The sequence below is a fragment of the Ictidomys tridecemlineatus genome, chromosome 9 (genome assembly GCF_052094955.1).
Source record: "Ictidomys tridecemlineatus isolate mIctTri1 chromosome 9, mIctTri1.hap1, whole genome shotgun sequence".
Lineage (NCBI taxonomy): Eukaryota > Metazoa > Chordata > Mammalia > Rodentia > Sciuridae > Ictidomys > Ictidomys tridecemlineatus.
This window is the reverse complement of record NC_135485.1, coordinates 21,779,740-21,851,828: the sequence shown is the minus strand read 5'-3', so window position 1 is coordinate 21,851,828 and position 72,089 is coordinate 21,779,740.

The window sequence follows — 72,089 nt, the reverse complement described above, 5'->3', positions numbered from 1 at the left end:
ATGCCCCTGGGTTCAATCCCCAGTACCAAAACTAAAAATAAAATAATAAAATAATTGTAACCAAAAACAAAAACAAACACATAAAGAAGAAAACCATTTGTTACTATGTTTTCACTGTCCTTATAATAACTACTACTATTGGAAAACATTTTGTAGTGCTTACAAAAAATTAGTATAAGGATTTTAAATATCCTATGTGTAGGTCTGTGTATGGGTGTGAGCACATGCATATCTAAAATTGTCTGTCTTGGGACATTTACTTTATTTGAAAAAAGTTGTTAAAATGATGAGACTTTCAAGGTTATAAAGTTGTCCACTGGATAAGTAAGTGAGGAAAATGAAATCCAGTGTCTGTCTCTCCCTATTCATCCCAGGCATGTCCAAGATTATTATCATCTTCCTTTACTACTATCAAAATTCCAGAAAGCTTATCTAAACCAATATCCTAACAAAGTTCTTTGTCAAGAAAGTTAGAAAAAAAAAGTTTGGAGGACAAAGGAAAGCAATATGGAGCAATCCAAAAGCAACTATTTAACAAATAATATATGCTGAGTCCTTCCTGTTAGTCTTGTCCTGATAGTGCCTTTGAAAATTATCTTCTTCCAAACATTTCCTTTAAAAACAAATACATGTAATAAGAATTGTAATGCATTCTGCTGTCATCTATTTAAAAAAATCAATAAAAAACAACAAAAACAAACAAATGACTTAATCATACTTCAACCACTCACATTCAAATGCTGCTTCTCATTTGTTTTCTAAAAAAGAGCTAGAATATGTGTGGATAATGTTGCATATAGAGAATAGCAACAAGAAATGGTAGAGAGTTTTATTTTTTATCTGCCAAAAGAGCTTTTAAATTTTCTTAGCATTCTCTGTCTCTCTATCCAGAATTAATCTCCCTTTCACACCTCAAAATGTCAGCACTGTCTGTTTTAAGAGCTGATGCCGCACTTTAAAAAATATTTATTTCATTGTTGTTCTTTGATTTTTTTTTTCAGGCACTCTATGAAAGAGAATATATTTAGGTCTTTCAGAAGAAAACTGATTATTTTGATGTACACTTCCTATCTCTATATTTCTGGCATTTGATATGCAATTTAAAATAAAATTTGGCTAGATTTAAATTTATTCTTATGATTCATTTCTGTGCCATAGTTTTTCTTTTATTTTAAACACAGAATGCAGCTATTTTACTTAGATCCTCAGTTGCACTTCCACCAAGTCTTCAGATAATTTCTACATACTTAAAATTGGACTGGTCAATGGAGAAGAGACATCATCAACAAAAACTGAAGGCTAGCTAATGTGAGGTTGCCTATGAAATACTAAGTGAAGTGCCCCCTGTATTTCTAAGCCCATCAGTTTAGATGTTATCTCTTCAAATTGTTAGAAAATGCCTTCAGAAAAAAGTTGACTATGCAGACATATAAAAGAACCAATATGGATAATGATAAGCTCAAGATTTCAAGATGATCCAAATTCATTATGCAGCATGTCAAACAAAATAAAACATGAAATATTAATAATGTCTGATATAATACTAATTACTTTAAAAATACTTTGATGGGAAACCATGGCATCTATTTAAATGTGAGTTGAAGCTGCGTATCAACTTACATGCTGTTAGTTGAGACTTGAAGTACTGGAATTGAGAATTCACATTCCAGGTCTGTTTGGTTAGTATTTGAAAGACTAATCAGAAATACACACTCTAAAAATTATAACAAGTTATCTATATAACTTCATGTAATTTTGCATGGACAATGCAATAATTAGTATGCAAAATTTTAAACATATTTTTTGGTGAAAAAACTTTAAGTAGATGCTTTGAACATCTGTAGAATCTACTATTTTTGTGAAAGAGTGTAGAATACAGAAGACTTGCATTTGGAACCTGTGGAACTCATCTCTAGGTCAACATTTCTGGTTGTTCTTGTGTCTGTTATTCCCCATTTATTAATGGAGCATTCTGTGGTTCTGTCTTACAGATATTTGACCAACCTATTGCCATAACATGGTTCTCCGGGACTACCAAGGGATCTTTTCTTTGTTAGACATTGTCATAAAGCCTGCAGACGAGGGGGTGAGGAGTAGGAAAGCAAGTTACAGAATGGATTTGTGCTTCTTCACTGGAAGTGTTTTACACATGCACTAGTGTCAATTTGAGCTTATTTTCTGTTAAACCTACAACCTGGTTAAAAATATCTAGATCTAATTCCAGGAAGTGATTGAATTGATTTATCCATAGAACCAGAAATTTGTGTAAAATAGCCCTTCTCTTAGATATTCAGAGTAAAGTTATTTTCATATTTGAGTATTTTGAATGAACTATGGTGTAGGTATCTAAGGGCTCTGTTTACATAATCTCCTTTAATAATTTTGAAAAGTGAAATTATAGATATTAGAGAAATTATAGATATTAAGAAAGTTGTATGTGAATGCTGAACATCATCCTCTATTATATCTCCATCTTTAATAAGAATGGGAAGGAAGTTTCCCAGTTTTAAGGAAAGATAACATGAAATAGACCATGAAAATGGCCATCATCAATAACTTTCTGGTAGCATAGACTCTATCTTTGAATAAGAGTAGCAACACAGGGATAGGTCTTTCCCATGTTTGGATGCATACATATCTTTTAAGACATATTCCTTTTAGTTTTGTATTATAGCCACTCACATATGTGTCTTGTTTCTTCTTCTGGAGTTCAAATTTTTCAAATAAATAAATGTCAAGAAGTTTATTTTCATGTGTCTACATGATTTGTGTGACACATATATACGAGCTTTAAACCCCTTAATAATCAAAAGGTAATTAATTAGTCCCATTTTTTCCCAGTACTTAGGTTTTATGGTTTCTTAAGATATCCTTAAAGCAAAATTATTCTTACAGAAATCTGCTTATATTTGTTGAAAGGAAGTAAACATTTAGTCTCCTAATGTTCCTAGAATATTTTCTGCCAATTAGTATTTAGCAGAGTTATATGCATTTTTCTAATTTAGATTTTTGAGTTACTATAGGACAGAGATTATATCTATTTCAATTGCATATTTGATTTAATGCAAATGAGTACTTAATGCAAAGAACTTACTAAGATCAAAACTTCAACAAAGGCTGCAGCACTGCTAGTTAACTTTTATTTTTATCTGAAGTCAGATATCTTTCTGTCTCTTCAGTAACAAGGCAAAATCTTCAAAATTCAAAATTCTGAATTCTCTTATACAACATTTCCTACTTTTTGTGTGTGTGTGTGATGACTTTGCCTTTGCATAATTGAGAAAGTGAGTTCATCTGGTATTGTATCCCTGGATTTTAGAACTTCCTTCCTTCATCTTTTGAAAACACCTTCACTTAGGTTTCCCCACACTCTTTTTTCCCTTTAGAATCCCTCTCTCCTATACCACGTGATCATACTAATCCTTTTCCATGGATTATTTCTTAGAAGTAAGCAAATGAGGAAATGAATGAGAGTGTATACAAATTAAAGAGAATAATATTGTCCTGGAACATAGCCACATTTAAATATGTGAACTGGGAGTGGTGGTGTATTTATAATCCCAGAGATTTAGGAGACTGAGGCAGGAGGATGGCAAATTCAAGGCTAGCCTGAGCCACTCAGCAAGAACATAAGCAACTTCATGTAACCCTGTCTTAAAATAGAAAATAAAAAGGGTTGGGGGGCATAAAAAGTAGCTCAGTGATAAAGCACTTCTGAGTCCAATCCCCAGTACAAAAAAATTAATTAAATTTAAACATTTAAATATCTAGAAGAAAGATATGAAAAAATCCACTTTTTATAAAATGGATACAATTTCATCAGAAATGTTGAAAAATGAAGTTTAAGAAATAAAAGCAAAAAAAAGAGAAATAGTAATGACAACAATAATGTTTGTCATCATTAAACACGTACAGGCTGTCAGGCAGGCAATAGGTTGAGTACTTGGTGTATACACACAGGTTGCCCCTACACTTAATTAACAATACAACTCCTAAAAGTAGGCGTCGGTTTTTAATGTTGCTGTTACTGTGTTGTTTTTTAACTATAGTGATGGGAGATAAAAGAAAATAATGAACTGTTCCTCTATTCTAGAGATGTTAAAAGATTTAGGAGATAAACCTTGTATTTCTCAAACCTCAAGAAAATACAGAAACAACTGTGAACTTAAACATTTCATTCTTTAGTATTCTTCAGTATTATAAGGCAGATGTTTAAGACAAATCACCCTCATTTAAATTTGTATAAGATGTCAGAGAATGAAGTATCCAGCCATGAATGATTCCAAGAGAAATGAGACAGAAAATCACTACAATTAAGTGTGATTCTAAATGGTTAATTATAGAGAGAATTCTGGACAGATATATAACTGCAGCACTTAGGCAAAAGCAGGTATGATCAGGCTTCAACATTCCTGAGTTCCAACAGCTGAAGGACAAGGTTGAAAAGAAAAAATAAATATGAATATTTTGGTTGTGGCTGTACTACAAAGATAGTTTAAAATGCATTTACTCTTCACGGAAATAAAACAAAACTTAGTGAACTTGTTTTCAGACAAGCAAGATCCAACTTATTTCAATTAGAAACAGTGCCAAGAGATGAGTCATAAATTTTCAGTACAATATGATCGGGAAATAGCAAATGGAAAGAATTCAGAATATAGTTTTCATAATGTATCATAAGTAAAAGGAATATTGGGAAGATCTTTTGTATACAAGCAAGTAGGGTTTTCTGACTTTATTACTTGCCAGATAAACACACTAACTTTTTCATAAAATAAAACTTAATTATAAATGCTTTGAATTCTTAGTACACAAGAGTAACTGCATACACCAATATAGAATTGCATTGTGTGTTATATAAAAAAGTATTAAATCTTTGCTATTTCCTGCTTATATAAAAAAGACAACAAGAAATTTTAAAAATATTCTAAGTATCTTTTTTTACTAATGAATTTTATTAGTAGGATGAAGAGGTAATTACAAAGAGCTAAGCACAAAATTAGATTCTAAAATTTTTAATGTAATATTTAAATTTAATATTTCAATATGCTTAAATTTAAATTGGTTTAAAGTTTTAAATAATTAAATATATTTCTACATGCTAGCTTAAACAATATTGGACATGTAAACCTGGGGAAAAATTAAGTAAACATACAATTATCATGACAAAAACTTCCCTGCTTTCAGCTAAACTAATTATGAGGCTGAACATGATATGAATTCCGGTTCATCCCACTCCTTTATTTTCTGTAAACTGAATATTAGCTTAAGAGAAATTGCTGTCATTTTGCATGGTGGTGAGAAGAGGTATGATATAAGGAAGCAGAAAAGATTATACTATGTAAATATGAAGTTCTATTAAGTTTATGTAATAAGATGATAAGATCAATAATAATGTCAATACAATTATAAAGAAATTATTTAAATTGACCGATATTCAACGTAGTAGATATAAAAACTGTGTGATACTATAATTGCTATTTTTTTGCTATGTTGCTTTCATCGAATAGGTTTTTAAAAACAGATATTTAGTTTGGGGATATAGCTCAGTTGGTGGAGTGCTTGCCCCACATGCACAAGGTCCTGGGTTCAGTTCACAACACTGCACACACACAAAATACACTGATTCAGAAAGTCAGTGGTTAAATGTTTTCTCTAATATGTGGAAGCTAGAGAGATAAGAACAAAGAGAGAAACTTAAAAAGGAGAGAGAGTTCTTACAAAAATAGAAAGGTAACCAATAGAGCAGAGAGTGGAAATGAGAGGAGGTGAATGGAGAATTACATGGATATGAAATATACTAAAGGATGCTGCCATGTTTGTGTAGGATTATAACACAATGAATCCTGTATTTATATGATTATATTGTCCTAATTAAAATAAGAGTGATATTAGGAAAATCAATAAAATACAGCTAGTAGATCAGGGAGAGAGAAGAAGGGAAAGTACTAAAGAAAACAATTAATCAAATTAAATTATATGTATATAATTTAATGGCATGATGGCATAATGAATCCTATTATTATGTATAATATACCAATAAAATATAAGATTTTATTGGTATATTATACATATTATTATAAATAAATAACTAATAAATGAAAAATAATAAAATGAGAGCACAATGGCCCTTACGTTCAAAGGTAATATGTCACTGCTATAAGGCTATCCTTTCCACTGAATGCATACATAATAATTTACTACAAGATTATTTGTTGAAAAATGATTATTCATTTACATGTAAAAATTATAGCAATCATATATTTATGAGTGATAAAGTCATAGGTATGAAAGGCCCCACACCTGGGAGCAGCCAGCACCCAGATAGACAATATAAAATATTAGCAATGGCCCAAATGTTTCCTTCATTCTAGTTCAAGTATAACCATCACCCTGACCGAGAGTTAAATCAGTTAGTGTGCCTATGGTGCACAATTTAAGGAGATGTACACAAACACACACACATACACACACACAAATCATATCTACAAGTTACACAAAAAAGATTTTGTAAAACAAAGTGTTCATATTTGATATTTCAAACAGACCCTTACCATATGCTATATTTCATGTTTGTTAGAGACACAAATCTAGGCTGTAAAATTCTCACTGAATTATTAGTTCAATGAGCTCAAGCTGAGTCAGTAGGTTTTCTTTTCTATTTTTCCTCAATAAAGACAAATACCTTACATTTTTGGAATTTCCTTTATTATTATTTTTAAATCTGGTGTTTTGTATTTCCTAGAAGAAGCCACATTCAAACACCCACTTCACATTTTCTGTACTTGGATAAGTTTTCATTAATTATTTGTCAACTAGTGTTATGGTTTAGATATTAGGTGTTCACCACAAGCTCATGAGACAATGCAAGAAGGTTTAGCGGTGCAATGATAAGGTTATGAGAGCCTTAACCCCATCACTGCATTAATCCCCTACTAAGGTTTAACTGAGTGGTAACTGAAGGCATGTAGGGTGTGGCTGGAAGAGGTGGGTTATTGGATGCTTCCCTTTGAGGTATATATTTTATATCTGGCAAGGGGAGTCTCCCTCTGCTTTGTGGCGACCTGGTCTAAAGCTGCTTTCTTCTACCACACTCTTAGGCCAGGATGTTCCATTCCTTAGGCCCCAAGGAATGGAGTCAGCAGTTCACAGGCTAAGACCTCTGAAACGGTAAATCCATAAACAAACTTTTCCTCTTCTAATTGTTCTTGAGGGGTCTTTTGGTTGCAACAGAGAAAAGCTGACTAAAAGAACTAGCAAAAAGGGAACTTCCCTGAAATCCGTCTGGCATCAAAAAATATGTTACCTCAACATTTTTCTCATCCTCAGGTAAAACGTTGATTGTCTTTTATTTATAAGAAAGAAGAAAGAGTTGAGGGAGTTCAAGGGATTTGATGAGTTAAGACATGGCTTTAACTTAAACCAAGGGATTTCATGGGTGGATCCATTTGGGAGTCAGGATAATTAGAAATTGGGAGTAAAGATTTTTCTCTAGAAGTTCATAACAGGCAAAAAAACTGAAATGGCAGTAGTTATTTATCATTGACTGGGATACACAGGAGAATTTGCACAATGTCTGCTACTCTGTCTACAGCAAACTTTTTTTTTTTAACTTCCTAGAGCTAAATGTTTACAAATACTGTATAAATAAAAATAAGTCTTATTTTCAACATGATTTCTCCATTCAGCATTTTTTTTTAACGTGAGACCATTCAATCTGACATATGTCAGAGGCAATTAGCAGTCTTTGCTAACAGAATACCTGCCCTACTTAGAAGGCATTTCTTGTTCCTCATTAACCAAATTATGTTCAGGTCATATATCATACCTCTGACAATAATGCCATTTTTATGCTTAATTGGTTAAATAAATGTGCAATTATAGAACTATGTTCAGTTACTATTGCAAACTCTTGTAACCACAGCATTTGCCTAATGTAGATTGGAATGTCATTTGAGCTACAGCAAGCTATAATAATATTAAAACTTAACGTAACATTTGTTCAATATCAGGGAGGTTCTACCTCAAATGTTAGTAACATTTTAGAAAAAAAAAGTGGTAAAAACTCAGTCAACTCTATTCTAAATATTCTATTCAATGAAGGCATAGTATTTTTATAAAAATATATCAGGCATTAGCACAGAAAAATAAATTGGTAACTTGTAACCAAGTAGTAAGATCGAAAACTTGACATACGGTAATTAGTAGAATTTATATCTTGCTGTTGGGTATTTACAGTAATGACTGTATATTCTCAGAATACTTTTGGATCCCAGCAAATATTGGCTCATTCAAAATCATATTGGAGGAAGAGGAAGGATATTAATAGTTGTAATTTTTTTCTCTAACATTTTTTTCCTTCTAATTAGCACTTCTCTAATGGGTGCTAAAAAATGAGACTTTGACATAATTTTTTTTAAGTTATCAAAACCTTACTAAGAATAAAATGAATGACATATGGCAAAATGCTAACATGGTAAACATTGAAGTATATTGCTTTTTAATATGAAAGACTTTAATATTAAGTATCAGATCTGTGAAAATTAGATATATTGATAAAGATGAGATCTAAATATATTTCACTAACACACACACATTCATGTATACATATGTACAGAAAAATAGTGTGGCTTAAACAAATTGAAGTGTTGAAAAGAATTCTGGAGTTAAGTAGTCCAGTCTTGTTATCCAATTTCCATGTTTATAAGGAATACAGATCCTTCTCCTTTCTTTTCTGTACTCTTAGGTTGGGAAAAATTGAGAGGTCAGATAGTATGTTTCCAGGTCATAGAGACTCTATCACAACTAATAAACTTCTGTCACAAAAAAATGACCTATCCTTTGTAGCACCAAAGTAGTTTTAGACTATCCCATCGTGAACATTAAGTTATGACAGCATTTCAGTGAAGCTTTGTGTGTACATACAGGTGGTGGACTGGATTTAGCTCCTGGGCCACCATTTACAAAGAATATCCAGAGTACAGCTATCATCTTCAAGGTTAATTCATGATCCAAGATAGTTGTTAGAGCTCTAGACATAAAATTAAAGGGAGAAGCAAGAGAAATCACACATAAAGCGTGGGGGGGGGGATTGGTTTTCTTTTGAGTAAAATTAGTTCTTTTAAAATTTACTTCCAAGAGGAATCACAACATTTTAATCACATCTCCATGTAACCAAACATAATAGGGTGGGCCCAATGATAAGTGCAAAGTCACTAAGCAACAGCAGGAAATAAAAGCAAGAAGAGAACTGTCCACGTAAGCAGAGCACTGCGGATAACTCACAAAGCAGTGTCTCCCCAAATAAAACAAAGAACTTCTTCAGGGCGAAACACACATATTCACATTGGAAAGGCTTGTTATATTTTTAATCTCATGTACAGACTGGCACATTCCTGTGTCATATGCTCAGTTTGAGATCTTGATTCATATGATACCAAAAAATATTGGACAGGTGAAACACAGAGAGTTGAGCATTGTAATGAGGTTCCAATGAACAAAACTCACTCTAGGAGCTAGAAGAGTGAATCAGAGTGACTTGGTTTTGCTGTGTGTATGTGTGTGTGTGTGTGCGGTTTTATCTGTAAGACCTTATTAGAAGTCATTTAAAGGGGCAGCAGTCTCTTTCCCACATAAGCACAGTTGATTGTCCCTAAAAGTGCCTGCCTAGAAGGTAACATCAGTGCAATAAAAATTTTGGCTCAGATTTACTCTTGATTTGTGAGAAATTAGCATTAAATTCTTGGAGTAAAGATTTTGACTGGTTTGTCCCTGGTTTTTGGAAAGTAACATCTAAATGCCTGGAATAAATCAAGTGATAAAAGTACTTTTGTTATTCATGGTGGGCCTTGGGATTAAACTTGAAAGTTTTAAGTTAAGAAGAGGAATCATGATGGGTATTTATATAATTTACATAAACATAATGACTTCTGAACAGTGCTATCTACAAGAGAAAGTTCAACTATTTAAGTAGAGGATTGGAGTTTTGGCCAACATAATATTCACCCAAATTTCTGGGAGGCGAGATGAATACAGGTGGAGTCCAATCACATGGTTGACATAGCTAATAGTCATATTAATTATACTTTCATAATAAAATTCCAATTATAACTCTGGACATTGAAGCTTGAGTGAACATCTACTGTAATTGTGATTCCTTCCTTGAAACTTGACCTCATTCCAACTATGTCATTGGATGTTTTTATTTATATAACTGAAAAATACCTTAGTCTATTTTTTATATGTACAAATATGGAGTTCTTAATAAGTCTACCATATCCAGAGCCATCCTGGCATTGGCTGAAATCTAAAACTCAGAGTTGTGCTTCAATCATCTCTTTCCTTCACCTCTCACACCCCATCCATTACCACATTTTGGTGAAATAATGTACAACATGTTGAATATTTCAAGTTTTCCCCATTCCTTCTCCAAGCTACTTTTCTCACTAGCCAGGGTAATGAAATGGACCCCCAGCTTTCATTTATTCCACCCTATGAGCTATTCTCCACAATTTATCCATTTAAAAATTAAACCATATCATATTACTTGTTTGATTAAAATCCCCTAATTGTTCTCGTAACCACATCTAGTATGAATCAAAATTCCTTCTTCATGTCCGAACAGACCTGCCTTTCAATATCATGCTTACCTTTTCTGACCTTTTCTTTTTCTCTTTACTCACCGTATTCAGGTCACACAGCTTTTCTATTCTCTGAACATGTCAAACCATTCCCCTCTCAGAGCCTTGTGGTTGACAGACCTTGTCTGAAATATTCTTGAGATCTTCTCAAGTCTTACCACCATCTCAGACTCAGTTCAAGAATTAGGCCCTCTCAGCATCTGATCTTCTCTGCTCTGACCAACTTATTTAAAGAAACAGAAACCTGTCCCAAACACTTTGTAGTAATCCTCTTGTTGTATTGCTGCCTTAGAGTTACCACTACATTTATTATTTATCTCTTTCTTTGATCAAAACGAAACAAACTACAAACACACACGCACATACACAGAGATCAGCAATGATCTTATTAAAATGTAGATTCTGACATTTTGTATTTCTAGTAAGTTCTGAGGGGACTTTATTGTTTTAAGTATGTTATCTCTCCTCCTTGCTTCTCGCTTAAATCATGAGTTTCTCAGTATTATCAGTTTCTGAGTATAAAAAAAATAGGTAGCTTACAGGAATGGCTTCTAGAAGTTTCCTCAGAAGTGTATTCTAAGGCACTAATAAGATCAAGATGGTATCTGTGGAAACCACATGTTACTACTTTGGAGGCTAGCTCCAAGAATCATACTATTTTATATGTTTTGCAAAACAGGCAGTCAACTATATCTTCTAGTAACATGGCTATGCTGAATACCTGGTAATGGATGGCTCATTCTATTCATTAGGTTCTTTTACAAATTAAGAATTGCAAAGTTATATCAAAATCATATTCAGACTCCTACTTTCAAGGGAGTCATAAATCTAGTTTACTTTTGTAAGTTCAGAAATGCATAGCAGAAGAAAGTTAAAATGAGTGAGTTAAGCTGATTTATTTGTCCCAGGTAGTCTCAAAACAGTGATATTTATGACCCAGGTGCCTAATATAGTTTCCATTGAAACAGCTCTTTTAAATTTCATTTAAAATTCCATGTGTCTCAAATGAGAATTTAAATGGAGGTGAGGAGAAAAATAAATAATCCTGTATAAAATTTGATGCTTGGAGTGCATAACTTCCCACTAAAAACAAAAAGGCTTGATATCTAAATATTAGAGTAAATTACACTGTGTGAAGTTTCCCATTCTCCACGTGAATAGCCATATAGCTGCCCAAATTCCTGACTTTGTCAATTCAGATTTAGATGTCAATGTTGGCACTAAGGCAAATTTCACAATCTGAGGGAACAGTCATCACAAAAGTGTTCTCACTAAAGTTATCATCTGCAAGTTCAGATGTTCCCAAAAGCACCTATATTGCAGATAACCTGGCAAAAAAAAAAATCCAAGGGTTATTCCCATAGCTCTTCTGAATTTCAGTAATTAACTATAACAACACAAAAAACTCAAAAGTTTATCTATACTTACAGTAGAATTTATTATAGAAAAGGGATGCAGATTCAATCCATACTCAAAGGAAGAGGACAAAGTCTTAGAGGTAAAAATGAGAAACTTCAACGTCCTTAGGAATGCATTATCCTCCTATTATCTGTGTGACAATATGCATGGGATAATGTCCATCATGAAAACTTACCTGACCTTTTGTTTCTTTAGTTTATATTGAGGCTTATTATATTAAACACAGTTGATTGAATTATTGATCAAGTAGTTGACCAAAACCAAACTCTTCAATCACGTGGATTTTCTTTCTGGCACAGCCAGTCCCAATCTTCACACAACACATCAGTTTCAATTACCAAGTGTGAGAAACTTTTATTTATAAAATGAATATGCTCTGTGGAAAGTATAACGATATAGCACGATAATTTTCATTAATCATAATGCATACTTGAAATTTCTGAGGAGAGGAGTTTTAAGCTAGTCTCCCTACTCATATATATACATGTGCAAAATGGTAGCTATGTGAGGTGATAGATGTCCTAATTCGATTGTGATAGCCATTTTGTGATGCATGTATATATACACATGCATTTTCATAAGTATATGAAAATATCACCTTTTATACCACACACACACACACACACACACACACACACACACACACACACACATATATATATATACACACACACACACATACACTATATATATATATATATATATATATATGCATAATTTTATTTGTCCATCATACCTAATAGAACTGGATTGTAAATTAATGATCATGCGTAACTGGCAAACATTCTTTGTGTTACTGATTTTAGTCAGGCTATTGACATTTCTCCTAAGTTCATCAATGTGCTTTCTTATAAAATCCAGGTTTAGTAAAGAACTCTGCTAAGTCAGTTCATATGATCATATGCACATATGATCACACCTGGTATCCCTCAGGTGACAACTGATTACTCTGGCTTGTTCTAGCATAAAGCCTGTTAGGCTACTTTAGCCAAAAATCTCTTTTACTCTTAATGTTTCCTCTTAGTATTTTTTCATCTACCAACTTTTACTGTGCTCTTTATTCATAAAGTCTTACTTACCCATGCTGTGTTCAGAGTTTAAACCAATACCTCATGATTACTGAAAAATCCCATTGTCTGTATAACTATCACCATGGTCTTGAAAAAAGTCATCTTCACAGTATTTTTAAAATATTATTTAATAACTTTTCTGTTGTATCATCCAGGAGCCCACCATAAATGAGAAAAACATTCCTATAGCCTGAGAAATTCCAAGACTTTAGAAGTTATCTTCTACTAACTGACATAAAGGACAGATCTCTCTTTCGATTCTTCTGTACATAACTATCTCCACTGTGAATTCCTTCTTGACTTTCTTTGCTAATATTTAGGGAATAATTTCCCATGCCTTTCTCTGGCTTCTAACTCATATCATTATTTTCTTTTTGTAGATAAACTCATAAGCAACCAATGGTTTAATAGTTTCTGGATTATATCTTTGTTGCTCATATCAAACAATAGGCTCCAAACAAGAAAGAGCCAGATCATCTTAATTTTCTCAAAAATTAAATCATAACTTGAACATCAAAAAATGTATATATTTTTCTCTTGTGCTCTCTTTTTCTCTCCCTTCCCTCCTCCCTCCCTTCCTCCATTTCTCTCTCTGTGTATATGCATGTGAATGTGGCACATATTACGCATAAAAGAAAGAATATAGCTTGATCCAAGTGATTTTGTCACTCCCCCATACAAACAAAAAAATGATACAGAGTAACCTTGTGAATCAGAAATTTTAAATTATATAAAAATAGCATGTTCTTTGATTCCTAACCATGTAAAAATTTAAGGAAATATTTATTTTGGTGGTTTTAAATCGATACTTCCCTTTTTCCTGAAGATATTAAATGAATGAGATACAGGAAGAGAAAATGGAAGAGGAAGCAGATGCTTGTGGATACCCAGTGATATATATATATATATATATATATATATATATATATATATATATATATATATATATATATATAATGAGCTTACTATGACGGAGACCTTGAAGTTTCTAAAATTGACAAAGTTTTTTCTCAGTGCCTCATAAAGAGTACCTTTATTTCACTGAAAAACTTGACTGGATAATTGACTTATTACTCTGAATTCTGATCTAAAATTTGAATGAGCCCTTCTATAATTATCTTTAATATGGTCATAAAAGGAAGGTAAAAGCTTTCTTTCTAGAAGACAAGCAAAAGTACTAATGCAGTAAATAGCACATTTGATGCCTCTATTAAAACTCTTTGCTTAAATGGAAATTGACTATATAACTGTGTTTTCACAGTCTGAGTGTTTTAACATTTGAGTAGTAACATGGATAATAAGATCCTGCATATTGAGGTTTTATGGAAATAGAACACTTTCAGTTCAAACACTTAAATTTCTATAAATGGGAATTTAATTACAATAAGATTATGCCAACAACTTTCATAGTTTTTGTGACTATAGCAAAAAACAATTTCTACCTAATGTTATAAGAAAATGTAAATCTCTTTCACAGATATCCAAAGGCAAACTAAGATAGTCTGATGCCTTAATCTTTATAGAAAAACTAGAACTTACTATACATTTAAAAGTAGAATTCATTCACTATGATACAATTTAAGTAGCTTCAAACTTGTTTTTGCTTTCAGTCTCATATTGTCTAAATATGAATGCTGTTAGTAAAATGTCTAAGAGCCAGTCTATGAACTGTATTGTTTCTTCCTCAAATTTCTATGTGGAAGCTCTACCTTTTAATATGATATATTTGAAGATACAGGCATACCTCCTTTGATCGTGCTTTGTTTTATTGCATTTTTCAGATGCAGAACTTTTCACAAATTAAAGGTATTTGGCAATCCTGCATCAAGTAAGCCTATAGGCACCATTTTTTTCAACAGCATGTTTCTCTGTGTTGCACTTTGGTTGATCTGTGATAAGTAATCTTTGCATTTACTACTGTAATTGTTTTGATATTCCACAAACCAGAAGACTTCAGACTTAATCAATAAGTGTATGTGTTCTGAGTGACCTCTCTCTTTCATTCCCCTAGGTGTCCCCATTCCTTAAGGCACAAAAATATTGAAATTATGTCAATTAATAACCATACAATGTCCTCCACTGCTACCTAGTCAGTGTAGCAAGAACACTTCATATCTGATGACCCTTATCATCCCTCAGGTGATAGATGATTACCTTCGCTTATCTCTTGAATGAAGCCTGTTAGGCTGCTTTAGCCAAAATCTCTTTTACTCTTAATGTTTCCTCTTAGTAAGTTTTCATCTACCAACTTCTACTATACACCTAAATCATAAATTCCTGCTTGCCCATGCTGTGCTTGAATTTCCTTTTGCAAATACTTTGATGTTCCACAAACCAAAACACTGCAAGTCTCTCAAGTGAGAGTCACACATCTGTTAGTATAAGTAAAATGCTAGAAATGAGTAACCTTACTTAGGAAGGTATGTTGAAAAGCCAGATAGGCTGAAAGCTAGGCATCTTGCATCAATCATTTAGCCAAACTGTGAATATAAAGGAGAAGTTTGTGAAGTTCTTTGAAGTGCTATTCCAGAGAATATACACGATACAAGAGCACAGTTATCTTATTCCCCATATGGAAAAAGTTTTAGTACTCTGGATAAGAGAAATAAAAGCAGCCATAGTGTACCCTAAAAATAAAGCTTAATCCATAGCAGGAACCTAACTCTTTTCAATTCATTCTATGAATGCTACAGAAGGAAGGGGAGGAAGCTACAGAAGAAGAATTAAAGCTAGTTAATGTTGATTCATGAGGTTTAAGAAAACAGGTCCTCTCCATAACACAAAAGTGCAAGGTGAAGCAGCAATTACCAATATAGAAACTCCAGCAATGTATCTACAAGATTTAACTAAGATCACTGACACGTGTCTATGCCAGGTTTTCAGAGTTTACAAGACAATTCTGTATTGGAAGAAGATGCCATATTGGACTTTTATAGTACAAGAGAAGTTAATGTTTCAATTCAAGAAAGCTTTGAAAGACACAATTTGTGATCATCTATCTTTTTTACCCTGACCAAAATACTTAACAAGACTAACTCAGAGAAAGAAAAGTTTATTTTGTGCTCACAGTTTCTGAGTTCATCCAAAGGTCAGCAGACTCCCTTATCCTGGGGCTGAGGCAATGCAGAGCATCATGGTTTGGTGGGGTAGGTCTGCTTCAGTCACTGCAGCCAATAAGCAGAGAGACTAAGGGGAAAGTGTTGTAGGGAAGATGAACCCTTCCAGGACACAACCTCAGTGACCCACTTCCTCCAATGCTCCACCTGCCTAAGGCTGCCAACTAGTTTGTTCAAACTAGAATGGACTGATTAGGTTATAGTTCTTATTATGTAATCATTTAATCTATAAATATTCTTGAATTAACACAGGGATTTGGGGGACACCTGACATCCAAATCATAACACACTGACTCTCTTATTAGTAAGGATTAATGCAGCTTCTGATTTCAAGTTGAAACCGATTTTCACTCTGGATTCCAAAACTCTCAAGACTTTAAAATTATACTAAATCTACTCTGCCTGCACACTATAAAAGGAACAATGAAGCCCAAATGCCAGCACATATGTTTACAACATAGATTACTCAATATATTAAGGTCACTGTTGAGACCTATTGCTCAGGAAAAACAAAAATATCCCTTTTAAAATATGACTGTTCATTGCCAATGTCACCCAGATCTCTAATGGAGATGTTCATAAGTTTAATGCTGTTTTTATGCCTGCTAATACAATATTTATTCTGCAGACAATGATTCAGAAGTTATTTGTAATTCCAAGTCCTATTATTTAACAAATATGTTTAGTAAGGCTATATAGTTGCCAAGACAGTGATTCCAATGATGGTTTGAGCAGAGTAAACTGAAAAGTTTCTGGGAAGAATGCACCATGCTAGATACAGAAAAGAGGATCCATAATTCTTTGGAGGAAGTCAAAATATCAATATTCACTAGAGTTTAAAGGAAGTTTACTCTAACCTTCATGAGTTATTTGATGGAATTCAAGAGTGCATTGGAGGAAGTAACTGCGAGTGTGATGAAAAGAGCAAAAGAACTAGAATTAGTAATGGAGATTAAAGATGTGACTGAATTACTGTGTGTCCTGGAAAAAATTTCAATAAATAAGGAGTTGCTTCCTAGGAATAAGCAAAGAAAGTGGTTTCTTGAGGTAAAATCTCTTCCTGGTGAACGTGCTTGAAACTTTATTTAAATGTCATCATAAGATACAGAATTTTACATAAATTTGGCTGATAAAGCAGGTACAGGATTTGAGAGGACTGATTCCAATTTTCAAATAAATTTTACTATTGGATAAAATAATGTCAAAGAGCATTGCATGCTACTGAGAAGATTAGTCAATCAATGTAGCAAACTTCATTTTTGCAATATTGCTAAGAAATTTCCATGATCTCTCCAGCAACTAGTGCCCACCACCTTGATCAGTCAGGTACAATGCTCCACAAGCAAACATATTATGATATTCTCAAACCTCAGAAAATTGTTAATACATTTTAGTAATAAAGTATTTTAACTAAGGAATATATTTTTTAGAAATAACATGATAACGTTTTTGTATACTTAATGGACTACAGTGAATGATTTTTAGATGCATTGAAAAAAATTTCATGTGATTCAGATTTTCACAATGTTTGCTTGATTGTGATAATCTAGAACCAAACTTGCAGTGCTACATATTATGCCTGTACAGAGTTTAGGAAATAATAAGGCATAATTGTTGGGTGGCATTTTTATAGGATTTGGGGGGCTTAAGAGAAAAGATTTTTCTCTTTATTTATCTATGTATAAGGAACAAGGGATGAACATAGAAAGAGAAGAAGGTAACCATCCACAAGAGAGAAGGACAACCTTTCTTGGAAAATTATCAGAATGTATCAAGTATTTTTCAGGTTCTAGAACTGAGAGAAACAAATGACTACCATTAACTCAACCCCAGTACATGGAATTTTATTATGGCAGCACAAGCTAAGTCAGTTAGGCAAAAAATATTTTAGAATATATGTAACACAAAATAGGATTAACATTTAACAGAGATGTTACTTGACTTTTCATTTAAAAAGGGAGCAAACATTTTAAAATGTAGGTTACAATATTAAATATATAATGTTAATTATTCACCATTCATTTATTCATTGGGTTTTGTTTGGTTTGGGTTTATAAGGATTATTCAAATATGAGAGTATATAATGTTAATCTCTGACGTGCACTAGCTGGAAAGACTTCAAGAAAATTGGAATATAATTGATAACTGAAATGTGCCCTTTCATTGTCAAGTGGACATGCTTTAAGAAAAAGGAGAAAAGAGTACATGTGGTTCAGTGGCAGGGCACTTGCCTTGCATGACTAACACCCTGAGTTTGAACTCTGTCACTACAAAATAAACAAACAAACACAGAAAAAAATGAAAAAGAGATTCTAGAGGAGAATGTATTATCTCATTTCATTATTATAAATTGTCTTGCAAAGGAAGTACGTGGTAATTCAAAGCAGAGTTAGGATGGCTTCTATTTATTACATGTGTGACCAACGGGTGAATTACTCAAAATTTGTCTACTTCAGATATCTCATCTTTTAAAAGAAGCTGATAAAGTTAATTCCAATTTTATGGAACTATATGAACCTCAGCATGTCATTTCCTTTGAGGCAGAGCACAAATTCACTACCAAATCCTTTTGAATCTAAACCTCTGAATTTTCTCTAAATAATTAGCAGATCTTGTAGTTACATCTTTCTTCTTTCTATCTAAAACCCCAACTTAAAAAGTTAGACCTGTATATACTATTTCTATTTATATGCATTTGTGTGGCCAATTTAGAAGTTTCCTTCTGGAAATCTTGGCAAATGGAAAATAATATAAATTGTGTAACTTTGAGCAGAGAGGAAGTACTTCTAGAATAAGTAAAGAGGAAACATGGGATTATATGCAGGTCAAATTGTAAGCTTATTGAGTTGAAAGAGAAGAAAAGGGATAATAAAGCAAATGCCTGAAATATTTACTGCTCAAAGATGTGATAAAAATATAATGATTTGGTGTAGGTAAATTGTTTATAAAAATGCATGGCACTTATTAAGAATGCAAAAATGGTAACTTAAGAATAAATCTCTGAATATTGGAATCAGATCACTTGTTACTATGATTTTAGGACTAAATGTTTATTTTATTTAAAAAATTGCATGGGTTAAATTATATGTCCCCAAAAGATATGTTGAATTCATGAACTCCTCAGTCTATGAATACTACCTCTCCTGGAAGCTAGTTCTATGCAGACTTAAGGATGGATAATAAACCAATATGAGAATTATATGTGCCATAAAATTGGGAAAGAGAGGTAGTTGGGGAGAACAACATATGAACACAAGAGGCAGAAACTGGAGCAATACATATGCAAGTCAAAGAATGCCAGGACTTTCTGGTTAGCATCAGAAAAGAGGAGAAGAAGTGGAATCTCCCTTAGAATTATCAGAGAAAAAAAAAAAAAACAGTGTTTAATTTCCTATGAACTCTAGCCTCTAGAATGGTGTAAAATATCACTTTATAAAAAGATACCAAGTTTGGGCTATTTTGTTATGGTATATGCAGAACTCTAATACACAGAACTAACATTAATCATCAGTTCTAGTATAAGTAATATTTTAAGATGATATTTTTAAGATGTTTTAAGATGATAATTTATATTATTAATACATCTTATAATTATAAAAGATTTGCAAGTTCTTGATAAAGCTATATGGATTGCAATACGGTTGTACTAAGTTGGGAAATTTCACTTTTGTTTTCTAATGAGATGCAGAACATTTGTAATGGGTTTTATCATTACATGTGGAGTGCTCTAAAATGAATGTATTCATCTCTTCAATTACTGCAAAGATTCTGACTTGGGACTTCTTCATACTAGAAATCTTGGTGGGTGCTAAAGATAATGCTTGTGGTGAATACAGAGTCACTGTGTCACCTAGGATATATCTGAGAGGTGTGTATGTGTGTGTGTGTGTGTGTGTGTGTGTGTGTGTGTGTGTATGTGTGTGTAAGGATGGTTTCTTGGAAGTAAAGAAGAACATCAGGTATTTGGGTACTTTATGTTCTTCAGAAAGTTAGTACGTCTGTGCTTTGGTGTTTTGTCAAATATGGTGCTCAGAACCTACTTGATAAGGTTTTTGTAAGAATATAAAGGGCTTAGAACACATTTTCAAAGTATTAGCTACCATCATCATCATCAAGCATCATCAACTCAATGGTTTGAATGCAAAGACATTCCCATCCTCCAATCCAATTTTGCTAAAATCACACTGATGATTTGACTATTCCTAAAAACACTGGAAAGTATTTTATTTCAATCTATGGACAAGTAAGGAATAAGTCTTTAAGACAAGAGAATTTGGTCCTATTATCAACAAGCAGGAAGCCCTGTGTTCATTCATTAATTCATTTATTCCATGAGGATCTTACTACAGAGCGAGTTTCTAGACTGAAAATAAATTTGTGAATGAAACATAAATATCCTGCCTTCATAAGAATTATATTTAGTTACCCACTCTAAATATTGTGTCAGTGATGTTGGTTTTCCTGTGATTAAAAATCTATATGGAACAAACAAATAAGAAAAATAATGACAAGGATAATAAACAAGTCCTTACAACTTATAAATAGACGCAATAAACTTAAATAGCATTATGTCCTCTTCTGGGATGAAGCATAGAGAAGTCATAAAATGTTCTGTCAAGAGACTGAAAATCACCCTGTTCAAGTCCCTAATTTTACATGCCAGAAATTGAAGCTCAGCGATGTGAATCAAAGCGCCCTAGTCAGAGAGCTAGTCTATGTCAAAACAAAAACTAATACAAGATTTTAATGATGCCCTACCAATACTCTGGCCACTAATACAGTCGATGCTATCACTACTTTTATTGACAGTGGTGAGCCAGCCACTCCAGTGTGTATCATTAGACAAAAATTGCCACATGTAGGTCTTGAACTGGCCACATGCTCATCACCCCAAAAAGGGTGAGGTCAAAACTGTGGTTCTAGGTCAATAAATTTTTGAAGACAAATTCATAAACTGCTCTAAAACAAGCTTCAGAATTATCATGAATGCAATGTAGAACTAATTATAGTAGCTCATGTCAAGTGAAGTACCTTTTTATGAAGAGATTTTTCTCTGGCTAAATACATGTTTCATGTAGTTTTTGTATTGAAAATACTAGTGGACAGCCATGGCTCATCAATGGAAAGACTTTGACTGAATAGGGTAGACAAAATTATCAATGTTTCTTGAGTAGCTTCCTTCTGACAAATTACAGCATTGGGAATAAAATAGAAAATTTATAACAGTATCCTAGTGAGCTGTCCAGAAAAGAATGATGTCTAGCTCTCTTTAGAATAGAATCTCGATTCTTTGTAGCACTGACATGTTTATATGTTATACAGAAACACTGAAATGAGATATGCTATTATATATAACTGTGACCTCTACAACTGTCAAGATAAATATTTTAAACATAAAATATAGAAATATCAGTCCAAAAGATAAGAAACTAAAAGTAAAATCCTGTAAAATGCAGAAAAACTTAAAAATTTATATATGTGTAAAATTAAATGGTTTACAGACTATCTGATGTCATATCAATTCATTTATATGGAAAGTAAAGTCAACTGGAGTACAATTTCAATAATAAAAAGTCCTTTTATTATTAGCCATATTTTAAGATTAATCTTTACTACTAGACAGGATCACCATATTGTATTGTTATAAGTTATGACTATTAGTAAAGTTTTCATACCACAGCCATGTTGACTCAAGAAAATTTTTCCAACAGAACACCCAAAGTTTATTCAGAACTTATATATCTATGAATACTACTGTAATTAATATCAAAAATGTAGTAAGTACTGTTAAAGAAAAAGTTTTGCACATAAAGCAAAAATTGGCAAGTATGAACTATTTTGCTGATATTGTAAAAAAATTGTAATAAATCATTTTGCACTGGTGTAGCATGCTCATTTTCACCATAAGTAACAATCCTTTTCCAACTGCAAAACTTCTTGTGTGAGTTACACCTGAGTGCTCATTAGTGCAGGAAGGTCTCCAAAGAAATATCAGACAAGCTGACTTTCAGCACCATGAATCAGAGAACCTGAGGGGAGTAAGACGAATGAGCCTTCTTCGTTTTTGGTCTTATTAAACAAAAGATATAGAATCAGGCTATGGGAAGGAATACAGACACTTTACTCCCTACAGGTTAGGGAGTAAAATGAATAATGATTATAGTACTGAAAAATAAAAAAAAAAGACAAAAAAAACTAAACAAAAACAAATAAAGATTTAATTGGTTAAAACTACTTTCCAAAAAATGAATAGGACCTTGATAGTTTTAATAAATGACTTAAGGAACTTTTATGCTGATTATAGTTTTTATGTTCTGAAAATATCGATCTTATGGAAAAAGAAGTGCTTTTCATTTGATCTTAGGAATCTACATGCCTTTACTACAAAAAGAAGAAAAAAATATATTAATTTGCTTTTCTCAGCTATCAAAATTATCTAGCATCAAATATATACAATACAATGGCTGAAGAACACAATTTTATTCTATTAAATAATTTTATATCAGGTAATATGAATAACATTATTATATAGAGATTTTTATAAGTATTTGAAGAAAGAATGATAAAAGATTATAAGCAGAAGGAATCAGTTGCATTTATTCTTATTCAAATTAACTATACAAGATAAAAACTAGATATGCATATCAAGATAATTTATTAGTTCCTAGTTTCATACAATTATTTATTTCCAAATGTATGATGTTTATATACTTATACATATATACATATATATGATGATGTATACATTTGGAAATGAATAATTATTTAATTTTATAATTAAGTAAAAATGACATGAAATTCCTAGTGTAGTTTGTAATTTACATGGAAACATCACTGTAGTTATTTGAATAAACATTTACCCTATGGCCTTGAATGTGATTCTTTGTTTTGTTTTGTTTTTTTCACATTAGACCGTAGATTGGATAGCATAAGCATATTCAAGCTCTAAATTTTAGGGTTTAAATTTTCACAAGTTTCTCATTGCCTAGTAATTTCCAACTTTGTCTACCTTATAATAAGTATATGAATATCACCTCTAGAAGCAGGACAAACCCTGATAAAAATATCTAGGAAGAATGAAGGATAATTATTTACTTATATAAGAAATTTTTAGAATTAGAGTGCATTGAAAACTTTTTTTGTTTAGCAACTTACCAAACCTTTGGTTCCCTACGGGTTCTTGTATGATTTCCTTATGGTGCCTTTGAGTCACAATGTGGCTGCAATTCAAACCAGCATAATGTTTTAGAAAAACAACAACAAAAATGTCCCAGCTGGAGCTAAAAGGAATGTGTCAAGTCATGGTTTAAGAATAAGAAAAAATTTACCTTAAATGTATAAAACCTTTTCATCACCTTTCAAGGATTTGTCCTCTCTTGTGACTATGCTCACATGAATGACAGAAGGAATGAGACACATGATTGTTTTCAAACATGATGCTTTCTTGGTCTCCATCCTCAGTTCTCCTGTAAGTCATGACTTTCCCCTCTGAGAAAGGCCGTAAACCTACAACGCCTAGCATTGAGAGATTCACTTTTTCAATGGAATTTTTAAAAGTAATACAGGGAAAATATAATTAAAAACAAAAGATCTACATAAATAAGCATGGACCAAGAAGGTGACCCCGTGAAGCTGACATTTGGCATACAGATAGCATCATCTAACGTTAGTTTGAAATTTTATATATTTGTTGCACATAAGTTTGAATTTCATTGATGGCAGATGGCAAATGACAAAATTAAAGTTTATTATATAAAATTCAATTGGAAAAGAAAAAAATTAACATACTGACATGGTTTCCCTCCTGCCAAGCTGTGCAGCCGGCCTGCTGGTTCATGCCCATAAGCAGCAGCAGAGGAGCTGTGGAGTGGCAGCCTGGGTGGGGTGGAGCACTGGCGCCAGCACTGCCTGAAGCAAGTGGAGACCACTATGCCTCCACAGCAGTCCTGATGTGATGGGAACAAAGGCTTCACAACCTATCCATCTTCTTTGCCCAGGCCTGGGCACAATTTGAATGCCTGTGCAGAAACCCATCTCATGGAGCACTGAAGGCTGGAATCTGAGACTATAGAACTTCCAAAGACTTCAACCACCCTCTTTCCTGACTTGCAGCAAGAAAATGGAATTAGAGCAGACTGGAATGGAAATTGAGACTCAAGAGGTAACCAATAGTGTCAATCCAGTTTCTAAACTCTAATTAGCATAAATTTGAACCCATAGCATTAGTATTTTTTCCAAACCCTAATTAGCATAAGTTTGAACCCCTAGCACTAGTATTTTCTTCAAACCCCAATTAGAGTAAGTAGACCAATAGCAGTGACTCTAGTGCTATATAAACCCCTAGACTAGTTTGTTGACCTTCTCTGGGGTCCTTTTTTGTACTGTAGGAATTCTGTTCCTGTTCCTCAAAAAATCCCATTCTTACTTTAAATCTTCCTAGTCTATGAATTTTGTTCTTTGAAAATGGGAAAGGAAAGACTGATAGCTGTGCTACTTCTTGGTTGCCGTGGCCTGCAACATTATACAAACCTCTCCCGCCAGAACCAGAGAAATTCCATTTTCACTTGCCAGCAGAAGCAGGTAGTTGAGTTTCATCTCAAAACTTCAGTTTCAACAATACTAGACATTTTATGCTGAAGTTTTCTGTTACATATTTAAAATACTCTTTCAAAGTTAAATAGTGTGGAGGTCAGATGTTTGACCCATGGTATTTTTATTATTTAAAGTAATTTTAATGTTGAATTTCAGAGTTTTCTTAGGAGTATATAAATGCTTTAGCTTTTTCCACAGCTTTTCAGTTTTTTCTTTACTTATAAGTTATGCACCAAGTAAATATATGTTAATTGATCACTGTGGATAAGACCAATAATGAGTCTATAGAAATAGTGACTGTCCTTTTGGTTCATATGGTCTATCAGGAGAGATAGAAAACTTTACCCTGTCCATAGAATAAACTATGATTAGAATTACCACAGGGAACACAGAGGGTGGTGGGAAGACGGAGGATGGAAACTGCTCATCTGGACAGGGGTTATTAGGACAGGCTCACAGAAGACATGCTATTTATATTGAAAGCTAGAGTTACCACTTGAAAGGAGGAGTTGAAGACCATTTCCAACAGAGAAAATACTATAAGAAGGCATAAAGAAATATTGTTTCTAATGTAAATTCAATATGATTGTAGAGTAAGATTTTGAAGTGAAGATGTGAACATGTGCCTTGAGCAATATAATCTGCACTCTAATACTCAAAAGGTGACATCATCTTAAGGACAATGGTGCATCATATAATGGTTTAATTAAGTATAAGGCAAAAGCAAACTCATGTTTTAAAAATATTCATCTTATTAATAGGGGCAGTGTTACTGTGTGCATTTGGAGGCAATATTGAGAAGTTGTTTAAAAGCCCAGGTGGGACATAATAGTGATCTGAACAAAGTTCATATAGAGGAACCATAGATGTTCAAGTATCAAAGGAAATATTGGGTGCAAGTATGCAAAAAATCAGAGACTAGGTAGACAAAGGAGGTGACAAAAAAATGAAGAACCAAATCTGGTTCTTTTTTTTAAGAGAGAGAGAGAGAATTTTTTTTAATTTTTTTTTTTTTGAGTTTTCAGCAAACACAATATTTTTGTTTTTTTGTATGTGGTGCTGAGGATCGAACCCGGACCACATGCATGCCAGGCAAGCGTGCTACCGCTTGAGCCATATCCCCAGTCCCTCAAGTCTGGTTCTTTGTCTCCTGGTTTCATTTACCAATTGGAAATGATTAAATCACTAAGATATGACCTGCAAGAGAAGAGAAACACTGTTGAACATAATGCATTTTATTTGTAGCAATGCTCAGTTTGTGGTATTTGGTGATTTCAAAATGTTGATTTCCTTAACTTACTGGGTGTAAAGATCCAGAGCTCAAGAAGGCTAACAACTCATTCATGAATCATATGATATGAACAAAACTTGAAATTAAAGTGTTGAATTATATCGTCAAGGGAAAATATGTGGTATAAGTGAGAAGACAAGAGGGGAGAAGAGGAAAAAAAGCAAAAAATAGATCTTTAAGAAAAGCCAAACATGCATCTACTTAAACAAAGACCTAGCCAAAAATGTGAAGTCAGTATCAATTGGCCAAAATGAATGTGTAGAAGGGCTGAGCACAATCTGTGTAGGTGACATTCCCAGGCTTTTTCAGCTTCTGGTGGCCAGCATCCTTGGTTTTAGGACTGCATTACTCCTAACTGCTCAGATACTTGTTTTTCCTTCTCTGTATGAGTGATTCTGTCTGCATTTCTCTCTTGTGAAGGATACATGAGATTGCATTTAGGAACACTCAGATAATCCAGGATGCTATTCAGGTCTTATGATCTTTTAACTTAATTACATCTGCAAAGTCTGTTTTTTAAATTGTAAACTAACATTTAAAGATTCATGACTTAATATGTGTATTAACTTGGTGCATCATTCAGCCCACATTAATGAACAAGATACTTTTCATTGTCCACATGGAGCTCATAATAAATATTAAGAGAAAAAATAATGTCAATCACAGCTGATAGGGGAAAATACCATTAAGATTACACAAAATAAGTGCTATAGAAATTCAAATGTATAAAGATCATATATGGTCTGAAATTTCTACACAGACTTCTCCATCAAAATGGAACAGAGGATAGTTCTTTTAAGAAAGTATATTATACAAAATTATTATACAAAATTATTTAAGTTTGTGTTGTTTAAGATGTTATAAGAACTATATATATCCTACTGTCTTGACAATAGATTTCTCTCCTCAAAATTTTGGCCTACCTTTCCAAGATATGAAGCAAATAAAAAAGAGATAGTATATAGAAAGCACAATGAATAACATTCTACATATTTCTCTCCCTATTTTTTATAAAGATCAGCAATTTCTAAAAGAAGACTGGAGGGAATAATTGTAATATGTAGCTTTATACAATAGATATCAATGTCTAATCACTTATTATATGCACTAGAAACAAAACTATACTGATTAAGAGATATTGAGAAGTGTTTTAAACATTTCTTTTTAAATTTTGGATCCTACCAAACAATGTATACTTATTGAACATCTAAGTTGACCAGAAATTTAGTCCCAGAAAAAAGTACAGAAAATTTCAGAAATTTAGCCCTATTCTCACAGACCTCAAGTGTTTGTGAAGACAAACCATATACAAGTAAAGTATTTTGCAACAGTATGCTTTTCTTTATTCACCTTTTAATATGTCCTTGAGAGAGAAAATATTTTTAATTCTTTTAGAGAAAGAAAAATACAGCCTCAAAAATTTTAAATGGTAGAGCAGAAACTTGAGCCATGTACCAAGGCTTCTCTTATGGAATTTTCTACAATACAGTATGTCTTTGTCAAGCAATATAGAGTGTACACAGTGTAACAGTACAGAATAAGATGCAATTAGCACAGTGAGTCTTGATATTCATGAACAGCTTCCCGGAAATATTGAGAACCATAAACAAGGCAACAAAAAAATGGATATCAATTACATAGAATGAAGGAAAAAGAATAGTGGGAGGAAAATATTTTAGTTTTGAGAAGCAGGGCAAAAAAGATTTTAAAAGCAGCAGCATGAGACCTACAAGAAAAAAACAAAATGGATTAGCACAGAGCACACAGTGCCTATTAAATTCTTATTGCGTTTTTTTTTTTTTACTTTCTATTGAATGATAACCAATTAGCATTTCCAAAGAATGGTATGTTATTATACTCCACTTGGAATGAAGGATTGAAATTAAAGAAAAAATATTGAAATAGCAAATCAAGAGTAGGCTCATTAATCTTTGAAACAAATTTTCTAATTTATAGGGAATCTAGCTGTGGTAGTATAGTAGTAAAAAAAATAGTATTCATTGAACTTTCACTTTGTTTATAGGAAAGAAGCTCTGAGTGAAAAGAGCCTCTGGTGCTTGAAACCTGTGGGTCTTGAATGGCATCTCTGATGCAACCCATTTCATCTGTCTTCTTAGTTCCACTAGAACAGGTAGTACAAAGACAGAGCTACGTTACTGGCATGTTATAAAAATAATATGCCTCTTCTGCCAATATTTTATCTCCGGTGACCTTGTATTTTATAATGCTTTCTCTTCTTTCTCTTTTCTGTCTGTCGCTCTAGATTTTCTAATGGACACTTAATGTAGTATTGAAGATTTCAAGGGTGATAGCCAAACACATTTCATGAAATTGTGTTTTAATATGTTGGGAAATAAAAGTTTTAATATACTTCTGAAAACTCTTAGAAATGTAGTTCTTTCAAAGATGTTTATTGAATCTGTTACATAAAGATAATGAATGAATCTGAAGAAGATAGGCTTAGATAAAAGGAACGTAGGAAGTTCTTGTTTGGGGCCCCTTGAGTATTGAAATGATAATAATGAATGGAAATGGGGATAAGACTGGAGGGATGATAGGAAAGGATATCTGAGAAAATGAGAGTGTAGAATCGACTTTTTCCCTGGAAGCCAAACAATAGAATTCAAACCACTGTTATAGTTCTCTCACTTACTAAATTTAGGGCTCTTTTCCTGGTGCCTCTTGGCTTTCCCTACCTGTACTGAATGTTTTCCCCCATTAAAACTCTAAAACTGTTCAAGCTGTGGGGTGAAGAAGGGAGTGTGATTAGTCTACTGCTTCAAGGAAAATCAAATCTGCAGTGGCTTCCAGAAAAATAAAAAAAAAAAAAATCATACCAAACCTCCTATATCACAAATGAGAATACAAGTAAAAAAAAGTCAGTGTAACACCGCTCTGAGCACAAACATCATTTTGCTGAAAGCTTCTCTTAAAAACAACCATAAAAGAGTCCTCACTATTCAATGTTATAGACTGTGGGAATTTGGGATCAAAAAGTCTGTAATACTTATTATAATCAAAGAATCTAGACATAAATCATTATCTTAATAATTACTTGGTTCAATCCCTGTTATGATTATGACAGATCAGGACAGGATGTCTGAGAAAGATTAAGAGTAAAAATCTGACCTCCCAATTTGTGCTCCTTTACTCCACAGGCAATGGTAAGTTTTCAATTTTTTTTTTTTCCTTTGGCTGCCAGCTTTGGCTACCATAAGAAAATATCATAGACTGGGTAAGTTCTCAACAACAGAAATTTGTAATTCATTTCTCACAGTTTTGGAGTCTGATAATCAAAGCTCAAGACATCTAAGACCACTTTTTAAACATAATCAGGTTTGATGAAGGCCTCTTCTATGGTGTAGACTGACAACTTACCCTTTGTCTTCATAGGTGGAAAAGAGGGTTAGAGAACTCTCTGGCGTCCCTTTAGAAGGGCACTAATATCTCTTCATGAGAGTTCTGCACATACAACCTAATTACTTCACAAATGCCTCACCTCCTAATACTATCACATTGTGGATTAGGATTACAATATATGAATTTTGAGGGCACAAAAGCATTCAGTCCATAATTTAAGAGCTGCTGCATAAAAATCTTAGTCTCTTGCAGTGTTTTTTTGTTAAATATCTTTTCTCATAATGGATAATATATTATGTCCTTTGCTAAATAGTACTATGACAGGATAATATACTGAAATATTTATTTGTATTTTCTTGTCCTGATACTATTTTCCTCTATATTTCCAAGGAGACAAATAGAATTTTGTATCTCTTTACCTTATGAATGTGTTTCAAGGTAAAAAGCAGAATTTGAGAAGTAACCAGTTCCAAGGACACTGAACTTACTTGTACTAGTTATTCAGAGCACAACCTAGACAATTTCATCCACTTAAAAACCTATGTGAATTCCATTGCTTAGATTCTTTAGTATAACTCTTCAAAGTAACCCTACTACATAACTTTTTAAAAATAACAAACATTTTATAAGCTAGAATGGTATAGATATGTCATAGGGATTTATATGAAAGTCAGCGTTACTGTAAGTGTATAAATTGAATGCATGAAGAAAATACTCATAATCCACATGAACATAGGCAGTACTACTTATCTCTATTAGAATTGTAAATAATGTATATTGTCATTTCTACTAATTTTTCAAGGAATTAAGAAAATGCATAATTTTAAAACTTGGTTAAAAGTTAAGGAGGGCCAAAATAATTGTTTAAAAAAATGGTATCTCTAGAATAAATTCAGAATATACACTTTGAATTCACAATGTCTAAATTATTTTACTGCTACTATTTTAGTTAACACATGTTAAGAGGGAAAGGTAGTGAATAACTTTCAGGCAATAAAGCACAGGAATGAAGTGTGAGAAGAGACAGGTTTGAATCCCATGACTGAAAGACAGATGAGGAACCTAAAACATCCGAGGAGTTGAACCCCAACCCATTACTTCACAAAGCCTTGGGAATGGAAAAGGACATCTGAAGGACATGATGGTGTGCAGAATTTAGGAAAGTTCAAGCATACATTTTTGACTATCTTGTCAAAGATCCCCAAATAAGAACTAAATACAGCAATAGTATGTGTTCACAAGAAGGTATAGGCTGGCAAAACACACAGAAGCAGTGAGTGTTGACATAAATCCAAAGTACCCTCTCTAAATATTCTAGCATCTCAAATTCTTTGTGGTACCCTGACCTGAATGGGAAATACCTTAATTATGACTGAGAAATAATTGTTTGTCATAATTATGAGTGAAATGTTTATTCTTTGAGTATTATAAAGTGATATCTGATGGTCTATTGCATCAGTCTGCCAAGGCCACCATAACAAAATATCAAAGACAGAATGACTTGCACAGCAGAAATGTATCTCCTCACCATTCAGTAGGCTGGGAGTCCATTACTAAGACCAAGCAGGGCTGGTGTTCTGTAAGATATCAATTTGGCCTGTGCATTGCCACCCTCTCACTTTATCCTTCATGGTCTCTTTCCATCTGCACAAACTCCTGTCCTCCTTCCTTGTTTGTCTTATCAAGATAGGAGGGCTGTTGTCAGCACTGTTGAGCTCATTTAATATTAATTACTTCTGTACAAACCCTGTCTTCAAATATAGTCACATTGGGGTTAGGATTTTAACCTGTGAACTTTAGGGGATGTAATATAATATCTTACATGGTTAGAATGCAAGTGTTGAGTTTGTTTATATCTGAAACACTTCAGAAATAATGGCAATTTAGTAAGTGGAAAAATGTAAATCTATAAATAACAGAATAATACTGTAGGTATGGCAGAGTATGCACAATGACAACAATATTATAATATTTGTAAAATAATAAGAGATGTAGTAATAAACTGAAAATGTCATTAAAGGATCAAGTTTGGTTGCTTTAATACAGAGCCAACAAGAAGCAATAAATTGGCTTCAGAAGCATCAAAATGCTTTGGAATTGAAGGCATTAATAGTTCTGAAAGTAGAAGCTGTAGAGGAGAGGAGACTATTCTGATTAGAGTGGGATTGAGTGAAAGTATACAATTGCATTAAATCCTGAAAATATCTTCCTGGTGTCATTATGTCAATCCTTCTACCCATCTTCTCACAAGGTGGGGACAGTTTATTCTCTGCTTAATTTTACTAGAAATATTTTCAAGCTTTAGGATACTGGAATCATCCAGAATGACCTTCATGCCTGAGGCTGCGGTTAGAGGTTCTCTTCTGAATAATGTGAGGTACTCTCATTCCATTTCCCCTTATTGCATCATGGAATACCCATACACAAAATTATATTCCAAACAATAAACTGAGAGAATATATTCTGAAGAAATGGTTTGGCCTAAAGAAAATAAGGTTATTTTTGCGATCGTCCAATAAATTGTCACAGGCATTGTACAAAATCAAAACAAAACAAACAGAAAAACTCACAAGACATTGTCCCATTTAGACTTTGTGATGCCTTCTTCTTCAAAATGAAAGAATCACTGGGCTGCAGAGCACAATTTGGAGGACTATTGTTGCCTCACCACTTTTCATGCTTCCTTCTTCTTTTCTCATTTCTTCCCAGCATCAGGGATGTGACTTATGCAGAAGGTGAATTGGAAGGGGAATTTTTCAATGAAAAGATTTTTTCTCTTCCTTTTTCTTAAGAAAGAGGACATGCATTGTTGTATCTTAGCCTAGGTTAAGGCAAGATTGCATACTTCGAAATACTGTATAATAGAACTATTTGGGATATCTTTTAAAATGCAAAGCTAATAGTTTTTTGTGCCATGTGTGTTAGATAGAAGTGTCAATTATTAGTGTTAAGCCTGATGATCAGCCATTACAGCAGTTTCTGAGAATTAACTGTCCACTACCGAACTATTATTTCTATTTCTTTTCAGACCATTCTATGGCAAAACATAATAGTAGTTACTGTGACACACTAGTAAATGCCCTTCTGAGAGTAAGGTGTGGATATTATTTTACCAGCTCATTTTCACAAAAAAAATTGATGAACCGCCACCAAAAAAAAAAAAAAAAGAAAAAGAAAAAAAGAAAAGAAAAGAAAGAAAGAGAAGAAAAAGAAAAAGAAAAAAAGAATGCCAACAATTGGGAAATGCACAATAAGCTTTGAGTAGGCTGTATAGGAAATGTGTGTTGCAAGAAGACTTTCAGCTAGTTATTGCAACCAATAATGTAGATATTCTAAACTGTTCAAAATTCACCAACAAATTAAACATTACACTCAACTTTATGATAGTCTTATAAGTAAGTTTCTCATTCTGCTGTATACTTCCCATAATGCAATATATATTAGAGTTCTCTAGAGGAACAGAACCAACAGGAGGTATGGTTATAAAAAGGGGATTTTTTAGATTGGCTTACACAACCAGAAGCTGGATAATCTACAATGGCCATCTGCAGGTTAGAGAGCTGGAGGAACCAGTAGCTCTGCAGTCCAAGAGGCTGAAGCTTCAGAGCAAGAGGAATCAGTGATGCTCCCTAGTCAGAGACCTAAAGCTTCTGGAAACTCCCTGGAGAATCTCTGGCAGAGTCCAACTTTTGAAGAGTGAAGAAGGGAGAATCTGATATCTTTAGGCATCTCAGTAGCAATCAAGAAACCTTTCAAGAAGCCTGGAGATTGCTTCTAGTGGGACTTCTTTGTTCTTCCAATTTTTATTCCATTTAAGCCTTCAGGCTGTATGACGGTGCAGTCCATGCTTAAGTAGGGTCAAGTTCACTATCCCACATGGCCATTTATTCCTTGATACACCCAGAAGCCTCTTAATTTCTGACATCCCTTGATCCAATCAAGCTGACAATTCAAATTAACCATTGGACTATAGGAAATACAAAGTGCTCTTAATATTTTGAAGGGAAAGTTGCTTAATTGAATTAAAGTCTAAAGACATGGCTTTAGGCAAATGACATATATTTATAATTATCTACTAAAGCTGAGACAATTTTTTTTTTTTTTTTGGTAAACCTCTCCATACTCAGATGTGAGTGAATTGTTGTTTTGCTTTGCCAACATTAAGTCTTTGAGTTCTAGGAACTTACTTGCATGAAAAACTACTTCAAGAACATCGAATTCATTTGTTTTCCAAATGGCATATGTATAAGATTAGTGTTTCATAATATCATGTGAACTGTAAACTGTTTCTACCACTTTAAAATACAGATTGTGAAAAGACCACACCTTCATTTAACAAAACACTGACCTCCCTGAGAACTTCGTCTTTATCAGTGAAAATTCATCCAGTTTGGAGGTACCGCAGCAAGCCCATGTCCACCTTGTTGGGTGTGTGGTAGATCTTGCCTTTGGGTTTTATTTCCCCCATCTGGTTTCTCCCTGCTGAAGTGAGGTTTCTGTCTCTCCAGAAGAACATTACGTAATCCCTTACCCCACCCCTTCCTCTCCAAAGGGAGACAAGCCAAAGGGCTGCAAAGTCAAAAGTTTTCTGGACCAATCCCCGAGGGTCTGATCGCCCATTCCTGAGTCACTCTGCCAATCAGAACCTGCCACATCACCAGAGCAGCTCTTCTTAAGCTGAAGCCTGCAGGCTCACCCTGTGCTGCTCTCTTCCTCTCCTTCTCTCCCCCTTGGAGCAGCGCCCCCAATTAAATCTCTTGGTAGAATTTCCATCTCTGGTGAGCCGCTCGCCATTCAGACCTGAAGGTTTTAGACTCTTCGGACACTCAGGAAACAGGAATGTTTTGGAAGGTATGGCATTTTTATTATAATTTCATTGAATTCCTACTCTTCATGAGGCTGAAGGACAAAAGGCAGTCAGTGAAGATAATAAATAACTGGATCTGGTCAGGGAGATGGTGGTGGTTTGAAAGGAAAAGGAGTCAAATGCTAGTGCCTTCAGAGCCTTTCCCTTTTCCCCTTCTGGGAACCTGGCCCCAGGGCTTGTTCCTCCCTGCTAGGGACAGTTAATGAATGCCCTCTGGGCTAGTCCCTTCCATTTCTCCCTCAGGATAACTCCACCTTTGGCCCACATTTGGATCACTTCACTTATGGGGAGGGGGAAATCAAGAGAACAAAGGAATTATAAAATGTATAAAAGGGGAAGAATACCCCAAATTCCTTGGATGCCAGCTCTGGATCCCCTTCTTCCTTATGGAAGAAGTCCATCTCTGTTCTATCCTTTAAATAAAACTTGCTTTCTACACTGCCTCAGCTGGAGAAACAGAACTTGCCCCTGATTGAGTCTTATCACCAGATCACAGGCGTATCATGAAGGATGGAAACAATAAAATTTTGGCTTTCATTTCAAGGAAATTTATTTATTTGCACATTAACTTTTGAAGAGGATTAAATTTTCTTTTTCTTTTCTCTCTCTCTTTTTTTTTTATTTCATGAAGGTAGTAGGTTAACATTTCAAGTCACCTCTACAGATACTGCCAAGTGTATCTCATTGCCTAATCTCTGATAGGCTATACAAGTTACTGCTGTTAGATAAAATCCAAACTCCTTTGGAGAGTGAAATTTCAGGTTTAGGTAGAGCTGGCTTGAAGGTGATTCACTTAATGTTCATTTCTAAACCAATTTTGAGAGCAAAATGTATATTTCCAATTTGCATCCTGAGTGGGTGCCCAGAGAAAATTTCTCATAAAAGTAGAAGTTTCATGCTTTTTGCATCAAGGGCCCCCATATAATAAGCTTCAGGGTCTTCACTTAACAAGGATCCCTTCTAAGGCCTTGGGAAGGACCCAGAAATATGTTCACATGGATGTGTATTTGCTAAGATTTTCAACATGAAATGTGACATCTAAAATCCTGTGAGACCATTATCTGTTTTTACTCGGATTTCACTTTCATCACAGTTCTCTAAAATTCTTGGTGTTGGGTTTAAGAATTTGTAGGGTTTTTTTTTTTTTTCATTCCTTTTTCTTTCTTTAAATCTCAGGATAAGGAAAATGATTTCCTACTACATTTAATGTGAGTTTAGGAAAATTGCTGCATGTAGTTCATGATAATGTCTTCATAGTGGTAAATTACTGTTAGTTTCCCTGGTATAGAATTGGCTTCTAGAAATAGTGGTCCTGCTCACCAGTCTATCTCCCCATGCAAAATAATAAACTGCAGGGCCAGAGGTAATACAATTCAACCACATTTACTAGTGTCAATAACAGAAGAATGTAGGTAGTGAAGATTATAGAGAGGTAGAAAATTGATAACCAATGTGGAATATTCAATTAATCACTAGTTTTAAAGAAAATTTGCTTATTTCTTATCACTGTCTAGTTCAAATTACAGCTCTCATATCAGTGCTATAAAACACACAATAATGAAGCAAATTTAATTATTAATTGCATAATACATTTTGTTTCAAAATTGAAATTGTACAATAGCATTTGTCAGAATTCTCAAGCTTGTTCTATAAACATCAAAAATGATCTTATAAAGACACATGTTTTATGCACTCCAACTATGAATACTCAGAAAATAAGTTCTATCAACCATGAATGCAAAAAGACTAAAATACTTTCTATTTTTTTCTATAGAAAATTATACTACAATTATTTCTAAAGGAAGGGAAAATCAAAGAGAACAAAGAAAAACTTTTGTTCAGTACAGTATTACATCTCTTTAGAGATATAGGAGAATATTTTTCTACCATAAAATGAGCAGGAGTCTATATAAAAAAAAGCATTCAGAAAATAACAACTCTTAGAAATATGCATATAATAGGAACTTCTGGAGATTAACAATAGCAGAAATATAAATCCAAAGGATGGTTCTAAATATAAACCTGAGAAACATCTTCAAGAAAGTAGAATAAAATACAAATATAGATAACGAGAAAAATTTAAATGCATTAGTGTATTAAACTAGAATAGGTAATCTGCCATTAACTGAATTTTCAAAATTAGAGAACAGAAAGTGAGGGAAGAAAAATGCAAAGTAAATAATACAATTTTTTTTCCAGCATGTGACAATCATATATTTCCAGATTAGAAGTCCTAACCAAATGGGAATTGCTCTAAAGGTAAACAGAAACATGGCACATGCCAAGGCACAGTGAAAGAAATTTCTAAATACTAGATTTGTAAAGAATGGTCTAATGAAGAAATAAAAGCTTCTGGAGGAAGAGGACATAGGAAGAGAAGGAGAGATTTCTTATACAGGGGCCAGAATCAGAATGGCCTTGCACTTTTGAATGACAAGATTGAATGCTTTCTTTCATCATTTTGAAGATAAATTATTTTCAATCTATCATTCTATATGCAGACAACATATCAATCAGTTTCAATCAATTTATTATCCTAGATTGACTAAAATTGTTTTCAAACAAACGCAGTATTGAAAAACAAAGTTCTTTCATGGCACTCTTTCCCTCAGGAACATACTGAAGGAATTGTACCAAAAAATTGAAAATATAAAACAGGATGTCTGGAATGCAGGGAAACAGGAGACCCCACAGTAGAAGAAGGGGGAAGATGCGTTTATGATGACCATGAAACGGAACGTGTAGGGGATGATCTGGGCTCAGATTGTTCATACTGTAATATTGACCTTGATGATGAGTGCATTAAGATTGTTACTACTAGACTATATTCCCAGCCGTGTGGGAAGCTGAGGCAGGAGGATCATGGGTTCAAAGCCAGCTTTGGCAACTTTTTGAGGCCCTAAGCATCTCAGTGAGATGCTGCCTCTAAGTAATATACGAAAAAGGGCTGGGGATGTGGCTTAGTGGTTGAGTACCGCTTGGTTCAATCTCTGGTCCAAAAAAAAAAGGAAGATTGCTGCTACTGTAACTGTAACAAATCACCACAAGCTTTTGGATTCAAAACAGCCACCATTTATTAGCTCACAATACTTTGATCAGAATTTCACGGGCTTGGCTGCAGCCCTAAGAAACTGCTTAGGTCTCTGTAGGCTAAAATTATGGGCTGGTCATAGCTCTTATAATGGAGGTGTGTGGGTGGGGAATCTACTTTAAGATGTGCTCAGGCCATTGGCAGAATTCAGCTCTTTGATATTATAGGGATGAGGTCCATGTTCCCTTCTTGACTTTTAGTATGGACAACTTTCAGACACTAACTATATTGTTTGGTTCATGTTTTTCTTTGTGGCAAAAGCCAGCAATGGAGATTGAGTCCTTCCTCACACTCCAGATCTCTCAGACCTACACTGCTACCTGAATTCTCTTGCCTTCTCATGTGCCACATCATCTTGAATGATTCTTCTGCCTTTCTTTTCATAGTGACCCAGCTAATTCAGTATAATCTCCATATTTTAAGGCCATAATCTCCATATTTTTATATTTTCTCTGCATTTTTCTCATCACATCTTTTGGTCACACTGATGAAGCGATTTTTATATTTTCTGCAAACATCAATGGATTAAGACCTCTGCAACTGTGAGCTAAAATAAACACTTTCTTCTCTACATTTTTCTCATCACATATTTTGGTCACACTGATGAAACAACTTTTATATTTTCTGCAAACATTTTTAAAGCAGAAGCTGTGTTAGTATTTGATTGGATAATCAGAGGATAGAAATCTTGGGGTAACTTATTTATAATCTATTACGTCAACCAAAATGAATAATAGTTGAATCACCCCTCTCATGTGAATATTGATTTGAGTAAGTTGTTTATGTAAAGATCTTGAAGACTATTAAGGTTTGGCTATATGGTATTTCTTAAAAAAAATCATGTGAGAAAAGGCAAGTACATTCAGAGGTAAAATGATTTAGATTATGACAGTCATAACCCAATCAATGGATTATTTCACTGATAATGTGTTAGATTAACTGGGTGGTAACTGTAGACAAGTCGATTATGGATGCAAGAGATATGTGTCACGGGGCAAGGAGGGGAGCCATTTAGGGTTTATATTTTGTTCTTGATGAGCAGAGTTCACTCTTTGCTTTCTCTTGCCAGGTCCTGATCTGCTTTCCTCTGTCATGCTCTTCCACCATGATCTTTTTTCTGCTCAGAGTTATGGAGTCATCCATCAATAGACTAAGACCTCTGAAACTGTGAGCAAAATAAATACTTCCTTCTCTACATTTTTCTCATCACATCTTTTGGTCACACTGATGAAAAGTATAAAAGAAAAAGAAACAGGATGAATAGGAGGTAATATTTCTACATAAATTTATAAGTTTTCTTGCAAGAAAGCATAGGAAACCTAAAATGATCTTTTATGTAAAAAAACAGGGCAATAAAAATATATAAATTTGATAAAATTTTAAATAGAAAAATATAATTTAGAAATATGCAGATAAATGCTAAGGTAAATTAGCTAAATGGGTTTAAAGGGCATTAGACTTGAGAGTAAGATAGTAAAGATGAGATCTGAGAGGTACTCCTTTTTGTAAATAATTATAAACCATATAACAGTAGTTTATTTTCATAAATTAAGAATCTGTGTTACTTAAAAATTGTTTTTTAAGCAGAAGATGAAATTTGAAAATGTGCCAATTGTTGTTTGAATTACTAGCTTATCCTTTTTAGGCCTAATCCAGGGACTTCTCTCGAAAGCTTATAGGGTATATTTTGTTTCTTCTGTAATTTTCATTTTATCTAAAAATGTTGGTGCACATTAGTAAAACTGGGCTATAGGGTCTCATTTATCTGTGTTTAGAATTAACATGCTCAAATAAAGACACAAATCTTGTTCTCATTAGCTTTGTTACAAATAAGCTATAATCTAAATTGGTTAACTGCATTTGAATTAATATGCCAAAGTGGTGTCTTTGACCAGTTTACTTAAAAAATACAATTTGCTTAAAATATATGTGAAAAGACATTTACTACTAATTGGCCAAAGATTTAACTTCTATAACCAATTAGCATTTTGTAAGTGCTAATGGTCAGTATAGCACCAATGAGGAAGCTGTGTTTCTGTAGAAGAAAATAAAACAACAACAATAACCCCAGTCTGAATTCTACATTGAACTCCTTTGCAATTTTTACTTTGTAAAAGTGGATGATGACTACTATCACCATCTCAGGGTGAAAAATTTTTGACAAATTAATTTCAAAGACTATCTCTTGTGCATGAAAGTTTATATTTAAAAAAATAGTTATTTTTACAAAAAAATGAGAAGATAATTTTCCAAGGTTATACAACAGAAGAAAAAATTAAATATTTTTAAATGTTGTGTTTGCAGAGTGATTTATGTTTTTTTATATATTTTAATCTCAATTAGTGAAAATTTATTTTAAACTGTATATTATGGATTCTTATTGACACTTAAAGTAAACTAATCCATTCTAGAATTGTCTGCAGAATGTGATAGTTATTATTATTCCAAGCAAAATTTAAATTACTACAGGTGACAGAAATTCCTCCAGGTAAATTTCTTTAGTTAGTACTTAATGCTTAAAAATGAGCAATTAGTCATATTTAGCAAAAGAAAACAGATGCAGTAATTAATTACTTTTTAGTGGGAATAGAGGAGTGACAAAATATAGATGAGTTCCATGTCTTGGTATCTCAGTAATATAGAAACTATGAAAAATTCAGACTAAGCATTAATCATTCATGGGACAATTAATTTTAATTAAGGCAAGTACAGAATCCCATATGGTTTTAGACATCATCTATTCATTAATGCAAACAGTCTGAGAAGAGCCGTTTGGAGCATTTTGGTTGACAGCAATGGTGGACAGCCCTGGAGACACCTGGTTAAACATCCTCTAATTTTTATCCTGCTGTGCATCAGCAGGCAAGTATCCATGTTTAACAGTCTTTGGCATGATGGAATATGTGAGAAGAATTTATTGCGTCCATTTTCCTTTGAAAATCTATATCTCATACTGTGCTTCCTCTTTGGGAATTTGGATGTGCTCACTTCACACATTTTTCTGATACATTTTCTTTTGGTGTCATTTTGCATATGCATATATTTTTTTTTCTTTTCCTCTATATCAAGAAGCATATGCACATGCACAAATTTATATTAATACCTGAATGGTGATTTTGTATGTTATTTTGTGACTATTAATTATCTATTGCTACATAATTACTCCTGAAACTTAGAGCCTTAACCTGGCTCTGATATTCATTATGTCAAACATATTCTCTAAGGCAGGTATTCAAGAGCAGCATAACTGGTTAGTCTGGCTATGCTCTCTGGAGAAGTTGAAATTAAGATACCATCTCTAGTTGTGGTCATCTGAAGGGTTCTATAGTCATTTGTGGCTGGAGGATATTATTCAAAGGTGGCTGGTTCACACATTTGTGAGGAGGACTCTGTTTCTTGCTCTCTATTATCAACAGCATTCAGATCTTTACCATGTCAACCTCTATTGAGGAACATCTCCATTGTGGTTTTCGAACAAGGCAACTAGTTGAACCTAACATAAGTGATCCCAAAGAATAAGGTGAAAGTTGCAATGTCTTTTATGAAAAATCTGTCATATCTCATAACAGGCTATATTTATATTAGTTAAATCTATTCAATATGGGAGAGAATGACACAAGGGCATAAGTACCAGCTCAAAGTCAGTGGGGCCATCATAGACATTGGCTACAACACTGACAATCTATTTGAATTTATTAAGAATTCTCCGATCCTAGGAGTCATTCTTTCTTGCTCTATCAGCATTTATCGCCAAATAATACCACATATGGTTTGAATGAAGAAATGCTTAATAAGAAAATAAATCACTTTGACTTGTTATATCATGCATATTCTTGTACATGTCTCCATTCTATAAATTAATGAAAAAATTGATTTCTCAATATTAAATATAAAAACCATAATAAATGGAAGGCATTAAAATGGTTATTTTGCAAATAGTTATTGAATTTTAGATGTACCAGTTTAATATACATTATTTTAGTAGGATTCCTTTTAGTTTTTTGAGACAGGATTTAGTTGCCAATGACTTTTTTCCTGTGAAGAATCCAAAGGATCATCAACTTAAAAGAGCTCAACTGTTTTCATAACAAAACCACAGGGGAAATCTTTTATGATTTGTGAATAAAAGGTTAAAACACTTTCATATTAATCAATACATTTTACTTAGCCAAGGCTTAATAGACTTTATGCCAGTTCAGCCTACATGCCAGTACGTGCTGTTAGCATGGCTTCAATTGCTGTTACTTGGAATTGTATTATTTTTGAAAGCTGAAAATTCAACTTTAAAATTTCATGTATGTCATTTTGGGGTATTAGAGAAAGTGTTACTTTTGGAGAGTAATCACCTTTACTTTCTGTCTCTTGCATGAAATGATCACTTTAAAGTAAAAGAAAATAATGATAAAAGAAAACTCTAAGCCAGGGAAAATAGAAGGCTTTTAAAGCAGCAAAGATAGTAGCCTAGTTTTGAATATTTTTATACCCTTTGGTTAATATTACCTCTTTCAAATGCTAATATAAAAATATTGTACTGGGTGTAGTGGCACACTCCTGTAATCCTAGTGGCTCTGGAGGCTGAGACAGGAGGTTCTAAGCAACTCAGTGAGACCCTCCTCTCTAAATAAAATACAAAATAGAGCTGGGAGGGTGGCTCAGTGGTTGAGTGTTCTTGAGATGAAGCCCCAGTACCCCCTTTTCAAATAGCGTGTTAATTTGAACAACCACCACAAACAAAATTTAATAGTATATAAGGGAAGACATTTGTATTATTTACAACAACCAAATTATTTTATCTGGATTAATTTTGATGTGGTTAATTATTATGATTAAGAGAAGTTAAAATTTTATTTTAAAATATTATGAACAATTTATCTAATCCATAGTTTTGATTATCATTTCATAATTTGTTTAGCTCCCTTTATGACTTAAAAGAGCATACCCTTGGGAAATTGAATCTTTCAATTATTCCATACACAGAATTTATTAACATTTTCCTCAGTAAGAAATGTGGTACCTGCCTGACATAAATTTTTTCTGTTGGAATAAGAAATTTGAAAAATATCAATCTTTAATATTGATATTAATAAATATGAAGCTTAACACTAATAATAAGCATAAAATATTAATATTAATGTGGATCATAATTTCGTTTCTATTTCACAATATTAATTTATTACAGTACATTCCTTTTTAGTGTTGGGGATTGAATCCCAAGGTACTCTATCACTGAGAAACATCCCCAGCCCATTTTTTTTTTTTTAAATTTTGAAATCATCTCACTAAATTGCCCAGGCTGGCCTCGAACTTGTAATCTTCTGCCTCAGCCTCTTGAGTCCCTGGGATTCTAGCTAGAAAGTAATCAACCCACTTATTTGAGGATTCTGGTTCAATGCATTGTGGATAAAATTTGGTTTATAATTTTTTAATACTCCCTGTTAAAAATTTTTTGACATATTGAAAGATATTGTATTAACAATCTTGATTCTGCATAAAAGGTAAAACCAAACATAGAAGCTTACAAAAAATGAAATAAAATAAAACTAATGTTTACCTCAAAGTTTCTGTAGTCAGCCACCTGTACACTGAAGATCTGATTCCTCCATCTCAGTACCTCTCATGAGGTTGAACAAGTTGTCAGCCAAGGTTGCAATTATCTCAAGGCTTAATTTTGGTAGAATCCACTTCTGAATTTATCCTTGTACATTTTGACAGGATTCAGTTTCTCTCAGTTGGTTGGGGATACTCACAACCTCAGCAGCTGTTGGATGGAGGCTGTACTCAGTTCCTTGACATCTGGGATTCTCTGCAAGGCAGCACATGATATACCAGTCAGCTTTATCTCATCACAGAGGTGAGAAGAACCAAAAGAAACGGTAGCCAACTATGGGACACAAGTGATCCATAAATGCAGGTGCTGATGAAGACTTTCTCTGCAAAATCAGTAGCAGGTGCAACAGGACTCAGTTTTCTTCCAAAGCACCAACAGTGAGCATAATGCTCACCCCATAACTGGAGGCAGAATTTGTAGCAGTAGAGCACCCCATAAGAAACGCCTACAGAATGGTGTTGGCCCTCATTTTCTGACAATATGGCTCTTTACCATGGTATTCAGCAATACCAACAATGATGAAGAACGAATGTAATGAACCCACCAAAATTTAATGAATACAAGAACTTGAAATTTTTCTGTTTAAATTAGTCAGTGAGTTTTTGCTGTCTATATCTATTACATTTCATCTTCCTCTTTCATCATTTGTAATTTTTCTAATAAGTGAGTTTTAACATAATTGTTAAAAATTAAGTCAAGAAGTCAGATGTAATCTTTTTGACAACTAACATTAATTTTTATGAGCTTTTATTATTCTGGAGAGATGGAATTGATTAAAATATATATAACAATTGAAATTTATTGTACAATTTTTCTATATGTCTATTATTATTTTACGATGTTCATATATATGGTATCTTTTAATTATAATAACAGTTATCTGAGCTGTGGTATGGTTTTTCAGATAAGAAAACTCATATGATGAAAGATTAAGTAACTTTCCCAAGATGACACAGATGATAGAAATAGTAGTATTTAAAATTAGACAGTCAAAAATCTGATCCCTGGCTTTTAAACACATTGATATCATACTTATTTTCAAAATCCATGTTAAACAATAGAAAACAGCACAATTCAAATAAAGATTAACATTTGACATAGCAAACAGGGAAAAATAAACGAAAATAGTTACTCACTAAAGTAATATTTTTGCTTCTTAAGAGTCACCATTTAGAGGGTGAAAAAGATAAGTCTTGGATTATAAAATGATATGAGTGAAAAAGATAAGTCTTGGATTATAAAATGATATTTATAATATCTTAATCTGACAAAGACTTATTCAAAATAAAAATATTCTTAAATCAGCAATAGCTATCACACTACATTGTAGATTATAACAATGAATATGAAGGAAGATTTTGCAAAGGAAATACAGAAATGTCAATTAAATGTTCCTTAACTTAAAGTATTTCATCAGGAAAATGTAAATTAAAACCACAAAGATATACCCTTTTGTACTTTCTCTTCCTTTAGTTAAAATGAAAAAAAAAACTGACAATATGCACAGATTTGGAATATTTTACGTGTTTAAATACTACCTCTTAGGTACATATTTCTGCATTTGGAAAGCTTTTTGTGTATACTACTGTAATTAAACAAATGTAAACCGTATAAACATAGCAGCTAGAATATTATCTATGAAAATGGGGAAAATGCTCATACAACTTGACCAAATACATCCAAAAGTGTTTAACATTATTTTAATCTTGAAAACAAACTGTACCAATTAATAGTAAATTCTATAAATATTTGGTGGTATGGTCATACATTGGTATAATATAATGCACAGATGTAGTGCTATTAATGTGTCATCAAGGTAAAGATTGCTGAATTTTCACAATGTGAACTAATCTTCAAAATTAGATCAAGGCACAGAATATACTGACAACAGAGAATACTTTGGGATGTTGTACCATCTTAAACTTCCTTTCAAAGGTCACCACTATTTGGATTTTTAACAGAGTAGGATTCCTCTTTTTATGTCCATTGAATCCATCAACACAATTACATCACACTCTGTTCTGTTGATAAACATTTTGCTTAAGAGATTCTTTCACAGAGATAGAATCTCGGCTTAGTTGTGAACAATCTTTTAAGCCAAATCAAGAAACTGTAAGTATATAAGAAATCAATTGCTCAGTTTTATCATCCTGACTGAAAATTTATATAAAATTGGGTGATTATTAAAACAGAATAAATGAAAAAGCAATTTACATCATATAAAACAAATAAAATATATTAAAAATCCCAACAAAAAGCATAATTACTCAAAGAATGAGCAAAAAAAAAAAAAAATTCAGGTGGAAACCCACAGAAATAAAAACTGAGGTAGCCAAAATGAAATTGTGTTAGTCTTCTTAGCTGTATGACAAGTTATTATGAACTTGATGACTTAAGAAAAACCTTTAAATGAGATCGTGGATCCCATGGGTGAGATTACAGGTACAGGTTGGAAGGGTCCTCTGACAAGGCTCTCATAGGACTAAATCAAAGTGTGGGCTAAGATCACCTAGTTTGCTTAAAAACATTCAGTTCACTTTAGGAAACTTCACCTTCTTAATGGCTACTGAGACTCTCTTCAGCTCTCAGAGGCTCTCTCTAGTTTTTGCCTCATGACTTGGCTTTGAATTTGTCCCCTTTAAAAGTCTCCCAAGTAATTAAGTCTCACCTAAATAATCCCCCTAACTTTATGCCAATTGATTAAGGACCTTCATTACTTCTACAAAAATTCCTCAACTTTATTAAATCTAGAAAAATCCCTTTGCCAATAGTATAACATAATCACGTAAGTGATACTTTATATTCACAGTCTCACCCATGTGTTTTGGTTTGGATGTGAGGTGTCCCCCAGAATGCAAGATTTAGAGGGAAATAATTGGATTGTGAAAGCCTTAACCCAATCAGTGAATTACTCACCTGATGAGACTAATTGAGTGCTAATTGAAGACAGAGTGTGGCTGGTAGAGGTGGGGCATTGGGAGAGTGGCTTTGGGGTATATGTTTGTATCTGGCCAGAGGAGTCTCTCTCTGCTTTCTGATCATCTTTGATCTGATTCCCTCTGTCATATGATGTTCAGCCTCACCTTGAGCCCTAATGAATGGAATCTGCTGTCTGCGGATTGAGATCTCTGAAACTGTGAGCCCCCAAATAAAATGTTTTCTCCTCTACTATTTTTCTGCTTGGGTCTTCTAAGCACAGCTGCAAAAATGTTGACTAAAAGACCCACGTGCGGGGCGGTGATTGGGGGATTTTATATACACCAAGGGATGGGATTCTTTGTGACCATTTTAGAATCCTGAAAAATGCAAAACAATTCAAAATGCTCAAACTTTCCGTAGAGAAATGAACAGCATGTGATTTCCATCCTACTTGATTGGAAGATAATTAAAATTCTTGGTTAAATAGTCAGGAGTACAGAAAGGGGATCTCTCATTGTTTGGGGGATTTTCAAAGCACACAACAATAGTGTGGTATGTAGGTTCTTATAGAAATATATAGAAAGTTCAAAATGAACCTAATTTATATTATAAATGTATATAAGTGTGTATACATATGCACGCGCACACATGATCATTTTTAACAGCCCAATATAATGTGGATTAGGTTCAGACAAAAGAGTGAAGGTAAGAATGAAAGGGCAGTCAAAATATGAGGGAAAGTTGAAAAAGTCCTGACAGATCACAATTAGAACTACAGAAAATATTTCAGCCTTACATCATCTTCCATAGCAGGGAAAGAGCTTAATTTTAGAACATATCAGCATCGCAGTCGGAGAAACTTTATAATCATAATGTCAATGCCACAAAACTTTTCAAGTCTTTAATAAAATAAATCCTTAATAGAGAAAAAAGTTGCCATGGTCATCACAGATCTCCCTTCTGTGTGTATGTGGTGCTCTAGACTTTCTAAGATGGTTGTGATGGATGCATGGCAATTGCAGCATGATAACAATTTGATATTGTATAAAGAAGTAGAGAATCATGACCTAGGAGAGGCTATAGTATAGTATAAGGAATTATAAGAGATAAAAGTGTTGTACTGAGAGAAAAAATCTTGGTTTCAATTGTGTATTTTAATATATTTCTATATTTTGTTCATAGGAACAACATTAATAAGTAAAGATGTTACAGACAGCAAATTATGACAGTGGATTACACTGGCCTAACTATCAAGATTTTGCATTTAGAAGTGGTTTATTGTTATTCTTCCTATCATAGAACTTGTTGCTCTCTTTAAGAAGAGGTAACTCACGGGTGTAGCAGATTTTTTTCATCTCTGTTTTATTTACGTGCACTTAGAATAAAATCTGAATAACCTGAGAAACACAGTAGAATAAGAACCTACATACCATACCTCCCCACCATGAGAAACCAACTTAACTTAATATAAAATATACAAGTGTAAACACCTCAAACTTTTAGATAAAAACAAATGAAACTGCTTCATGGCATTGCATTTGGCAATGAATTCTTGAATATAATAGAAATACAGGTTACAAGAGTAAAAATAACAAATGGACCATAACAAACTTAAAAAGTTATGCACAGCAAAGGAAATATCCATCAAAATGAATACTTAATATATGGAATGGAAGAAAACATTTTCAAACTAAATATATACAAAGGTGTTAATGTGCAGGATATATAGGAACCCCTATGACTAAATAAAAAATAATAACTATCCTAATTGAAAAATAGTCAAAAATTAAACAGAAAATTCTCCTAGAAAGATATGAAGTCAACAAGCATCTAAAAAGACATCAGAATCTCTATTCTGAAGAAAAATAAAACAAGGACATAGAGAGATTTCATTGTCACTAATACAGAAATGAAAGTCAAACCACAATGAGAGATAACCTATTAGGATGTCCACTTTCAAAAGCACAAATAAAAGCAAAAAAAAAAAAAAACAAGCGTTCACATGGATTTGTAAAGACTACTTGCATTCTTTGGTAAGACTGTAAAAATGGTTCAGCCACTTTGAAAACAGTATGGAGTTTTCTTAAATTAGAAATGTCACATGGTCCATCCATCTCAGTTCTCAGTATATATACAAAAGAATTGAAGCAGGATCTTGAAGTGATATTTTCATAGACTTGTAGTAAAGAATTAGTTATGAAACCTAAGAAGCACTAGAAACCTAAATGTCCATCAAAGGATAAATGTATAAAGAAATGTGGTATGCACTTAATGATGGAATATTATTCAACTTTGAAAAAGAAAAAAATCTCTCATATGTTATAATATGGAAGAAACTATTAATGCTGAGTAAAATAAGCCTGTCACATAAAGACAAATACTGCACGACTCCACTTATGTGAGGTCTAAAGTAATCTAAAAAATAATCTAAAGTAATGGTTCTTAGACACAAAAAAGTAAGATGATTTTTGCTGAGGTCATAGAATATGGGAGGAAAAACAAGTTTTTATTCAATTGATGTGAAGATTCAGTTTTGCCAGATCTTTTGAAAAACAATGTGGCTATAGTTAACATTAATCTCCTGTACAATTAAAAATAGTTAAGATGGTAAATTTTATGTCGCAGTATGGAGTTTTCTTAAATTAGAAATGTCACATGGTCCATCCATCTCAGTTCTCAGTATATATACAAAAGAATTGAAGCAGGATCTTGAAGTGATATTTTTATAGACATGTAGTAAAGAATTAGTTATGAAACCTAAGAAGCACTAGAAACCTAAATGCTGTGTGGCCTGGGTTCGATCCTCAGCACCACATACAAATAAAGATGTTGTGTTCGCCGAAAACTAAAAAATAAATAATAAAAAAATTCTCTCTCTCTCTCTCTCTCTCTCTCTCTCTCTCTCTCTCTCTCTCTCTCTCTCTCTTTAAAAAGAAAGTATCCTGGTGAATTCCCTGACAATAATCAGTGACACAGTGACATTCCTTTAGGTTTATGTTATTGACTTAGAGCAATTATCTTTAAAACACAAGTAGAAAGAAATATGACTTTGATAGGAAATTAAGGCATTTCATAATAAAGAGAAGATTTTGAAGAGAAAAAAAGATAACTTCAAGATCACACTGATTGTATTTTTATTTTTATTTATTTACTTTTTGTAAATTTAGAATATTCTTTATATCACAGTGATAATTACAACTTGGTCAAAAGTACTAAGTGTTGTGCTCTCTGCATAAAGGAAAGGGGATAGTCAGGAAAAAGGTCATCAGGGATCCAATTTCATTGTTGCAGACAGTTGGGGTATTATTGTTTTGGAAAGATTAATAATTTAATAGATGAAAAGAGTTCAAGTGTCTTATGAAGAAAGGACATTTTAAGAAATTGGGGCCTTAAAACAATTCATAAATTTAAAAGCAGTATAGAGTTATTTTCTGTGTATTAGACTAAGGGAATGGGGCAAGATGTGTGCCACAGTGGGGAATTCAGACAAGTGGGAGAAAATGACACGTAAAAATTTTCCTGCAACACAAGATGGAATGTCACAATAATAGAATCTATATAGAATATGTGGATGCTAATTCACAATAAGGTGGAAGGCACTAGGGAAGAATAATGTTACCTTAGGTTAGGTAGAGGAAAGTGAGGGAAATTTAGAGGATGTGGGGATAGGAAAGATAGTAGAATGAAACAGACATTATTACTGAATGTATGTATGTGATTGCATGACCAATATGATTCTGCAACACATACAGTCAGAAAAACAAGAAATTATATCCCATCAATGTATGTTGTATCAAAGTGCAATAAATGCATTATGCTGTCATGTATAACTAATTAAAACAAAAAAAATAGAATGAAAAATGAACAAATAATTGACTTTCAGAAAGATAAATTGAACTGGATCTAGAAGTATTCTAAATACTGTGCTAGGGAGATTTAAAAAGAAAAAAGGTAAGGTATATTGGGCTGCAGGAATCACAGAACATTTATTTAAAAAATAATAATTTATACAGGAAATTGATGTTGGCCAATGTCAAAGACAAACATGTTTGCTGTAAAAAATGCCTGGTATGTTTGTGTACCTGGACTTCCAGCAGAGCATCCCTAGATAGAAATCTAGCTGCAATGAAGAGTTTCAGACAAGATGAAGTACTGGCCTGAGTGCTACCAGGAGAGATGGGGCTTTATACCATACATTATTCCTGATTATTCTCAACAGAAAAAGAGAATCCAACAATAGACCTAAATTTCAGTGTTCCTGGAAGTAAAGCTAATGTAAGGAAAAGGAATATCACAAATTAAGACATTAATTTCTCAGCCCCCCTATCAGGTTTTTTTTTCCAACTCTTGGATTTAAATATCAAGAGACCTAGTTAATGCCAAATTATAGCCAAAAATCTAAGTCCCTAGATTCCTGTGCACTGTTCATGTGGGTCTGTATACTCTGAACTTGAGACATATTATGAATCTACTTCATAATATGGATCTCACATTCTCCTGCCTTGATTTTTGTCTATTTGTCTTTTCATATAGGAAAGTATCCTGGTGAGTTCTCTGACAACAGGGACATCCCTTTAGGTTTATGTTATTGACTTAGAGCGATTATCTTTAAAACACAAGTACAAAGAACTATGACTTTGATAGAAAAATGAAAGCATTTCATAATGGAAAAAAAGAGGAGACTTTTAAGGGGGAAAAATCACTTGTAGAAACTCTAAAATTATACCACTAAGGGAATATACTAATACTGCTCTTACCTTGTTTAAATATATACATGAATATCTCTCTCTGTGAAAGTGTAAAAGTCAATTCAGAAACCAATTTTCTTTAATAGAGAATTCAGATTCAATATTGGAAGAAAACTTTATTAATATAATTAAAATAAAACTATTTAAAATTTTAATATCTAGTAGATAATTAGTAGAATGCAAATTGGCCAATTAGCAGCAATTTATTGTGCATCTATCATATGCTCTTTATGTTAGCCATTTTTTTCTCAAGGAATTGCAGGTGTATGGGAAATTTAGTTGACTTAACTATACCTGTTTGACTTCAAGAAAGTAGTTTTAAGAATGATTCATCTATAAAATTCAGCTGCAGAATGTAAAACAATGTTGCCAAGCAACTAATGGAAATCTATTATCCATTTTGTAGATTTGAGGCAGTACATTTGTGCTTAAATTCCTGAAAATGTTAAAGAAAAATATATGTATGTATCTATGTTCTTTTTAATGTCTAGAATTTTACAGATGTCAAATTCTAAATTTGGTTTTGCTTTGTTCTGGAAAGAAAAGGAAAAGAAAAAACTTTACCATGTGGATTTGTAAGGTATTTATAATTCAAATGAAGTCAATTGATAGCCAAATTAATTATGAATATTACTAATCTTATTTAGAAGTTTGAAGTTATATGCTATTTTATATACACATAAAAGAGAATTACAGCTTTAAATTTGATGCTCAATTCACCATAAAAAATTAAACTAACTGCATGCAGATTATATTTCCCTGAAATATTGTGACTTAATCATACAATTACTTCTTTTGTTTTATGTTTTGGGGATAAAGTATTAGATTTAGAAATTATCAACAGAATTGAACAGGTAAACTGCAGTGTTAATAATTTTATTTGTCTTTTTTAACATTATTTAGAATGTTCAAATAATATCAGCTTATATTTCTTTACTTATATAGCCAATTAAAGTAAAAAATATAATGTTGTGTCTCCATATCATTTATGTGCAAAATCAAATTTATGTAGGTAATTTGTTTTTGTGATTTGGGATAATTTTTGTAATTATGTCTTATGATATTCAGTTATAAACATTCAGCACTTTAAAAGCTAGCTGTAAAATATATGATTTCCCATTCCTATTCTCTCCCAATTAGTTTATAAATAGCTTTCTCTTGCATGTTTTAAAATTAATGATAAAAATGGGTGTTTTATTGCTTTTATATTTTATCATTTACATACTAATAAAGGTTAATAAAGGTAAAGTAATAGTTTTTTGTCTCTCAATAGACTGTTAGCATCACTTTCCCAGAACATGTTATTATACATTTATTCATAATGAATATATTAAAGAATGATTGAAGAAAAGTCACCATGTTCTTTTAATTCTAGAATATTGATAAGCAAATGATTTTGATGTTTGCAACTGTCTTTTTGGCATGCTGTCATCCAAACAAAAAACATGACTGTTTAAGAACATGTGCATCCATGTCTACCATAGGACACTCCCCACACACACACACCCCTACACAAACACACACATTCTTCAATGGCAGCATTGTGTGTTTGACAGCAGACATTAATGACAGTTGTAAAAATGATGAAGTCCAAGGGAATCAGAAAAACTATCACTTCCTCTGGCTTTCACTTAGGAGTGAGAATTCCCCAAGGGGCCAGCAGCTGAGTCCTCATATCTCATTTGAGATAATTGAATCAAATGGCCATTCATGAATCACTCAACACCAAAGAGGCTGTAATTAACAATATTGGTTTAGATTAATCATTTTAGATAGAAAGGCTCTCTGGGAGACAAACATAATATCCACCACAGAGCACATTTCAGAAATTATACACACACAGGTGTCATTCCTAGACTTTCTTCATTTGACACTATTTTGCCTGTACATGGGACATTGTTTTCTTATTCATTTTGGTTTTATCTGCTTTCATTAACTCATGACACATAATGAATATTCAATATATGTATGTTAAATACTAAATTAACAATTATATGTTAGAATCAAATATTGTGCTAAAAAGAAAAGAAGAAACATATTTGAAGCTGCCATATAGGAAGGCTAAGGTGATCTCTTTAAGTCACATGGGGAGTACGGGAAAAGAAACAGGTTTTATTTCCTTAGAAATGGGCAAGAGAAGTGCTCAGTATTTGTTTCCTGAGCTTCAAGTGCTACAAAACATTTACATAAGCTTCATAAGAGAAACAATGAAAATGAATCTTTAAGATTTAGTGAAGAAACTAGATTTGAATAGATTTGTTAAGTATTGGTGAGTAGCATAATTTATATCTGAAAATTAAGAAATTGCCCCAAGCCATTTGAGAAAGACACATAAATGGAGTAACTTAGCATGTAGGGTGTCAGTAAGTTAAAACCTGTAAAAAAGACATAAAAATTATCCTTAGAATGTGTGAAACTCCTAGATAAGTAATAATATATATCAAAATTTTTAAAAAAATTTCAGCAGGGTGAATATAGGAATAGAAAAAAGGAGAATTGACTTCATTTATTAAGTAAATCATCATGATATTGTTGAGAATGGTTTTATCTGTTAGTGTGTAAAAGGTATGGAAAGCAAGAATTAGTCATTCTTTCAAAAAGTCTGATGCTGAAAGGACGATGGGTGATCTAATACATATGAATAGTGTAGTAAGTGTTTTACACCAAGGAGGAACACTAATGTAATCACAGAATGAGAGATGAAACCTAGTTCAAAGAATGAATTATAGACTTAAGTGTGAGAGAGAGAAATTGATAGAACATTGCTGTAAAGAAGTCAAGCCAGGGCTGGGGCTGTAGCTCAGTGGCAGGACACTTGCCTAGCACATGTGAGGCACTGGTTTGGATCCTTAAAAATAAACCACATAAAAATAAACAAATAAAATAAAGTTATGCTGTTCATCTAAAACTACAAAAAATAATAATGATAAAATTTAAAAAAATAAAAAGAAGTCAAGCTAGGTTAAAGGACAGGGCAGAAATGAAGTATTTAGCTTCAGAGAGGAGAAGGGGCACTTTTCCCTTGACCTGTGAGGACAGGATGTGTAAACAAAACTTTAGAAAGGGAAAACCAGTGGAGATATTTGTGACAAATGTACGTGTTGACAACATTTTCTTTGTAAATTAGAAGATGATGATTATTCAAGTAAAAGATTAAAAAGAAGTTAATCTTTTTGAAAATGATATTGATTTATTTATTCATTTATACTGAGGATTGAACCCCAGGGCTCTTAACCACTGAGCAACATCCGCAGTCATTTATTTATTTATTCATTTATTTATTTATTTATTTGTTTGTTTGTTTGTTTGTTTGTTTCGGGACAGGATCTCCTCAGTTGCTTAGAGCCTCCAGAAGTTTCAAGACTAGCCTTGAATTTACAATCCTCTTGCCTCAGCTTCCCAGGTGGCTGGGATTATGGGTGTGTATCACCTTGTTCATCAAAGAGGCTAACCTTTACTGAGTTCTTACAGTGCACTATGTTCATAGTAACTTTACACTTAATCTTCAATCATGATTCTATTATGTAAAAGTAGACATACAAATTTTGTAAGTGAAGAGCTGAAGCACAGATACCTTATGCAAACTGTCCATAGTAACTCAATCGGCAAGTTAATTCTAACACTTCTAACTTTATGGTGATAAATTAAATCAACTAGATAGAATCAGTTGCTCCAAATGCTTCAATGAATCTAATAAGGTATAAGTAAAAGAGATTTTAAGCAGTACCATGGTAATACTTAATATTGGTATTTAACAATTAATTTCTAATGACAGATTTGTGCATATGAATTTACTGAAAATGCCTTACTCTTTTTGATCACACACACACAATGATAAAATATTTCAAAACTTAAAACTGCATATCTGTAATTCAAACAAGAAGAAATATGACCATTTTTGAATGATACTATAATTCAATAATCATCCCTGTTCTGCTGCCATAATACTTGACGTATTCTTCGACTTAGCATAATTATTTAATTACTAAAAGTTGAATCAAATCTCAAAATAGGAATAAAAAAGGGAATCACTTGATATTTACAATGTAGTTGTAGGAAAACAGTAAGGGACCAAATATCAAGGATACTGTTTTTCATGTTCTTTCCTTTACTAGTATCACCAAGTTCTCCCAAATTCTTTGGTTTAAAATAACACACATATATTCTCACAGTTCTGTAGCCTACCAGTCTGAAATGAATTCTACTAGGCTAAAATAAAAATGTTGCAAGGGCTTCTTTCTTTTGTGCCTGCTTTCAGTTAAAATCCTTTTGAGGGGCTGGGAATGTGGCTCAGGCGGTAGCACGCTCGTCTGGCATGCGTGCGGCCAGGGTTCAATCCTCAGCACCACATACCAACAAAGATGTTGTGTCTGCGGAGAACTAAAAAATAATAAATATTAAAAATTCTCTCTCTCTCTCTCTCTCTCTCTCTCTCTCTCTCTCTCTCTCTCTCTCCTCTCTCACTCTCTCTTTAAAAAAACAATAAATAAATGAAATCCTTTTGATTGCCTTTTCCATACCTAGAACATGTACACATCCTCAGCTTATGGCTCCCTTCCATCATGACTCCCTTTCAGACATCTTCAAAATCAGCAATGACTGTGGAGTACCTCAGACATCATGTAATGATCAACTTTGATTCTCTGTTCTACATCTACAGACTCTTGTAATTGCCTAAGACCCTTTGGAATAATCCAGGATAATTTCCCCACTTCACAATTTGCTGATTAGTAACCTTACCTGATCTTCAATCTTAAGTTTCTTCTAACCATGCAATTTACATATTTATAGGTTCTTTAGTTTAAGGAGGTGTTCATCTTTGTCACACCATTCTGTCTACTACCCTTGATGAACTGTAAAATACCAGCATGTTAAGCAAAGAAGCAAAAACTGAAAGGATTCAAATCCTGCAAGTAGGGCTGGGGATGTAGCTCAAGCTGTAGCGCACTTACTTGCCTGGCATGCACAGGGTGCTGGGTTCAATCTTCAGCACCACATAAAAAAAATAAATAAATAAAGATGTTGTGTCCACTGAAAACTAAAAAACAAATATTAAAAAATTCTCTCTCTCTCTCTCTCTCTCTCTCTCTCTCTCTCTCTCTCTCTCTCTTTAAAAAAATCTGGAAGTATATGTTATATTTTAAATGCTTTAGACACCTTGGAATGAGAGAATATGAATATTGTGAACTTTTTTCTTCTAAGTTTTCTTCATTTTATTGTTTTTACATCTGTTTCATTTATGATCTATGTGATTTATCCTATGAAATCTAAAATTCCTTTCTTATTGATAGAAACCAATCATCGTCTCCCATCATCTTTCTTTATGGACAAGTTTTCTTAATGTTTAAAACATCTGGAAAGAAGACAGAAGTATCATGTGACCAGTGTAGAATGACTGGGGCTGCCCATCAAGCAGCTTCAGCACTTTGGCCTCAGTAGTCACAGCTTTAACTGCTGAGTCAACTAATGCAGATCCCAAACTCTCATGAAATCACAGCCACATCTTGATGATGATATTATTAAATTATCCTTGGGACTTATTTCTGCATGCTCTACTTTCATAGTGTTGGAACCTGATATTCAGTGGCATGTATTTTATTTCATAATATTTTTTTTTTTTAGAACTAAGTTGAAGGGTAAAAATAACTTAAGGTCCAAGTCTTCTGTCAGGTAACCTTAATATGTCTTCTAAAGAGCTCATCCATTTACCATCTTCAAGCCCACTCTGTTTCTGTAAAATAAAATATTTTTTTTTCCATGCTCAATTAACAATCAACTATGTGTTAATTTGAATGGATATTTTAATATTTAAATATAATCAAAATCCAGAATTTTGTTACTAAAAGATAAATAATAGAAATAGACCACATATAATATAGAGAAGCAAGGTTGTTATCTAAATTTAAAGCATACACCTTGGTTCTAAGTCCATAGTGCACTTTAATTCTTGGTTCACCTCAAAAACAATATCCGTCTTGCCTTTTGTTTAATTTCTTCTTAATTTTTTTGTGCTTTAGATAACACAGTAGTGATAGTATGTCACAGAGCTTTGTGTCCCCTTATTTCTCAAAAAAAATGAGTGTAACTGAAATACAAACTTATTATTGTCAAATGAATATTTTTAATGATCCATAATGCACAATCTAGTCATTAAAATGTTCACATTTAAAAATTCATGATATCTGAAAACATGTGCTTCCTCTGAAGAGAATGTTGCTTTTGTGCTATACTGATGCTGTCAATATTGGAATACAGTCAAGTGAATATTCATATTTTTTAGAGAAGCCAGAAAAAAATAAAAATAAAATTCTTTGATTATAATTTTCATTAACATATGTAAAGATTAAAATATATTGGATGAGATGATTGAAAAAAATCATGACATCAGTATTTTCCGTAATCTAAGAATTTGCTTCATTTAAATAGTGTTATTTCAAAGTCATTGAGAAGTTTAAGATTGAGAAATATAAATTAACAACATGTGTATTCAACTTCAAACATCAAGATATTTCAAACAGAATATTATTTTTCTAAATATTTGGTTTTAATAAGACTCTGAGTTTATTGCCAATTGTATAATTAATTAAAACTTAAGAGTTTTTAGGATTGAAGGGACATTCCTGTGCCTTCTTGAGAGGAAGAAGGGATGAAGCATTCAGTTCTCATAATGGAACTGGAATAACTGTTATTATCCTTTTTTACAACATAAGAAAATAAAAACAAATGTCATATAACATTTTCTTATATGTACATAATTCCAGAATAGCTTAGGAAGTTTTGTGCTTTGTGTTGTGTCTGAAACTAAAGAGACACTTTTTACATTTTGCTAATTTTCACATGATCAGTTTCATCCTCTGGTGGTAATATAAATTTATAGTTTCAAAAAAATAAAATAAAGATAACTAGCTTCACAAGACTCTTTATGCTGAGTTCACTAAGAAAGTGCTAGTCACAATGGTTGCCAAATTCAGAAATAGATAGCTACTGAACTGTCACATCATGTACCTGACAGAGTTGATGGACATACAAATTGGAACGTCAGAACGTTTCCTTTCGTAGTTATTGTCTTATTTCATTTTCTGATGCTATTGCAGAATATCATAGACTGAGTAATTTGTAATGAAAAGAAGAAATTTATATGGCTCAGAGTTATCAATACTAGGAAGTTTAAAATTGAGGGGCCATATTTGGTGAGGATCTTCTTGTTACATCATAGCATAGTAGAAAAATTACATGGGAAAAACAGAACAAGAGAACACAAGAAGAAGCCAAAATCTCTTTGATAACAAATGTACTCCTGAAATGACAAGCACAATTTTAGAAAAATGACATTTATAAATTCATGTAGAGTTCACATGATTTGAACACTTCCTATTAGGCCCTACCATTCACCACTATTGCATTGATGATTAAGTTTCCAATGCACAAACTTTGGGAACACATTTAATCCATAGCAAGATATTTCTTTTCTTAGTGAAAAAGTTGAAATAGAGAAATCTGAGGTGATTAGCAACAATAACAATATAAAAATTTCCCCACAATGAAGCACACATCCCAGCCAGTGGTATGCAACCACAGTTTGTACCTCATGAGGTTCTGTCCCTGAAAAATTTTATAATATGGACAAATAGAGGTAAAGGTGAATTCCTGAAATTAACCAACTATCAGAGAATGGAAGAAAAACTTTGAACTATATATGCCTAGTTGCCCTACCAACTTACCAATGGAATAAGTTACTTTTTCCCTAAGTTAGAAGTGCATGAATAGACAGAGAAGACAAATTAGTAACTCATTGGAGGGGAAGAAAAGAATTCTACCACTAAACTATCATACAAGTTTATGATACTTGTTGCAAATTTAATTTGTGTAATATATATACATGTACCCACATCTACATACATAAGGTGGGTCATAACTTGCACTATATATTAAACTTTCAATAAGCATTTTTAGAAATTGGTCTTTGAACCAGTGAAGTAATATGCTTCTTCATCCTTTGTTATACCAAAGAAATATCTATCTCATCAAAAGTTTAAACCAACAAATCAAAATATATTTTTTTCTCTTGCTTTGTACTTTAGTGATGCTGACCATTTAGCTCTTATGCCAAATATTAATATAAATTATTTTTTCAAGAACACAGCCAAGAACATCATTATAGAATATTATAGATGGCACTATATATTGGATATATTGGAGGCTAAACTTATTGTTTGATATTAATGGAAATGTATCAGTATAGTCGTATTATAAAAAAAATAATAATTATGGCTGGAGTTGTGGCTCAGCGGTAGAACATTCACCTAGCAAATGCGAGGCCCTGGCTTTGATCCTCAGCACCACATATAAATAAGTAAATAAAGGTATTGTGTCCAAGTACAACTAAAAATTTTTTAAAAATATATAATTAGACAAAATTATAACATATCATATATAAAATAATGGGAGAAAATTTGAATTTTCTAAAATTAATTCTGTCAAAAGAATGTAAGACATATTGTACAAGAGAGTGACATTCTGGAATTTGAAATCCCAGTGGAAAGACTTTGGGATATTCCAGACGAGTATATGACAACACCTATTCTGGTATAGGAAAAGCAAAAAGGAGATGAAAGATCCTTATTTACAGTTAATATACTTTGTTTTCCTTGGTTCTATCATCCCCAAATCAATTAATTGCAGCCTGTATTTCTGTACATCACTTCTTTATATTTGTTGGGGTAGTCTTGACTTACATTCCTAAATGGTTTATGTAATCCCTTTTAACCATTGTGAGAAATATGGTAAAATATATAAAGGATCTCAGATCCAGTGCTCCAATACACCGTTTCCTTATCTCCATCTCAATAGTCATTTGGGAGAATACATTGAAAATTGCAAACTGAATATTTTACAAAGAAGTTGAATAAGAAGGAAAGGACATATACAAGACCTCTTATTACGTAGAAAGGAGATGGGATTATAGTAAGGAAGAGGATGACTATCAAAGGCTCACTAGGGATGTCAACCCCCAGATAAGAGAGTGTCAAACTTTTTAGAAATTGAAGAAAATGAAAAATTGAAAAAAAATATGTGGATGGGAGATAAAAGAGAATATCACAGAGAAAAAAGGGATATAAGCTCTCTCCCTTCTTTTTCTAATATTGGCAAGATTTTCAGTGGACAAGTGTTTATCAGGCAGAAGTGGGTCATGTTATTCATTCTTCTTTCGTAGGGTCCCTTTTGTGAATATTTTCTTAAGTACTTCTAAAAAGTCTATCACTAACTGTTTTCTGGGTTATGTTGTAAATTATAAATCTCCTATTTCTCCTGTCCCTGATACATCTTTCTTTAAAATACTCCCTATTGTATCATATAATATGCTTTACTTGTGTATTTACTTACTGCCTGACTTCTTATAGTGGAATACAGGCTCTACAAAGGCAAATATTTTGTATGTTTTGTACTGCTCTCTCCTCAGAATCAAAATCATCCTTATTTTATAGTAGGAATAAAAATTATTAGTAGAGAGAAATGAAGGAATGACTGGGTGGTAAGAAATCTATCTTATATTTAAGACTTAACCAAGTATGCAAGGACAGTATAATGGTAAAAATGTCTAAGTGATAAGTTTAACTGAAAGCTTAACCTGAATCTTCATAGGAAGAAGGCATTTACCATTAACATAAACACAAAATAATCCCCAAGTCCTTCAAGCTGTGTACTGTGTGGCAATGTGACTGTATTCTTAAGTCTAATTCAGAACATAGAACATAAAATGAAATATTTTTTTCAAAAATTTGGTTCTGTTAATCTCCTAATAGCCCATTATTATATCTGAGAGAATCAGTTAATATATTTCTGAAAAATAATTCTTAACTTTTTAAAAAATATATTAAATTTTAATTTTTCCAAGTAAATTTTTCCATATTATGCCTGGACCAGTCTTATCAACTCTCTTTGCTTCAACATCTTGAAAAGGGGATGGTATTGATGAGAATGCAGATTTAGCAACTACATTTTTAAAGATTCAGTAGTGTTTGGGCAAGTCAGTGAACCATGCCCACTTTAGTGGGCTAAAGATACAATTTTAAAAAAATTGCTTTAAATAATGCTTGGCAAAATGACCAGAATCAAAAGATACAGCAAGATACTTAAAGACTCACATTTTAAAAAAATGACTAATGATAAGACTAGATATGTAGTTCAATGGAACATGCTTGCCTAGCATGTGCAAAGCTCTGGGTTTGATCCCCAGCACTGAAAAACAGATGACAAAAGATACACAAAAAGCCTTTCGACATTCACTGTTCGTTTTGTATCCTATCCCTCTCACTTTCCACTTAGGACCATTATCCACTAACCAAATCAAAATCATCTAAATTACATTTTCATGCATGCTCCCTATAACTGGGTTGGGTATTACTGGGCAAGTAAGAACAAAACTAGGACCTAGAATTAAGACACATGTAAGTATGAATGATGAGAGTTAACTTTAAAGTTAACTATGGGTAAGAAACAGAAAGCTAGAATAAAAAAAGTAATTCAGTTATGAAGTTTCCTGGTACCAAACAGGAGGTCATTGAGCATAGTCAGAAATCTGGTAGGTGATAGACCATCATTATGGCTTGAGGAGTTCTAGGAAATTCAGACTTTCTTGTGTTCAATTCCAGTTGCTTATCTCAGGTTCTAGAAAAGTGTACTGATTAGATGGGATCTGTGGATTTCAGAAATGTTTGAGAAAATATTTTAATAATTAAATCTAATGATATCATTCTCTACCATATTACTAATTCTTCATTTTTGTTTCTAGCTGAAAATCCTCCAATAGTTCATACGGAAAAGCCTCTTGGTAAATAATGCTATCTGTTGAACACAGGCTCATGAAGTATATGAAGAGCTGTATTCTTCATTATTTCATCAATATTTCAAAATTTCATTTTGGGCTAATGGCTCCAAGGATCAATCTGAGCTTGAACTTAATGATAATGGGACACACTGAGGGAAAAGTACAGGTTTAGAAGTTCACTGTCACAGACTTGAACTGTTGAACCACAGCTAAGCACTTATTTAATATACTCAGTGTAACAGAACTCTCCTTGTTTCTTTTCCTAAAACTGTTTGCTACTGTGAAATCTGCACAACCTAAACAAAGTAGTGAACTCGTGAATTGTCCTCAGATTTCATGATTTAGACAGCAATTTGCAGGGCAGAATTGCTATTTTCGGGCTGGGGATGTGGCTCAAGTGGTAGCACGCTCGCCTGGCATGCATGTGGCCCGGGTTCAATCCTCAGCACCACAACCAACAAAGATGTTGTGTCCACTGAGAACTAAAAAATAAATAAATAAATAAATATTAAAAATTCTCTCTCTCTCTTCTCTCACTCTCTCTTTAAAAAAAAAAGAATTGCTATTTTCACTGAACAGGAAAGGAGTTTGAGAGGAATAAACATTTTATGTAATCCCATCATCACCACTTTCCAGGAATACTGTTAAATTCTTGAAACGCAGCAAGGGTTACAGAGGTCTTACAGTCACGTGTGTTTAAGTAGACCTGATGTAAAGGTAGAAAACAATTGACTTCCACACTCTTTGTTTTTTTCTTTGTCCAAATATTACACTTATCCCAAGACAGACAAGACAAGTCTAGTATATTCTTTTGCTACATAATAGAATTGCCTGGCATTAGAGATTGGGTATCTGAAGGCATTTTAGATTTTGCTTGGATTTGGTTAAGGCTCCTGGGATTGGGTTATAGATAAGGGAAAGGTAAAAATCATTCATGTTTTCCCCTGATAGAACATCTTGATAATTTATGGTTTCGGATGCATGAAAACCAGACAGGATGATTTGGAAGGAATTGCATTTCATACTGGCTTCCTGGAAGGCACAAGTCCCATAGGCCTCCTGAATTTTATAGCATAAGCCTGTGATTTGGTAGATAATAGAATGGCAATATGACTCTAGGGACCCTGGGAAAGGCAAGACTTCTTGTGTGTGCTCATTATGGTTTGCAGAGATACAGTGACAAGGAAATAGTGGCTAGATGAGAACTGGGAAATTGAGTAATTGAGAGAATATTTTAGTTCAGGAAAAATATAATTTACAAAATCTTCATGAATTATATTTCCTACTCTGAGTCAATATTGAGACAGAGGAAAACCTAACTCATAAGCAGATTGGCAGACGCCAGGTGTCAACTTATTACATGAAGCTTTCATTCAACAAAATACTCTCCATTATAGCCTAAGGTACTAAAGGGCAATGACTAGAAAAGGGAGTTGGTAACTAGGTAGCAAAGATGTTATTATCAGAAAAATGTGTTTGAATGGAAATTCTAAACAAAGCCTCATGGTCCCAAGGTCAACAATATCTCCAGTATTTCACATAGCAAAGAGTCATTCATGACTAACTAGGAGGAGTTCATGATAAATGATGATAAAAAATGTAACATAAAAGTCGTGATATTTTTGATATTAGAAAGTAGGGAAAATGATTGATTCTACTGATTTCCATCTGATTTTGAATAGTGATACAAGTTGAAAGAAGGAAAAGATTTTTAACTGTTATTAAATTAGGAAACAAGGGTTTTATTTAGAAAATTTAAAATAAAGAAGAGGAACAAAAGAGGATGAGGAAGGAGGGATGATAAACTGGGTACAGCTGAGGAAGTAACTTCTAGATTTAATGGTAAGATTCACCTGCACTACTAAGAATATCTGGTAGAGTTATTAGAATGCAGGTTGAGAGAAAAGACTGATGCCTAATTTTTTAAGTCTTGATGGTGAATGCATAAATTCAAATGATGTCCTGGATCTCTGCTAATATTTGGCAAAATTATATCTAGTTGTCTTCTGTCCATTGGATTTCAGAAGATGCCCCAGCTAAAACCTTTTGACATCTGAAAGGACCAGTTCAATGCAGCTTTAATAAATGAATTAAAATATGTTAAAGAGAAGACTTAGCTTCTAATGCCATTAGTTTAGACTCTATTTTCTTATCATCTACCATATTTGACAGCTCATATTATATAATTATTCCTTTATAAAAGAAGATTTTATTGGACAGAACTAAATATTACACATGCTAATGTATAGGAATGTAGCATCTCATGATGCCCATAGAAATTCCTTTAATAACGTCTGTTTCCTTCTTCTTAAGGTGGTCAATTTGTCCCAGTATTCACTGGGCTTTCTATTCTTAACACGAAGAAGTAAGACATATAGTATCACAGCACCTGTTGACATTTTACACTAGAGATTTCCTAGTGATTAAGTCTAAAGTTTGTATTTTTCTGCTTCTGTGCTGGTTTACTTCATGGTACTAAGAATTGACATGTTTTTTTCCATCCCTAGTAGCTTTTGTTTTTTAACCTTTTTTTTTATTCTGCTGCCTATTCCTCTAGCAAGCATAGGGTTTTATTCCAAAGACAATATTGTGCCTGGGAATTCATTTCACATTCAGACTCACCTGAAGCTTTTAGTTGTTTTTCTGTATGCATTCTATACAATGATAATATCATCCTTTTTATGAATGAACCAATTCTTTTTAGATTGACTAATTTCTGGTAAGTACCTGGGATATTTCAAAGTAATATGCAATTTGATAATCACTCAGATTTATACAAAAGTGCTTTATTCTTATAAATTTGTTTTGTAAATTTCCAGTTGGTTTACCTTTGTACATTTTTTGCTAGATTTCATGTATCAATTCAAAATGAGTTTTTTTTCCTCTATCCTGTCTGCTGCAGCAGGGGCAAAGAGTCCTATCTCTTTACTGGTTCCTTGGGCATCTTACAGTGGCCCTATTTGTGCCACCTTGCTCAAAGGAAAGACTTTACAATTCCAAAGTAACACATGAAGTGTTCATACCTTCACAAACCCATGGTTCTTGGAACAGAAACAGATTTTGACATGCCCTGAATCACCAGAAAATGAACTATTGAAATGGAAAAGATAACAGTTCAACATAATCTTGGAACATACCCCCTTTTTCGGATAATAATAGAAACCTTTATTATTTCAAGTAGATTGGTTTGCAGAAAAATAAAGTGGAAGAATATATGAAATAGCTCGACAGGATATTTTTTTTTTCCTTGTTCTCATGACTCTCTTGGGGTTTTTGTAGTTTCACAAAACTCGAGTAAGGAAGGCTAGTGTTTGTCATCCAGTTCATTTAGGGATACAAGTAAATAGAGGTGCTGTCATCTTCAACAGTTGTCTTGCCTGACCATCATTGTTGCTTCTATTGTCTATCACTTTATAAAGCAGTATTCCATAACTTAGTTGCTTAAAACAAACAGACAAAAAGTATGCTTACCATTTTTCCATAATCTCTAGATTGACATGGAAGTGTCTTCAACCAGTCTCATCTGAGCAGCAGCCAAAATGAGTTTTTCTGTAGGAGACTGCTATAGGAGACATCTATCGCCTATCAATCACATGCCCAGCAGCTCATAAGCAATAGTTTGAATAATTTGAGTCTGACCAAAAATGTACAGCTCAAATGAAATTGCTGGAGCAGTTGGAGACTAACCAGGAATTTCTCTTTCCATATTGCCTCTCCCGCCAATCACATGAAACTCCTTTCTTGTTGGCTCAGGGATCTAAGGAATAACTGTTGTGTCTATCAGTACTGTTAAAATCCAGTCCTTGAAGGGGAACACAACTATTGTAACTGGATATTATCTGCCTAAGCAATGCACATGATTACGGGAGATGTGTATCTTGATAGAAAGGATAACAAAAAGCATGGGGCCCAATGTCTTGAGTCATAGCAACTGTCTTTATTTAGTTAATTGAAAGAAGTAAGATCCTGGAAAGCCATAGGCAGTTTTGTGGTTTTACTAAGCATGGCTAGATGCAGCACATATCAGTTCTGTTGATTTTCTGGGGTAAACTCAATCATGGCCACAGATTCTTCTCATTGCCACTTTGCATTGAAATTCAACAAATTGTTCCACTAAGAAATCAGCTAGATTCTTATGCATCTTTAATTTGAATTTGCCTATTTATTTCTTTGTTCCTTTTTTTTATAATGGATAGTTTCAACCACATATGATACAAATAGAAAACTGAAAAATAATTGATCCTTGCGGCTTAACTTCTCTTATTGCTTTTGAAAAATCTTGTTTCTATTGCTATATGAAAAAGATGAATAATGAGAGGGATATGGCTCAGAATTTTTCGTTGCCCAAGATGACAGCAAACAACCTCCCAAAATAGACACACACATTCATATATATATATATATATATACACACACACACACATACACACACACACACACACACACACACACACATATATATATATATATATATATAATGGTTGATATAAGGCACATTGATATCTGAAGCTCTTTTGTCATACAGCAAAAACTGACTAATACATACTTTACCATTTAAAATTTAATTCCACATAAATACAAATAAAACTTTATTGTGTAATTGCCTTTTGTGCCAAGAATGAAGAATAATTATATTTTGCTAGAGTTAGCAGTCAGCCATAGTGCAAACTTCTGATTGCCAAACATCCTTTTGCACCCCTCATTCCAAGCCTTCACTTAAAATATACTCATAATAAATATAAACAAGGTTTTTCTTGGGTTTCTACTAATCACTGTATTCATCTCCAAAGTCCAGAGTTTCTTGTTATTTGTTACCTAGATGTGGATTTTCTAAAGGAAAGCTGAAACACAAAATAAAAATGCAAATTATCTATCCTTGCAACTTTTCCCTTTCTAATATATAATGCTGGAACAAGGAATGAATATACACAAAAATCCCTATTAATAAAATGAAGCAACTTTATTTATTCATGGAGGTGACTTAATTCTACTGGAAAAATATTCTGTGATCCATAAATGGAGAATATTTAATACATACTCATTTCTCTGTATAGAAATTACTCATCCTCAAGTGTCTGTGGTCACTGCTCTGTCCTTGTGGTGGTTCTATTTTGTCCATTATTTCTGTAGTTTCTCCTGAAGAGATCATTAGGAATTATAACTTGAATTGTGTTGGAATATTTTTATTGTCCAGGTTTTCACAATCATAGGCCTTTTGAGATCAAGTTTATGGTTTCCCTCTAAAATAATTCAATTGATATGATATTTTTGGTTCTATTTGGCTCTGTATACCAGTAATTTCTACAAAGTCTCATTCCAGAAAAGAGTTCTTAGTCCTATTTTTACTTTGTCATCATGCTTCTCTAATAAGAATTAATTTGACTTTGGTACCACATAAAACAATACAGTTAGGTGGAAAATATATTCTGTTGCTTAGAATCCAGAGCATTTGGTGTTTCCTCCTGTGCAAAGTTTTTATTCCTTGACTCTCATCTTCTTTAATCTCTGTTCTCAAAGCCAATTCTTACCTGAGCTAATTTATTTTTATTAAAACCTTGCTAAATGCTACAATATTAAATTCTCTGTATATAATATTAAATTTCTTTACTAATAACTGCAGTAATTGTAGACTATGCCTTATAAATTTTTGAAGTCACAGTGTTAGCCAATGTTTCTCTACTGTTGTTGTATTCATTGTTATTGGTTTAAGGATTTTTAATCAACAAATGATATGGAAGTCCTCTCAATTCTTTTTTTTATAGTAGCCATGTTAAATATTTCTGTATTCATTAATATAGATTAGGGGAAAATTCCAACTAGTAGAAACTTCTAATAGGTTTATACTTCTTGCTTACATAAGGGTCTTGGGCAGCATTAAAGCGAGTAAATTAGTCAGCTTTACACATTATGAAACCCAAGATAAAGATATCTGCCATCTTCAACACATGACTTACCAGGTTGCCATGGGTTTCTCTATCAATTTAGTAGAAAGGATAAAGTTCATAGGAAACTTATTTTGAGAGATTTATTGGCAAGAGGGTAGGGGGAGGTCACTTCCTCTCACTTTTTATTGGCTTTATATGAGTGCCTGGGAAATGTGGTCCAGATGTACACCAAAGAAGGAGGAGAAAAGGAGCCAAAGTTCATGATTCTTAACAGTATCAGTGACAGACATTCTCACCAGTAAGTAACAAATACGTCAAATGAGTACATATTCACTTTCAACAAAATCTACCAAATCTTGCTTCCCAGATTGTTTATACTGTTACATAAATTAATGATTTATTAGTCTACTGCTCCATCAGCCACATAGGCCTTCTTTATCTTCTCTTCTGTCCTTTTTTACCTTTAATTTTGTACTTGGGATAAGTAAACCTCTTATGAATCTTCTTGAATTGTCTTAGGTCACAACATTTTAACCCACAGAGTCTCCCATATAAGTGTATTTTTTTAAAAAAATACTTTCAATGTAGTGATTACATTACCAGTTGTACCTTGAGGTGATGTCTGAAGTGAGATTATGGAAGTTAAAATGGTACTCTGCCATATTGTTTCCTCACTCTTTGGTGTATGCAGTGATGATCATATAGTGCAGAGGAATCAGCCATCCTTTCCACATGCATGAGCTACAGACTGCTCTATTGTGGAACATAGAATATGTGCAACTTCAGACTCACATGCGGAACTTGGCAGGACAATTTCTCACTGTTGGAGTTAGCTAGAATCTGATTGCATTTTTTAGCAACTTTTTAATATAAAACAATCAATACCAAAGAACCAATTACTGAAGTCAGAAAAATGAAAAAAAAAAGTATAGCTTTTCAGTGGAAACATTCCTGCTTGGGAATTATAAACCATGAAAACTGAAGGAAATAAGATATAACATTACAAGGTTGGGAAACCCTGAGAGGGAAATAGAAAGGGATATTTGGGGATTGTAGGAAAAGTCTGGCCCCACATATCTTTCATGAACACCTAATAACCCATCCATGTCTGACAAATACCACTATTTATAATAAACAGTATTACATTGACAATGCAACCTGAGTACCATGTAATGACAGTTGCAAATTATTAGTACTTATTTCAAATATCCTCCAGGTAAAAGTATACATTGAGAACATTCAGGAAAATGACGTATATAGGAATCGACAAAAGACAAGAATTTAATGTTTTAAAAAGACTAACATGCCTTATCCTAGACTAAAACTTACAAAATTATAGAAAAAAAATACCTTTGGGAAATTGACTGAAAGTGGATAGAACAGAAAACTATTCAGTTTCTCTGTACGTTCTATGGTTAGGGACAGTCCAAACCTGGTTATTAGAATATATAATCATTCAATTCCTGAAATAATCTCTATACCTTAAATTGTGAACAAGCAGGCAGTGGCCTATGGAATAGTGAGATTAATGGCATGCAGATAAAGGCAACATTCAAAGAGGTGTCTAAAGGAATGAAGAATCAAGATTAAGGCTCAACGTTCCAATCAGACACCTCCATGAAACATAACCCAAAGTGCCAGATTGGAAAATGGAAAAAAATGACAGCCTAGTAATCTTTTTATTTCATACTGATGTACTATGATATCTGTTATGAACTTGTGTCTATTGTGTGTTTGTGTGTTTTCAAGTGGGTATTTTATTATATTTTCCCTGTGCTTTTTCCATAAAACCATGACTGACATCCTGAGCCTGGTCAAGCTTATTATGTAATTGCCACAGTCCGGCTGCAGCAAAATAACGTGTGGGGGGGTGGGTAGTGGAGGGGGGATGGCGAGCAACTCGTGTACATTGATACAGCAGGAGTAGGAGCCGTTTATTGTAGGACAGGAGGGGTATTTGTACATTCCACACAGCTTATCTTAATTAACATAAACTAGGTACAGCAGTCAACCAATAAGGAATCTCCACACTTAATGGCTCACTGGCGTTACTTCACAAACCACTCCCCCTGGCAAAATGCCAGGTGCCATCTTGACTTGTTTACAGACTCTAACATGTAATGATAGGTAATCACACCAAGAATTCACAAGAAAAAGAATGTAAAACTATCAATGTCATGTACCTGAATAAGATTGATATACCCAATTCCAAATGCCACATTTTTAAATAAGAATAGTGAGCTACGATTAAATTTCACCAAGAGGACTTCCCATTAACCAGAAATCCTAGGTATGAAATAAAATGTAATAACAGATCAAAATTTCCTTACATTTAGGAGGAGTTAAATGTAGCTATAGCTTTTGACATATTTTTAAAGTCATTTATGAGAAGACATGTTTTTCAAAATTCTTTTGAGTAGTCAGAGATGAGCTGAGATTGATGCTAAGTGATCCCCAACTCTTAGTAACAGTAGTTCATATATTCTAGCCACATAGTTTAATTGAGATTAACCCTCAAGTCTGTATTCAGAAATGTGATGGATTGGCATAATCCAATACTCATTCCTTGGTTATGAATCCAATTAGAGTTAAGAACTTTAATTTCTCTTTCTTTATCTCTCTCTCTCTCTTTTTACTGAATTTGAACAGGAGAGAATGTAGTTCTGAGAAATACTAGACAGATATTTCTTAGATATAAGTTTGAAATTTTTTAAAAGAATCTGAAATGAATGAGCTGAGAAATATATGGATGAACTTGAGCTCTGACTACATACATTGATCTATCAAATAAAATTATAATTTTTAAATTTGTTTTAGATAATAAGTTCTTGTCATATTTAAAGATGATCTAGATCAGTACCTGATGCCTGCAACCAGAAATGTTCTAAATGAAAGAACTGAAGAGAAAAGGAACATGGTTTAGCAAGACACATGGAAAGATATCTTGCTAGAATTCTATGTAAACCAAAATATTTAAACTGGTAACTCAGATTCTTGACTATGCCAAGATTTCCTGAACAAAAGGTATCCCAATCTAAATGTCATACCTGAATAAGGTAAATCTACCCAATTTCAAATGTCACAGTTTTAAACACCTCATGACCCACTTCTTTAGACTCAATATTTGAATCAAAAGAAATGACCAAAGGGCACAGGCATAGGTGCTTTGCACAGATGAGCAATCTTTAGAGACATGACTAAAGACAAATAATCTAGGTATCTCAAGAGTATTGTGACCAAAGAATGAAGCATAGAATGAGAAAAACAGATCTAGTAATTGTTTTCAATCGCCATGAAGTATGTTGCATTTTTTCTCACAATGATTTCTGATAATTCTTAGTGTGACCTTCCAGGGGAGTTGTGGATTTTCCTTTGTTCTAAGATATGTTTAATCAATATTTTCCTAACTTTTGTCACACATTTTTGAGGATGCAGAGCTGTATGTGTGTGTAATAGGCACTAATCCTTCTCCTTTGTACCATATTACAGTCTTTTAAGTGATAATTACCTTGCCTAGAGTGTAGAGTGAGTTTTATGGGACCAAAGATTGAAGCTAGATCTGTATGACACCACAGCAAAAATATATATATTTACTCGCTCTAATGTGCCCTTTGCCAGCCACATGGAATAGGAAGTCCATTCAGTGTTGACTCACTCTCCAGACCACTCAAGACTATAAAGACTAACATATATGTTTTAAGTGTAGTTGCTCTCTACTATGAGAATAAGGAAGGAAAAAACTATTCAACAAGGCACTCAGAATTTGAGACTTTTTAAAAATTTAATCACTAAAAGGAAGTTTAGGTTAGAAATCTAAATATTATTATTTATCTGCTATATATCCTCATTTTTTCTAAAGAGTTGTATACATATTTATCTATAGTTAATCACACATTTTGTTTTAGTGACGCTTAGTATTGAGTATTATAATTAGCCTTTTTATATGATTTCAACAGTATCCACCAATAGCAGGTGTGCAGTTATAAATATCCTATTTGAGGCATATGATTCCAGTAGCTCATATGGTTGTTGGTGTGAGTGAGAAATATGAAAATATTATGAAATTTATATTTTGGAGTTCCTTTTTCTGTTTTTAAATATTTAATGAGGAGGGAAGTTCTATCATGCTGTATATGATAGAACATATACAGCACCGCCCAAGCAATGAAAACAGTTTTTCATATTTGGACCTAAAGCTAAATTACAGTGTAAATCAATTGCCAAGCTCAGATTAAAAGCTAAAGGGTGTCATTTTTTCTGATATTCTTTAGGTATTTATGCTATAAAAGTTACCAAATAAACAAACCAAAAAAACTTGCTCAGTTCTTTAACTCTTTCAGGGTTCTAGAGATTACCACCACATTTTCTTCCTAAGAATGTTTTTTATTTAGATAAAACTCTATTTCTTAAATTGAAGAAATTTACTTGGTTCTTTTTAAAATTATTTTTATTTCTTGCTTACATGACAACAGTAGAATGCATTACAATCATAATTATCCATTCACAACATCATTTTTCGTAACTCTGTATATATATAAAGTATGTTCATGCCAAATTTGCCATCATACACGAGCTTTAATATCATTATTATTATTTTTGCATTACAATTCTTAATACACCTTTATCCACAATTTATCATATCTCTAATTGTAAAT